This window comes from Dreissena polymorpha, chromosome 11 (genome assembly GCF_020536995.1).
Source record: "Dreissena polymorpha isolate Duluth1 chromosome 11, UMN_Dpol_1.0, whole genome shotgun sequence".
NCBI classification, from domain to species: Eukaryota; Metazoa; Mollusca; class Bivalvia; order Myida; family Dreissenidae; genus Dreissena; species Dreissena polymorpha.
Genome location: NC_068365.1, coordinates 32,255,450 through 32,327,538, shown reverse-complemented (window position 1 = coordinate 32,327,538; position 72,089 = coordinate 32,255,450). Strand labels below are relative to the sequence as shown.

At 35.0% G+C, this 72,089-nt stretch overlaps 2 protein-coding genes across 2 annotated transcripts; both read left to right on the top strand.

Moving 5' to 3' along the window:
* Positions 1 to 22,773: 22,773 nt before the first annotated feature.
* LOC127851753 (cytochrome P450 4F6-like) lies at positions 22,774 to 37,441 on the top strand. The gene is made up of 11 exons (XM_052385625.1): positions 22,774 to 23,049; positions 24,307 to 24,463; positions 24,992 to 25,173; positions 28,165 to 28,289; positions 30,687 to 30,749; positions 31,346 to 31,469; positions 31,869 to 32,007; positions 34,068 to 34,197; positions 34,521 to 34,802; positions 35,219 to 35,284; positions 35,768 to 37,441. The coding sequence occupies exons 1-11, from the start codon at positions 22,876 to 22,878 to the stop codon at positions 35,871 to 35,873; spliced, it is 1,548 nt and encodes a 515-aa protein (XP_052241585.1). The 5' UTR covers positions 22,774 to 22,875; the 3' UTR covers positions 35,874 to 37,441.
* Positions 37,442 to 40,595: 3,154 nt separating this feature from the next.
* Positions 40,596 to 58,220, top strand: LOC127851747 (heat shock 70 kDa protein 12A-like). The gene is made up of 13 exons (XM_052385612.1): positions 40,596 to 40,648; positions 42,632 to 42,769; positions 43,476 to 43,628; positions 45,766 to 46,080; positions 51,937 to 52,029; positions 52,348 to 52,497; positions 52,752 to 52,853; positions 53,125 to 53,409; positions 53,884 to 54,030; positions 54,361 to 54,516; positions 55,255 to 55,470; positions 56,044 to 56,167; positions 56,502 to 58,220. The coding sequence occupies exons 2-13, from the start codon at positions 42,686 to 42,688 to the stop codon at positions 57,542 to 57,544; spliced, it is 2,868 nt and encodes a 955-aa protein (XP_052241572.1). The 5' UTR covers positions 40,596 to 40,648; positions 42,632 to 42,685; the 3' UTR covers positions 57,545 to 58,220.
* Positions 58,221 to 72,089: the final 13,869 nt, after the last annotated feature.

The following is a 72,089-nucleotide window of genomic DNA, read 5'->3' as shown; positions in this document are numbered from 1 at the left end:
TCCTCTTTCAAAGACATGCATTTGACAGTCAAATCTTGCATAAAGCATTATGACGCGTTTTCTTTGCTGTACGTGTAGCCGTTTGTTTAAAGCCACTTACAGGGCCGTATGCAGGATATATTTTGACTGGGGGGCCCAAGCGGGGAGGGTGCGGGAGGGGCCTCCCCTTCCGAATTTCAAGTTTTTCTTAATTTGACACTTTTTGAGGTGAATTTTATGCTTTAAAAACTTATTTCCTGATATAAATTTATGGAATATAACATGTAAATCATCAACTTTCTGAAGTCTAGAGCTTTACAGATTGGTGTGAAATTCACGCCGATGTTTAAAGCTTTGTATTTCAGAAATGTGTGATGTTTGATGAAGAAGGAAAGCAAACTTTAAAAATCAAACAACTTTATTAAGAAATGTATAATAACGTATGACTGACATATAACCATAATATTATTTTCTCTTTGAATTCAAATTTCCTCTAAAGTTTCATAATAAATTTCGTAATAAAATGTTTATCATCTACTACACATTTTCACTTTCACCTTCATCAACACAGATTAACCATCACAATCGTCTACAACTCCGACATTTGTTTGGAATTTTCTCTATAATATCCGTTTTCCGGAGGTTTTTTAAGCAACGCTTTCAGATATTGAGCAGATTTTTGGTATGCGGAAAGGCGCCCCCTCGGAGAGGTGCTCCCCGGAGAGGTGCCCCCTAATTTTAAGGGGGCAGAGAGGTGCTCTCCAAGCAAATCTGGAGGGGCGGATAAGTGCCCCATGTCAGAATTTAGTAGGCGGATATCTGCCCCCTCACAATAATTTAAATGGCGGATAAGTGCCCCCATTGGGACTTTCGTCTGTTCCAGTTTGCAATCAACCCAGACACTTACCGTAAGAACAATTCGCAATTTATCGCACCACCTGGTGCTCTTCCATGTGCAATGGCGCCAAGACGTATGAGGCGAACAGAACAATTGCGGCAGAGAAGAGGCAAGCCCGAAAGGCCCGTGTTGCAAGCCCAACTGGAGACGTCCCACTCCTCCCCTTTGTACAAGTATATTCCGTGCCAGCATCGGCCTCAGCAGCCATTTGCGCACACACAGACAAAGACAGTCCCAGACCCAAAGATGACTTGAGTGGTCCTAGTCGAGTCGACGGACGAACGAATGAACAATCCAAATTGTTAACGAAATAATTTAGAAACAAATAAATGTATTTATGTACAATACTTTCTATCGTAGGATTTGATGGATTGTAATAAATATCAATGTTAAATGGATACTTCATGTGTTTACTTCTATCCTTATCGCAATATTTGATGAATGAGCAATGTCATTATCAATTGAAGTATGCTACTAATCATTATATTCTTTGTTAACTTCTGTCATCACCTTATTTTCATCATACTTAATCTATGTATTTTACTTATGTTATTTTGTATTTTGCTTCAGATGAGGGATGAAGTAATATGTGAATCGCGCTCTGAGAAACAAACCTTTATTGGTTAATCACATAACAAGTGACATATGAGTCATTAGTAAGTTACCGTTCGCGAACTGTAGATTCCATTTTTGTGCAAAAAATAATAATAATAAAGTATGGACATGCCATGATTACTTGACATTGCACATGTTCACGTTATTTCCGCGCGTTGTTGTAGCAGAAAAGCATCAAATATATGCATTTTCAGTTGAGCCCAATGTAAGGAATTAATAGTTATAGTTTACCGGGACTGAATGAGCATTTTCACATGTTGTATGCCAATGTTCAATTAGTTTCATTTAATTAAAATCATGATTCAATATTCCCAATTTCATGGTTTATCGCACGTTATCCCCATTCAAATGGCACAGGCTGTAAAACATGACGCGAAGAAAAATCACTGCTTATGCTTGATATTTAATTTATTATTTATTGTGTCATGTTATTAAACCATCATTGACAGAAAACTAAGCTTCTTATATAACTTTGATAATGAAAACTACATGTACCATGTACACTTTAAGTAATCACTACCTCGTGTGAGTGAGCAGAACAGCTATTAGAGACTTTTTTTAATATATTTTTACAAACATTAGATAAGGGCTTAAACTCAATTATTACTTCTCAATGATCTTGTAATGGTATTTTGCAGATATCATGCATATATTTGGCAAAATATATCAATTTACATAGACAATATATGTATTTTTATTTTTCGCTTTTCGCTCGCCTGTGATTTAACAAAATATAGAATAAAAATAAATTTATTTTTATTTCGCTCGCTCGCTCCATTTTTGGGTAGCAAAAATCCGTAGAACAAATCATCAATTTGTTGTGGCCTTATAGATGAACATTAATATGCAGTTGGAGCATGCATTATTCCTTAAAACAAAACTTGTAAATATAAGGCATACAATTACATGGTAAATTGAATTTTGCGAGTAACTATGTAAAGATTTTGACAAACCAAATCTCAGAAAGCGCCATCCATGCTATCATAATTCCCGATGCTTTATAAATGAGTTTTTTTTTTCGAGACTTCTTGCAGTTTTCAAAAGTTTTAGAAATGCAAACACTTTTAGGAAGATCAGTTCATAACTGGGATGAGACACCTTTCTTCATACTTTTCCACAGAAATGACCGGCTTTAGAGTCGGAACAATGTCTATGATCTTAATGACCGTGTCGGATCTTTAACTGTCAACATGTAGTTATTCAAAATTCTGTACCATAACGCATAGGTATCCATTGTAGCTCTTAAATTATGGGTGTGATATGTTCATAGCGAGAGGTTCGAGTGAATATTTCTTGATGTCGTTTTCTGTACAATTTGCAATTAAATTAATTTAAGCCCAATGTGACAAGAAAGTTAACAAAGACGTATATAACAGCAATGGTGCATGCGCACTTTTTTGTGGTTTTCTAGAGATGCATCACATGCGATTCAATTTCTTCCCAAATAATGCTTGCAGGATCGGTGACTTATTTTACTCTTGTCGTAAAGCCATATAAATATTCGAGTATGTAAGTCAGGCCCGTACCCAGGGGGTGGGCCCAGGGGCCCGGGCCCTCCCAGCTGGCTGTTGAGTTATGTTTTTTTTTTTTTAATAATGGGCCTACTGTAAATTTTTCTCTCCTGAAACACAGTACACTGTCACTTAATACAAAAGAGCAGACGTGTTTTCTTGTCCCTGTTAAACAAAAGGATTAGCGCTAATTTACTCGCCGGTGGAGATAAGCCCTTAGGCAATGTTTTCTTATCTCCTGGTACCTACATCCCCGATCAGTCAATTACCCCTTGGGATCTTGAATGCTTGATTAAACAGGTCTTTTGATTGACCAAGGAAAGAGAAGCAGCGAATGGAAACAACTGACACAGGAGTTCGTAGGTCTGGACATTGCTGACGTTAATAATTTGTGAAAAACAAATACTGTTGGAAGCAATAAGGCGGTGATGTTGATAATCGTCTTTGTCCAAGGCCCATAACTTCTCAAAAATAAATGAACCGGAACGAAACTGACACTTCATCTGTAAGTCATGTAGCTAGACTCACACACCAAATACACACAAATAACATAAAACATAAAAATTATATTTTTATTTAGTTTAAGGATTTTTAGGTGCGGCGAATCCATCGAACATTTAATCAATTTGTTGTGGCCTAAGAATAAATTTAAGTTACAAGTTTTTCTTCCATAAAGCAGTTTTAAAGAAAGGTTTGTATATTGTTATTCTGTAACGTGTAATATATATTACTAAAATTAAATAACTATTATAGATTGTTTGAAATAATACTGATAAATGATAATGAATAAATGTAAGCATATAGTAAATCCGATTATTCCCTTGGAATTTCCGTTCAAATCGAAAGAAAACTGCTAGGCAAGCAGAAATTCCACAAGCTTGTTTATGTAGATAAAACATGTCGGAGCTTGAGTGAAATAACCATGTGTAATAGATCATCGTACGATTTGTGAACAAGAGATAGTTCTTAACAGATTGAACAGGCCTTTGTTATGTACTTTGATCATTATTGATAAACATATAAGTTTATGAACTACGGTTCGAAGAACTCTAAGCTGTAATAAACGTACGTGTGTATTTTATACTTTATATATAGGTCCAACAGCGTCTTCGCGGCTGCATATATGGACAGACTTGCCCCTGCGACCTTTCATGTGGAAAGGGGATTTTAATTTGTGCTAAGTTATTCAAATTTACCCCGGCAGCCCGGGGATTTGCAAAAGATATAATTTTGCGAAAAAGACCAGTGCACGGTGGCAAATGAGACCTTGATGTTCATTATCAGTCAATTTCATCTGTGGCTCATCAGCTTGCTTATTTAGTTGTGATACAAACCAACAGTGTTAAACAGCAATCGGGAACACTCGGACAATTCCGCCAAAGTGGTGTAGCCCACTGTCCAAAGCGTTCAGATTGTGTTAAACAGAACTTATTGGTTCCTGACATCGATCATTTCAACTGAATAGGAGCATACATCATGAGAGATTAACATTATTTAACATATGTGTGCGTACCGGTATCGAACTTTATGCTTGAGGCTGCATTAATTAACCCATTTATGCCTAGTGGACTCTCCCATCCTTCTAAATTGGATCAATTTATTTCTAAAATTAGGGATGTCTGGTGTACTTATTTCTATATTTAGAATATTTCTTACAGAAATTCCTTTAAGCTAACAGCGCAGACCCAGATGAGACGCCGAATTATGCTAGGCATAATAGGTTAATTATCTACCGTACGTCAGGTGTACATGCCCCAAGACCCCATGTACCCCAATAAAGCAAACTGACTTTTAGCAACCATCTGCAAGTTTTGCATATCGAATTTTATCCTAAACATACAAATGTGTGACAATCCAGAGTTAACTAGGTATGAGGTCATGTTATCAAAAATACTTTTCTTTGAAACAACATTTAAAAATGTTGCTGTATTTAAAAAAAATACCCTATATCAATTTATAAGTAGCGAGTTTTTGTTTTTTACAATTATCGATTGAATCGCATTTCAGAATTACATATGACAATTCTCAGAAAACCCTGAGGTGTTTATCTATGACTTTTAAACAGAATCATACGACTTTATTTTTTTGTAAGAAGCGTGATCAATTGTAATCAATACAAATGTATTTCTATAATAATATTTAATAGTACAAAGAAGAAGAAGTCGTTGAGTGTGACTGGTTAATTTTAAGAGTCATTATTAAGTGCTACAGATTAACGTGATTAAATGTGCAAATTGCTCAATTGCACTATATAAATATAGATTTTTCTATAAATATCAATTTTACACTTTTTGTCATTTTCAATATTCAATAAAACATTCAAGGTATTGCTGTATATCAACTTGCTAATAATAAGTGCTATAACAATGTCAAAATAATCTCACACACAAGACATTGCGGTAATGTATGAGATGTTGATTATACTACAATATGTTTTACAAGTTCCAACTATATGTTACGTATAATTTAACAATTGATTTTTTATTATCATTGATATAATAGTAAACTCTATCCGTTAGAATAGATATATCATTTATGCATCACACATAAACGAAAATTTGTAATAATTAAATGTGTGCAACCTATTTTATAAAATTGAAAACTTAAATGCATGCTAAAGACATTTTTATGTAGCAAGAAAAAAAACATAATTAAAGCTTTAATAATTATAAAGATAAAGTCCGCTCTGAAAAGCGAACGTCAAAATAACAAAAACATAAATATATTTAGACAAAGTCAACATCATCAAGAAAAGTTACCCTAAACGTGCAGAACAAAGTAAAGATCTTACCTAGGATCAAGAAGAAGCAGTCACCTTATGGGAACACTATCGAAATGCAGGTGTTAAATGACTTCTCCTCTGAAAGAATTTTCTTTATACCTTAATAAGCCGTAATATTTTTAAGCCAATGTCATGAAGTCTAACACTGATTGTCAATTTGAGAAGCGAATTAAAAAAAAGCGATTGGTTAAGAAGTTCCGCATATTATACTGGCAAAGCGCAGGACAATGCATTACAGCTTCGGGCATACTGAAGGCTGGATAATAAAGGTGCTGAATTCTTTTGTGAAATAGAGCATAAAGTTTCACTGAAGTACAATCTTATCAAAGAATTACGCAACGGCATAGTTACCCCAGGTCATTGTGTAGGTGTTTTTGACCAGTTGATTGTTATTGTTGATTGTATCGGAATTTTGTTTGCGCAAGTTTGGTGAAATGACACTCTTTATAGTAACCTAGAATACTAGTATATGCTTTCAGGTATGTGACTAATCAATAAATTGATTATTAATTCTCTTACTTATAACTTAAACACCTAAATAATTATTCGATTCGTCCATATTTATTTCATTTATTGTAAATTAAAAATAATCAATTGATAAATAAATCGAAATTGTAAGAGGTACATTGCACCCATCAAACAAATTCCTATTAAGTCCTTAAATATACAATATTTATATGTTACGTTTATTTTCGTTTACATATAATGATTTTTATCTGGATTGAATGAGATACAAATTGATCTTTCTTTCATTTATATTGAAATCTCTTTACTTGTGACTTTGAGTGATCAATATCTAGCATTTAAATGAAAAATACACATTGTTTAAAGTTTTCACATGTTTATTTGATCACATTGTCTTCAAACGTCATAGCTCGTTTAAAAGATGTTCTTTTGTATTTTTCAGTAACGAGCAATCTTAATACGTAAAGAGGAAGCTTGAATTTACCGATACCCGATAAATCGTTAATGTATAGAAGTTATTTTGTATAATAATTAAAATAATAATAATAATCAAACGAATAATAATCAATAATAATAACATTATTATATTATAATTATAATTATAATTATAATTATTATTATTATTATTATTATTATTATTATTATTATTATTATTATAATGATGATGATGATGATGATGATGATGATGATGATGATGATGATGATGATGATGATGATGATGATGATGATGATGATGATGATGATGATGATGATGATGCTGCTGCTGCTGATGATGATGATGATGATGATGAATAAATTATTATTATTATTATTATTATTATTATTAAACTGGCTCATATCATAATTTATATATAGGCCAATGCAAACCACGGAGTAGCAGTATCAACCCGAAAAAAATGTGAAAACAATAAAAACTTTGCGACGCCACAAATGTATATGTACCACGCGTATGCACAACAGCTACAGCGACCAAACCAAACAATTCTGTACCTGTCGCATGTGATCCAGCATCAATATTGCCCAGCGCCCCATAGCTCACAGGGACCGCCAGTTTTCCCCCACCCTAACAGAAGCAGTGCACACAGGGTAATCCGCAAGTGTAGCTCAATTGGTACTACTTGCATGTACCCCGGGTACTCTTAAGTATACTGACATGTACCCCGGGTACGGTAAATATACTAAAACGTACCCGTTCGATATAAGACTGTACCCGAGTTGTATTCCCGCCTAAAATTCGATGTCGTAAAACGCGCTACAGATTACCGTAAAACGATAGTGTTTGTGAACATAATTAATTAAAAAAATTAATAGCCGACAAAGACCGATTTAGCGTTAAAATTGCCGGGTACGTGTTAAGTATATTTACCGTACCCGGGGTACATGTAAGTATACTTAAAGGGACATTTTCACAGATTTTGGCATGTATTGAAGTTTGTCATTAATTTCTTTGTATTGATAAATGTAAACATTGGATCTAAAAAGCTCTATTAAAGAAAACAAGATTAAATTGAAAGATTGAAACAAGTAACCCACAACTGGCAACTGGGCTCGAACCATTGACTCTGGAGTAAAAGTCTATTGCTTAGACCACTCGGCCATGCGCTCATACACTGATCAGAGATGTAGTTTATACTTTATATAAGCATTCCTCGTAGTTTTACAAAATATAACGACAACAACAGAGTTCTCCAAATTATTCATTCGCTTCTCGTTGCAACGCATTAATCTTTTCAGGTTTTTAAGTAGTCAAAATATGCATATAATGGTTATTTGAGAGCATGGTATTAGTTCAGTATTACTGTTTCCTCACAAATATCATAACAACAACGAAATTTTGCGAATCTGAAACTCTTTTTTTTTAATTTTGTCAATTTATCACGCGTGAAAAAGCCCCTTTAAGAGTTCCCGGGGTACATGTAATAAGTACCCGAGCCGACAATGACTAATCGAGCGCAAGTGTACACGAACCAGCATTCCAATTGCGCTTCATTTGCATTGATAGAAAGATTGGATACCCGTCTCTCGTCCATAGAGAAGCATAGGTCAAAACTTGACATATTTCAAAACAAACTTTCATTAAATGTTATGTGGCTGCAATACGAGAAGAAAGAGAAGCAAGCTGGATGCGATTGAGTGATATTGCGGACGATTTCCATTCAAAGAAAATACATACATATAAAACACTGTCTGAACTCAAATAAAAAACTAATAATATAGAACAGCAAATGTCAACATACGAAAATGTAAACATATAGATCCAAGAGAATAAAACTGCCCTACGTTTGAGTAGCATGAGTGACATCTTTGTCTGCGTTCGATTGACAAAAAGCACAGTAATACGGAACTTCACGACTCTTGTGAAACCATTTTGCGATAATTCTAAGAAAATACCAATCAGATTAACAAGAACGATGTCATGCTCATCGGTAATATAACATTTGCACGTGTTCATCGGATTACTGGACGCTTATATTCTACAGATCTATAAAACCAACAGAAGCAACATTTAGAACCTCCGATGTCTGGGAAAAGATTCGATGAGCGGGTATCCTTCTGAAAACAAGTGTGTCTGTTACATAAATGAACAGGTTCCACATGAGATAGAAGAACGCCGAACACGAGTGTTAACAATACAGGGATCTACATGTATATGTGTGTATAGGTTCCTGAACAATAACATGAAGTGAAGCGATTTTATTTAATATATTTAAAGATTTAAATAGTTTCTTTTGTCGATTTGATGATCACATAATAGTTCGTTTCAATACACTAAAGTGCCGCCTGGTGAGTAATTACCTGTACATAGTAAATAAGGTGTTCAATTTAGACACAGGGTCGTTTGAAATACCGTAGCAAAGATCGCATATAGCTCTCAACAAGATAACTCTACAACATAACATCCTGGCATTATCCACTGCTCCATGGAAACAATAACCAAAAGTACCTATTCATTTTCGGGATTATAACAGGTTAGACATTCTAAACATTGACAAAGTCGAAACGTCACAAAGGCGCAGGTCGCTGATGGAAGGCTTGACCCGATCCCCTATGGACGAAACAGAACTACGAAGGCGTCCAGAGAAAGAATGTGACCCACCGTTTTCCACCGCCCTTGTAAAAACAATGCGATTTAGACTATTGTTCTCTCAGTAAGACAGGTAGTCCACCGATTGCTTTCAAACCTTGAACCAATAATGTATTTGATCATAATCTAGTGTTAACACATGACCACTTTGTGAAAATATTGTGCATAGCTGGATCTTGTATGTTGATGACATATGGTAATTACGTAATTATTATTATACCATAACACTTATTACAGGATTTACAATTACATTCGACAGATTTCATGAAAGCTTGTTACGCAACGTTTAAGAAAAGTATTAAGCGAATAAAACTTTATTTAAGACAAAACGTATACAGTATTTATCCTGATAAAAAATAATTTAACCACTGTGCTATTTTTCTGGTTTTCTTTTTTACACGAAAACTAATATTGACGCCCTTTCATTATGTAAGGTTAATGATAATTAATGAAAATTATTTACGTTCTGATGCGTTTGATGCTTGTGTCTTTATCGCTGTTTGTTTTCATAAAACGTATACTGAACAATACTTTTTCATTCCAGGTATACATCGATACAACAAGGGGATACTATACTATTCATAGTATAAAATACATATTTTTTATTTTAAAAAGTTTACTGAATGTTAGTACATTTGAGCAAAACTGAACTCATTACGACCTACTAAAATGTAGTCAAAACCTTTAGTTATTTATGTTCAATCGTGTTACAAAATAAATCACATAGTGTTGTTAATGCACTTTACTTAAGGTAGGGAGCGGGGGGGGGGGGGGTCATCAAACTGCAAGTAAAATAAACGATGTGTGCATCACTTTTTGCTACTTGACATATACTTTGACTGACATACGCATTTGCAAAAAACTATATTTGAATAGGTGCGTGAAGTTGGCACACCTCTCAGTAATCGACATCAGCTTAGCAAACTACGAATGCTGATCTGGCATAGCACCTGGCTCGACTTTCAGATCAGTATTTATGTTAAAAATGTTACGGCGAATGCTGAGCCAGCGCAACACTCCAGCACGACATTCCAGATCAACATTCATTTTAAAAGCGTTAAGGCGAATGCTGAGCCAGCTCAGCACTCTAGCGCGACATTCTAGATCAGCATTCGCTTAAAAAAATATTACGGCGTATGCTGAGCCAGCTCACCACTCAAGCGCGACATTCTAGATCAGCATTCGTTTCAAAAGCGTTAAGGCGAATGCTGAGCCAGCTCAGAACTCCAGTGCGACATTCTAGATCAGCATTCGTTTTAAAAGTGTTACGGCGAATGCTGAGCCAGCTCAACACTCCAGCGCGACATTCTAGATCAGCATTCGTTTCAAAAGCGTTAAGGCGAATGCTGAGCCAGCTCAGAACTCCAGTGCGACATTCTAGATCAGCATTCGTTTTAAAAGTGTTACGGCGAATTCTGAGCCAGCTCAACACCCCAGCGTGACATTCAAGATAAGCATTCGCTTTAAAGGCGTTAAGTTGAATGCTGAGCCAGCTCAACACCCCAGCGCGACATTCTAGATCAGCATTCGTCTTATGAGAGTTATGGCGAATGCTGAGCCAGCTCAACACCCCAGCGCGACATTCTAGATCAGCATTCGTCTTATGAGAGTTATGGCGAATGCTGAGCCAGCTCAACACCCCAGCGTGACATTCTAGATCAGCATTAATCTTATAAGAGTTATTGCGAATGCTGAGTAAGCTCAACACTCTAGCGCGACATTCCAGATCAGCATTCGTTTAAAAGGCGTTAAGACGAATGCTGAGCCAGCTCAGGTATTCTCTCTACCAGCGAACGATAAGGTCTCATTGGCCACCGTGCACTGGTGTATTTGTATTAAAACAATAATAATAATAATAATAATAATAATAATAATAATAATAATAATAATAATAATAATAATAATAATAATAGTAATAATAATAGTAATAATAATAGTAATAAAATAAAAAATAAAAAAAAATAAAAAAATAATAATAATAATAATAATAATAATGATAATGATAATAATAATAATAATAATAATAATAATAATAATAATAATAATAATAATAAAAATAATAATAATAATAATAATAATAATAATAATAATAATAATAATAATAAATCTTCGGCGAAAACCCAAGCAGTAGGGGTAAATTTTTACCTACTTTGGTTCAAAATTAAATTATTTCCCCCTGAAAGGTAACAGAGGCAGGTCGGCACATAAGGTATTCGTGAAGCGATGACCTGTAAATAAACTCTGACATTCACACACGCTGAGCCAGCTCAACATTCCAAGGCAACATTCTAGATCAGCATTCGTCTGATAAGTGTTGCGGCGAATGCTTAGCCAGCTCAGCACTCCAGCGCGATGTTTAGATCAGCATTCGTTTTGAAGGCAATAAAATGAATGATGAGCCAGCTCAGCACTCCAGCGCGACATTCTAGATCAGCATTCGTTTTAAAAGCGTTGCGGCGAATGCTTAGCCAGCACAGCACTCTAGCGCGACATTCCAGAATGCTGATCTGGAATGTCGCGCTGGGGTTTTGCGATGGCTCAGCATTCAACTTAACGCCTTTAAATCGAATGCTGATCTAGAATGTCGCGCTGGGGTGTTGCGATGGCTCAGCATTCAACTTAACAACTTTAAATCGAATGCTGATCTAGAATGTCGCACTGGAGTGCTGAGCTGGCTCATCATTTACCTTAACTCTTTTAAAACGAATGTTGATCGGAAATGTCGCGCTGGAGTGCTGAGCTGGCTCAGGATTCGCCGTAACACTTTTATAACGAATGAATTGGAATGTCGCGCTACAGTTTTGTGCTGGCTCAGCATTCTTTGTAACACTTTTAACATGAATACTTATCTGAAATGTCGAGCCAGGTGCCGTGCCAGATCAGCATTCGTAATTTGCTGAGCTGATGTCGATAACTGAGCGGTGTGCCAACTTCACGCACCTACTGCGTTAAAGTTTATTTTCCAATCCTACTGGAATATTATGAAAAAAACGCAAAGTTTTTGGTTAGGCTGCTCGAGGCTTTAATTTCAGTTTTCGTTCAGACTCACTGCCGTTATTCACGGTCGCCAACTCCTTTTTGCGATGCCTTGATAAATGAGCCAATGCTACTTCCGAGATGGCGCTAAAGACCGGATGTTATGAAATGTCACGGATAATTCTACAGGGTGAGTTAGATTTATGTGTTTTTTTCCAACATATTTCGCATTATTTTTAAAAATTGGGCGATTTTCAAGGCAACGGTTTGATGCTGTTAGCGATTTCATTGGGTGAAAATTGGCTTGACACAAAGGCAACACACATCGATTTTATGTTTAAATCGTTTCTATGTCACGACTTATAAAGGTCATCACGTTTCAAAATTGGTTGTGGTTGTATGTTTATGTAAATTTGTGGATAAAATAATCTTCGCTAAATCGCACTATATTGACCGATTTTAAATATTGTTAAATACTAGTATGTTTAAAAACATATATAACTCACCCTGCTTAATTATCCGTAAAATTTCAAAACATCCGGTCCTTAGCGCCACCTCGGAAAAAAGCATTGGCTTATTTATTAATGCATCGCAAAAAAAAGGTGGCCCCCTTGATTAACGGCCGTGAGACTGGTCCCAAACCCAGTTAATTCGACCGTGCGTCCGTCTTAATGTTAACATATCTATTATATTTGGCATCGACAGCCTATTGTTAAGACGCTGTCGAGTCCTTTTTTGGGAAGAACCAGTACTTGTTACATCTGGGGTAAAATCGTACTAATATTCTCACAGTGATATTCGACCTATACAACAGCTCTATGCATTTGTTTTTTTTTACTGAAGAAAGTATCAAATGTAAAAACATTCTGTTACGCTGTGTCAGACTGGACTAATTTTAAAACAAAACATAAACACTATATCTTAAACAAGTTTTTTTGCAAATATAATAATGTTTAAGATGTTGATATGCCACTTTAACGTTAAGCATGTGTGCCAAGGACACATACACCATTGTCAGTTGTCAGCATTTAATGTGCAAAATGCCTACGGTTGATGGATCTGAATAGTGTCGTCCACACACCGTGCAATCGACTAACGCATCGTCTGCGGTTCATCCATCGGCTGCGGAAGTGTAAACATGCCGGGTAAGTTTTTCCCTATTCTTTATATTTTACGTATTGAATTGAGCAGATTTGCGTGTGTTCTTTCAGAGCCTAAGTAAGAATGACTTTATGAACGTAATCCTTACCTTCCTAGCTGCTTATTTTTAAAGAAATCCGTTAGAATGTGATCAAAAATCAAACAAAATTCACCACTGTTTCTGTCCAACTCTAAATAAACAGGATTTAGACCAAAGATAAATATGAACAACATTTTATTGAAATATTTAATCATTTCTGTTCGGTCATTCCAAATTACAGAATCCAACATGACCACACAATATTTTTATCAACGTTTAAATTCGAGTGGAGTTGGAAAAACGGCTCAAGACAACGGCCGCGGCTACTTATTAGGTGGTCATGACATCGGCTGCGAAAATAAAATTATGCTCAAGCCATCGGCTGCGGCAATGAAAATTGGCATGATGAGATGTGGACGATACTCATTGATCATATTCGATAGAACTATCAGATATTTTGATCACAAAAACAGTTTTAAGATTTTTATTCGTATTTTGAAATAAAATGGGATGGGTGAGTGGATTTCGTTTTAAATAATTCATACTTTGACATTATTGAAACAAGTCATTTACACGCAATATGTCTCCACATCATGTAGAGTACACTTGACTCTCGCTATGCCGAAGACGGATATATCGAAGTAATGGAAACTTCGAACATAAATGTTCATTCCCTTCTTAAATTTGAGATAAAAGGTTTTCATTAATTGACACACATGCATTAATTTACAAACTTAAAGACAGCTACACGAAGGTTGACAGTAATGTTGGAATTTCCTACTGGAGAGCTTTCAGAATCGTTTGTCACCTGTATCGAGTTATACTAGTCAGAAATGTACGTGTTATAAATCGGGTTACTCGCATATCTTTTATCTCGAAATAATTTGTATGGTTTATGAACTTCGACATTTCGAGATTCCACTGTACTTCGAATGAGATTGTCAAATGTGTTTGGCATGCGTTGTACTATATGATTTCCTTCTATCCTTTTGTTAAAATAACGTAAAAATAACGATAATTATGGCAAAACTCTTATTACGAGCTAACTTTCGATATATTTCGGTTGCGGCTTTCTTTCAAGATTATACTATTTGGAATTAAAGGACCAAATTCATATGTGATTTGTCGCGGTACGACTGAAGATAGTTAAAACTGTATAGAACTCACACATTCAAATAAATTAACAAGTTGAACGTTTAATTATCACGCAGATACGGAATCCGGATAGTGCCATCTATAATCTAGCTCTTCTTTCATCAAGGGCGACACACGATATGTTGCGCGATACACGAAGCGACACATATTATTTTGCGCGATACTCAAAGCGACACGCGATATTTTTCTCGACACACGAAGCGACACACGATATTTTGCGCGATGCACGAAGCGACACGCGATATTTACCACGATATATCGTCTTTTGGGCTATCGTGTATTTCTCAAAATATCGTGTGTCGCTTTGAGTTTACGGCAACATTTCGTGTGTCGCTTTGTGTGTCGCGCAAAATAGTGTGTGTCACTTTGAGTACCTAGCAAAATATCGTGTCTCGCGTTCAAAGGGCGACACACGACATGTTACGCGATGCACGAAGCGACACGCGATATTTTGCGCAATACTCAAAACGACATACGATATTTTGCTCGACACACGAAGCGACACACGATATTTTGCGCGATACACGGAGCGACACGCGATATTTACCACGATATATCGCCTTTCTACATATTACAATATCGTGTGTCCTACACAAGGGCGATATTTCGTGGTACATAATCGCGCGTCGCTTCGTGTGTCGCGCAAAATTTCGTGTGTCGCTTTGAGCATAGCGCAAAATATCGTGTGTCGCTTCGTTTGTCGCGCAATATATCGTGTATACTGCTTCGTGTGTCGTGTGTCGCCCTTGATGAAAGAAGGGCGAGATTGTAGATGTTACTATCCGGATTCCGTACGCAGACGTGTGCTTTCAAACAATGTCAAAGTCTCTCGTATGATATCTCTCGTATGATATACTGATTTGCTATTTAAAAATACAACACATTATGTATTTCAGGTACATTAATAACTGATAATGGACCCCTTTAAGTGCTACTATGCATCGGTACGACTGCATTGTTCACGGATATAATAAACCATAATACGAATGAAAATCTTAAAACTGTTTTTGTGATCAAAATATCTGAAAGTTCTATCGAAAATGGTCAATGAGTAACGTCCACATCTCATCATGCCAATGTTCATTGCCGCAGCCGATGGCTTGAGCATAATTTTATTTTCGCAGCCGATGTCATGACCATCTAATAAGTAGCCGCGGCCGTTGTCTTGAGCCGTTTTTCGAACCCCACTCGAATTTAAACGTTGATATAAATGTTGTGTGTTCATGTTGGATTCTGTAATTTGGAATGACCGAAGAGAAATGATTAAATATTTCAAAAAAATGTTGTTCATATTTATCTTTGGTCTAAATCCTGTGTAATTAGAGTTTGACAGAAAGAGTGGTGAATTTTGTTTGATGTTTGACCACATTCTAACGGATTTCTTTAAAAGTAAGCAGCTAGGAAGGTAAGGATTACGCTCACAAAGTCATTTTTACTTAGGCTCTGAAAGAACACACACACATCTGCTCAATTCAATACGTAAAATATAAAGAATATGGAAATACTTACACTCCGCTTTTATCCGACATGTATACACTTCCGCAGCCGATGGATGAACCGCAGACGATGCATTAGTCGATTGCACGGTGTTGTCCACTACAGCTCCGAGCTTTGCGCGCGTGTTGCTGATAAAACATGTATACTATAATGGACGTTTTGATCGTACAGTTTGCGCAGTTTGGTTATTAAGCGTGTTCTAGTTGTGTTTGAAGAGTCGCCTCAGACGGCAGCTGAATACACCACCAATAAAAACTGAGAGACGCAGAATGCTGCCGACGGTTGAATAATGATAAATGATACCGCATGGTTGCGATTACATTTAGAAAATGTTATAGAGATGCAGAATTCTTGTTGATAGAAATACCAAAATGTTAATGAAAGGTTTTGAAAGTGACTGATCAATATGACATCGAACAGGAGGATAAGACGAAATATCGGCATCCTCTATTTGTTATTAGGGACAGTATCTTTTTAATAAACAATGCAAATAAAAGCAGTTAATAATCTTCAATATGTGACTGAACAGGCCACGAAATATCCAATAAACTAACATGCAGCAATATCGATGAATTATGCAATTAACGCTACTAAAATTAAATAAAAAGAAGAACAAGTATATCCTAGGGATATCTTACACGAAGTATCACGAAAGACGTGTTATACCTAAATCATGTTTCACACATGACGAGAGTTTCATTTTGATTGTTGATGTTAACGTATAACCTTGATGTGAACGAAAGATATGATAATCTTTCCATGTTCGCATGTCAACAATCGGCCAAAGTTATTCGTAAATAACATGCATGCATATTCGTAAATGTATGCCTGAGTGGGCGAACCGGGCTCAATGCATATTCGTAAATCGTCGCCCCAGGCTAATCATGGACGACACTTACCGGCTAAGCTGGATTTTCGCTACATCCTTTACACAAAAATAAAATACAATCAAAAGCGTCGTCCCGGATTAGCCTATGTGGACTGCACGGGCTAATCTACGACGACACTTTACGCACATGCATTACGCCCAGTTTTCCCTGAACTAGATTACATCTTAAGCAGATGAACAGTTGGGCCAATTCATTTTGAAATCATTCAATGCACGGTCCACTTTTAGATAAAACCAGCTCTGTGTTGACAAAAACGCCATGTCTTGACTCTCAATCTCGGGCTTAAGCGAGGATACGCTGTAAAACCTTGGCCGGAAAGACTTCCATGACACGGAATAGGCGGCGACACGGAAAAGGCGGCATGACACGGGATAGGCTTGAAAAAAATAACTGCTAAAGACGGATGCACAAGGCCAAAGTGCGCATAATGACGGTGCAACGCTTTCCACTCCAATTATGAAAAATAATGAATATTTGCATCCGGTGAGATCTGGGTGATGGATAAATAAATATATAATGAAATATAATACAAATTATCACAAATGACAACCATAAATTATGACCCTTTTTTTCAATCATGATCACATACTGGTATATTTGATATCCTAAAATTCTTAAAAAGCTACAATGGAAATCAATGTTACTGTAATGCTTTAACACTTTACAATGAATGTATAATGAAGTATGTTAATAAGGTCTTACACAGTGGATAGACGAGCGAAGCCTCATTCTCTATTTGATACAATGGGTTAGGATCTCGAGTTTCGATAGATCGGACACTACATAGAAGAAAAGCTGTGAAGTAATAGAAAGGGTTTAGACTTTATGTCGAAATATATATATGCACATAAATTAAACAACACAAGTAGGTTAATAACGACATGGTATAAATGTCATCGCAAAATATTTATACTGTGCATTTAATGTCATTACACTCATCGGTTATAATGTGTTTCTTAGCATACATGAGTTTTACGTTTAATTTAAGTTGAGGGAATAACGAAACTCAAGAAACTCCGGGAAAATGTAATGGCTGTTCGTTGATATAAGGCATATTACCAGTTGCGTAAAAAAATACAAGATCATATTAACAAAACCACAAACAATGATTAAAGCAATTGTTACCGCCTTGTGATGTTTTTTTTAAGTACGATTCATAATAATGGGTATTAAGGCGATAACGCTATCAACGTCATATTAATTCTCAACAAAAACACTTTATCGAATCGATTAATTTCCTTTTGGTTGTAAAACCTCAGATTAAATGTGTTATTCTATGTCTACACAAGGTGAGGAAGAATTTCTTTAAAAGACGATTCTAAGGGTTTCCGGTCTCGGAACACGATCAATACAATCGTCTTTAAAGAAACCCCCAATGACGATCTATTCGTCTGCGACTACGTTGAAGACGATGTTTTCGGTCAGGGGGCTTTTGTCGCTCTCCTTTGTGACGAAACTAGTGAATGAACCAATCATCTTAAATGCCTTCACGGACTGGAAGGTCGCCGTGTGCCAGTCCTCGCAGAATTCCGTCCCACGACTGCTTTGTTGCTCACGACGGTCGTCTTGCTGCTTCGGAAATGTTGGGTCTTCCATGGGCTGCTCCACTATTTCCTGGACGAGTTTCAGAGACGACGACGTCGTATTACACAATCCGACAACTACACAGTCATATTTGAGCATCGCCGACATTTGAATGGGAAGCGGATGCTTTTCAAGATCCTCAATAGAGAAATGGTGGCCTGTAACCTCATAAAGATGATCACATGACTCCTGTAAACATTTCCGGTTGTGATGGTCAACGTTGAAGTTGGAGGTTCCAGTCAGGCTTGCGTTGCTTTTTAACCTTAAACAAAGAAAATTCAAACCCGCGACGTCAATTCGTGTTAATGCAGACGAAGACGACACGATATGAGCGATAATTGCGCGGATCTGGTTAGATGTTATAGCGATGTGGAAATTTTCGAAATCGATTCCGTTGTTATCCCGATTAATTTGAACGTTTTCCCTGTCCATTAGGGCGAGTGGTTGGAATGTAATGGCGGAATAGACACCGACAAATAGAAGGTCCGGCGACAGTCGCATCAGTGCGGATGTTTTTTGCGTTAACTGTTTAACTGACGTGTTCATGTTGACTAACGTTGACATTTCCTTACTTGATACGTTTATATAAAACTAAAATGCTGAATATTACTCATTAATTTGTTCGCGTTCGTTTGCCGTTATCTCCACGGCAATATTTTTCATTGAATTATTGTATAAACCATCAACACAAATAAACGAAACAGGTATCTCTAAATTACTTTATAATCATCCACTTTGAATTACACCAGGAAAATAATATATGAAATAGTGCATGTACTTGAACACGTATATAAGGAAATTAAGCAATCGTAAAAACTGTGCTATTTGTGGGCGCAGACAGGAGTTTCTTATAACCCTCATTTCCGAGACGGTTGATCGCCGAAAGTAATGTTGATTTCCAGATATGCGCGCTTACATTATGTAACATGATGCCGTCAATTTAAAGAGACTTGTTCACAGATTGAAATTTTGAAAAAAGTTCACACATAAAAAACAAATGAAAATAGTAAATCACGGAGGGAAATAAAAATACGTCTGTAATATTAAAATATATTCGCTTTCAAGTTTCTATTATAAGTGATCAGTAATATAAAATGAGATAATGATACAGGATTTGTAACACAACAGATGAATTCGGAATGATTCTGTTCTTGCCGTTTATATTGCTTGCCACACGTTGATCGCTTGCATTATGTTAAGCCAGTCGGCTAAGTATAATAAGGAAATGTCAAACTGTTATACTTCTGCCCGGGTACAAATCATATTTAAATCTGATTTGTCATGTACATAATCGTTGTAATATGTATTGAATTAAACGTATCGAATCCCAAACATGTATGTTTTATTGAGAAAAATGAATGTACGACACCTTGCTTATTATCATGGGATGTTAATCTTAAGCGTGGATAATGTTTTATATGTCCCAAATATCCAATTGTATTTCTAATTGTATTCGTTATTATTTTTACACTTCATAAAGCATTACTGCAAATTCTGCTCGTCCTATCCACTGTATTTGTGTTGTTGTTTAAGGCAGTGCCAAGTTCACACTGGTCACCTATGCCAAACAAAAGCACTACAGTGAAAGGAATGCAATTTTATTTAGTGAGTGTTCAATGTGTACTCGTATGTTTTGATGAAATCGTCATAACTGAGACTATAATCACTACTAACGTCTTATATATGTAATTATGCGTTTTAATTTACATTTGGACCATTAACTTTGACAGCCTCCAGATGTTGTATAACGTGCGTGAACATATTGAAATTAGCACTCGGAAACATTTAAATCTAGGTTGGACTATTTACATTTTTTTTACAAATTTTAGATATTTTGATAACTTATTGGCCTTGCCTGGTCAAGCTGTCGCTCGCTAAAAGGGCATTTTCACAGGTTTGGGCATGCATTGAACTTTGTCATTAAATGATTTATATTGATTAATGTATTGGATCTAAAAAGCTCCAGCAGAAATCACGAATAAAATTAAAGAAAAAAAGTTACCCACAATCAGACTCGAACCACTGACCCCTGGAGTAAAGGTCTATCGCTTAGACCACTCGGCTATCCGTGCTCATGCAAATAACGTTGTATCAAAAAATAGAACGACAATAACAAAACTTTCTAAATTATTCAATCATTTCGCGTTATAATTTTCAGGGTATTAAATCGTCGAAGATGCATATAATGGTTATTTTAGAGCATGTTTAATGTTCAGTATCACTGTTTTCTCACAAACATCACAACTATAATGAAAATGTATGCTCGAATCTATGATGACTGGCACCTGATCCTCAAACAAGTATACATAGATGGGAGGCTGAAAGTTTCCAAATGACTTCTTTATATTCCATTCCTTTTTAATTTGTTACGTTTCATATGCATTGTTGATTTAAAAAAAAACTTAAAACCATATTAAAATGAGCATTTTTATACAGATTATCGCACCTCTTTTCCATTTGAGAAGAAACAAGAAATATTAAAAAAAAAAGATATACGGCGTTGATTGTGGTTGGAGTTGGTGAAAGGAAAAGAGTTCAATGAATGAGATCAAAGATAGCGAATGTTTTTTTCTGTGCAGTTCTTAGCTGCATCACACGCAGTACGGGATGTAACGCGGATTTTTCGCGGCTTATTTTACATTATTACATATTGCTGGTCATAAACCTATATATACAAAACAGAAAACCAAAAGAAGAATGGAAGTGAAATTAAAACATATGAGTCAACCGGCCACACGCGAAGTATCCGTACATATTTTAAATATTTATACGCGCGTTCTTCGAACAAACCTGTTTTAGTGGTTTGTCGGGCATTGCTATTTGATTCGATTATTAACAGTATCGAGAATCGTCGCGCTCATGCTTAATACATTACTGCACAGAAAAAGACATTCGCTATCTTTGATCTCATTCATTGAACTCTTTACCTTTCACCAACTTCTTCCACGATCAACGCCGTATATCTTTTTTTAAAGATATTTCTTGTTATGGTATGCTCAAATCAGCCAATGGAAAAAAATGAAGTGTATTCATTCGTGTCTAGCCGCAGGACATTTTATTTGAATTTTATTGGACACTTACAAAGGTCATGTAAGGTCAAAAGTGACGTTAAACAGCTACGACGAAAAATTACAAACCGATAAATTCAAGGTCTGTAAAGTGCCGATTGCAGCCGTCACAGCTGGAATATCGAGACAATTGCACACGAGGAATTTCTGTCTCTTGCACGTCGGTTTCATTCCATTCACCTTTGTATCTGACTAAAAAATGAGTAACATACAATCAACGTGGTTTTTAATCCCCGATCATGTTTCTTTTTGCATGAAAGGAATCTCGTCATCGTGGTCGCTGATGTTTTTCAGTCAGCAGGCTCGCCATATAAACGTGTTCGAACGTGGTGACAACGATAAGTTCTTCGCAATACAGTTGACAATGGTTCTTCTGATTCTTAACGTGAGGTACCTAATAAAAGTGACCTACATCTGAGCGGTTATGTTTTGTAATCTAAAATAAAGTTAAGTAAAATGTGTTGAAACTATGCGAATACAATGTATTAATGAAACACATGTGCATATTATTGTTAGAAATTGGTTTTCACATGAATTAGTTGATTTCCTATCAATACGGTCTATTGAATTAATTTATTTGAAAAAAGAAGACTTCGGTTCAAATGCTATCACTGCGCAAATTAATTATTAGTAGTCAGCCATGTACACGAATAAAGTAAAGTAGTATCATGTTATAATTTCAAACTGCGAGCTTTGTTGAATTGATGGTCCTCAAATGCTGGTAAAAGGTTATGTCGTCAATGAAAGCATGTAGCTGTTTAAATACATAATACGTAATTATTTCATTTACGTATATGGGTAAGACACTATTTTAAACAATTTAAATCGAAAATATGGTCAAATATTGCATTATTTATGGATAAATATGTATATTGTGTGTGATTTTAAATAAAATCATCTTGAACACATGGTTTGTTTTGACAAGGTAATTGTTAATGAATTCGGAAAAAAATGTTAAAACTACAAGGGCAGCAACTGCTACTACAGTACGTTATCTCACAGCAGAGTTGTCGTTCTTTATCACACACGTTTATCGCCATGCAGCATGCGTTATCTAAAATTAGATTTTACGGTTGATGTACACAATGATGTACACAAACTATGCGATATCGTGCAGTAGTTCCATGTTTTAACCCGTAGTTCATTTATAGCAGTTCAAACTGTGATTTGTATAAAGCCGTACATCTAATATGGAACTGTTTACATTAAATTTATTGTTTTTCTTGAAATCTGTTTTAATCGGATTATTCCTTATCGCATTGTATAATGCAATTTGTTTTTACCGCTACGTGAAACGCATGGAACGTGCATTTTCTGGTGTCACAATACCTGAAACTCATTGGCTTTTAGGATGTTTTCCATACGTAAGTAGATCTTAGAATTCTGTATACAATACATATTTTGATTGATTGCTTGATACACGGTTGCATGAATAAATATGGCCCTTTGTCAGCTGAGTACGGTGGTTCTTTTGGAGACATCTGTTTTATTAATGTCGTCCCTACGACTAGGTTACTCGTTCCCAGGGCCAGGGCTAGGTTACTCGTCAATCAAATCAAACCAATCAAAATACATGTTGTTTACCTTTTTTCGAAAATGCTGATGCAAACGAGGCTACCATTATTACGGACTTAGTAAAGATTGGTTGTATAATGTACATTATTCTATTAAATCTGAAAAAGTGCCAAACGTCAGTTAGTTCATGTGGGAAAATGGAAAGGGTACAATACTTAAAATCCTAGTCCAGATCCAATCTATTATTTCCGTTTCTCAGAATACTCGTTTACTTTTGAGGGAATTCTGTTCTTTCTTCAATGAGCGTTTACCCATGAAGGCTGATGCAATGCCGGGCTGTTAAGGTCATTTCGTCATGTGCCTATATAAGTCAGCGTCATGAACAATAAAATGTTAATAAACATCCATTGACTTGGTAAATTATGAGCTCAACACCCAACACCCAATACACCTATCAATAATTACTCGAATGTACTAGAAAGACAAATACTTAAAACAAGATGTTTTTCGATTAGTTGCAACGGTTGTAAAACGATAAAAAGAATTGTTCTTTAGAAAAAAACTAGAACAGACACATGTATTATTTTGCAACAATACGAGTACATGTGTCGGTATTGCGTAAACGGAGTCAATAGCGAAAACAATAATGTATTCACGTTAGACTCTACCAGTTAATTTTTTTTTATTCATTACATGTAACTTGTTCGGTTATATTCAGGTATTTGTTTAAAATTTAGAAAGTTAAATGAGGACATTTAAATCGAGTGTACTCCGTATCCCGTTTTTTTAAATTTTCTTTGTGACGTTATCACAATTGAAGATAATTCTCAATATATCATTTGTATTCGTCAAACTTAAACTAAAATACGAAAATGTGTGAACATGTTTCTTTAATTATTGATTTAAGCATTGCACCTTTTGAAGTGTTCGTTTAATTTACATTAGATAAGAATTCATGATTGTAATATCGATTGCCCAAAAACTGAACGCATCATTTACAAGGTAAAACTAGAATGTAATATCCTTTTAAATCGTATATTTTATTGATCACTTTATCAGGCAACAATCCAAATCTTGTTCAAGATTAATTTTACGTTGCCTTTCAGTTTCCCAAAGACCCTACGAAGCGTATTCATCATTTCATCGAGCTTTGCAACAAGAATGTCTGCGAGGATGGGTTCGCCTTCCTGTGGGGGTTCTTCCGGCGTCCTATCGTCATCGCGTGTAGCCCCGAAGCTATGGGACAAATCTGTAAAAGCAACGGTAGGTGTACTTGAAAAAATGAATTTGCATAGATAACGCCGACATCATCCTCGATTGCGCTGAATTGATTTCACATACTTCTCATTTCAAAAAGTGTATTAAACGGCATGTCGCGTCTTGATCATTTTTCATTTCTACATCAATGATTTTTCAGTTAGCATAATTTCAAAATAAGTTATTTTACGCCCGTTACCTTCTCGTTTTTACTCTGTCGATTGATTAACATAAAAACGTGAGCATGTGCAGTTTGAACACAAATAGCATGTAAATCCTACGTTCCCAAGCAACAACTTTTTGCGATTTTGTCTTCATTTTTGGAAATGACTTATAATGTTATGTATAAAATTGTTGGTAATGTCAGTTTCGAAATCATTATAACTTATTGATGAGTAAGAAGGCGTTCAACTGAATAGATGACATTGTGCGTATTTTACTGATGTATAATAAGAAACATTTATGTTATAATCGTATTTATAAGCAGTTTAAGAACGATTCACCGATGTGCCTATATAACAAATGTTTCTGCAGCACCAAAGGCCCGTGGTCTGGTCGGTGTATACCGTCTGATAGAACCCTGGCTTGGGGAAGGACTTCTGGTGGCTAACGGGAAGCGATGGGCCCGGAACAGGCGGCTCCTGACGCCGGCGTTCCACTTTGACATCTTGAAACCTTACACGAAGGTCTTCAACAGGTCGGCAGACGTGCTGGTGGTAAGCGTATGCGTATTTGAAAGACGTTGGTACACATAAAGCGTGTATTATCATAGTGTGAACTGTTTGTTTATTTTGCATTTGCTTTGTGAAATCACGAATACAATGTGGGAAATGAAAATTTTCGTTTCGGATCAAGTCTGCGTCTGTAGGACGCATGTATCAACTTAAACATTCAAGTTTATATAACACCTAAGCTAAATCTGTTCGATGATCGCTGTAGTTCGGCGTTAATAATAAGTAAACAAATTTATTTGAATAACTAATTATCAAACAAGGATGAACAATTTTCAGTGTAAGATAAACATTAATATTATTTGAAAACAATTTTTTATAACTGTTCAATACGAAGTGATGCGAATATTTTGTACATAAACACTATTCCTTTTACATACACCGATGGCCAATTATCCTGCGGTAATGTTTAAAATAACAGCGTTTAAAAGATATAGTCGCCATAAACATATACGTCTTGTTTAACTACTTTCCGCTGTGAACGTGCTCGTCAATAGTGTTACTGAATACCAACCCAGCTGGTCCGCATTCGGTAATGGCAAGACAAATGTGAAGTATTGTATATATGCCACTATGTATGGGGTTGTACTTCCAGCTAATTTGAACACAAACTGGGGAGTCTTAAAGGGGCCTTTTCACAGATTTTGGCATTTTTTAACTTATTCATTAAATGCTTTATATTGATAAATGTAAACATTGGATCATAAAAGCTCCAGTAAAAAATCAAGAAAAAAATTAAAAAAGGAAAAGAACATTGCCCGGAGCAGGTTTCGAACCAGTGACCCCTGGAGTCCTGCCAGAGTCCTGAAGTAAAAACGCTTTAGCCGACTGAGCTATTCCGCCGAGTATACATCCTTGACGTATTTTATACCTTATATAAGCAATCTTCGTAGTTTCACAAAATTTAACGACAAAAACAGAACTCTCCAAATTATTCAATCGTTTCGCGTTGCAACGCTTTATAATTTTTAGGTTTTAAAATCGTCAAAAGATGCATATAATGGCTATATTAGAGCATGGTTAATGTTCAGTATTACTGTTTCCTCACAAATATCATAACTAAAACGAAAACTTACGAATCTGAAACAACTTTTTTCAATTTTGTCAATTTACCAAAGCGTGAAAAGATCCCTTTAACATGTTTGAATTGTATACATGCGGCACTTCGGTGACATTCCGCGTGGTCCATAATTATAAAGCCAATCTCTACAGGAGTGCATGCATTTTCTTTACGCATCTTCTGACCGATCATAGACATAGACAAGTACCAATTGTTTTCATGTAATATTCACCTTGAGCGGTTAAAGAAAGGTTATACTACTAAGTCTTTACATGAAGTTTTGACCGTGAATCGTCACATACATGTTATGTTATTGAATACAACTGTATTCGCATGCAGTATTGACCACGAGCGGTCACAAGCAGGTTATACTCACACGTCTTTATATGCATATTAAACGTGAGCGGTTGAAGACTATTTATGCTACTAAGTCTATTCCTATAATGTTGACCATAACTGGTTACCAAAAAGAGTTTACTACTAAGCCGTCACATACAGTATTCAGTATTGACCATGAGCGGTGACACATACTACTAAGTCTATACATGGACTATTGACTCTGTGGTCACATAAGTTAAACTGCTTTTTTCATGCGGTAGTGATCATGAGCGGTCACAGACATGTTTAACTACTAAGTCTTAACCTGTAGTGTGGACCTTTAGCGGTCACACACTACCGTATTAACACACCGTTTCCCATGCAGTACTTACCAACGAGTTTAAGTGTTTGCATTTGAGCGTAGATAAGGACAAAATTTACTTCGATTAAAATCTTCATATAGCTTTGCATTTCAGCTCACGTGTGTACAATGCGCTCATTGTGAGCTTATTTGTTACTTGTTTTCCGTCGAGCGTCGTTAATATTTTCCTTGTGAACACTCTAGACGCCACCTTTTAGTTTCGATTTGTCTTTTAACTCGAGCAGAACTGTTGTCCTAACGATATCGCGAATGAGTTCGAAGCTGGGTCAACTGAGGTAAACAACTAGATCATTATATTAAATAAAAGAAAACGCTTGTAAACACAACTGACGTAATATATTTGTGCAAAATATTATTAATCTCGATCAGAAAATTTGTTATAATGATATGTCAGCCGACTTCGTAAGTGGATACGCGCCGTTAAAAAAACATATCGCCGCCAGGGGATAGTGCAGTTTTCCTTGTTTTGCTATAGTGAAACCTTGATAACATTGTACCACTCATAGTTGTTCATCTCTGTTTAGGAATCTTTTTCAGCATATTTTTAATGATATCTCAGCCGAGGTCGAACGTGGATATGGTCCGTTAGAAACAGCGACGCCAGGGAAACGAGCAGTTGTCCCTTTATGGCTATAGTAAAAACTGAACACACCATAAAAGTCACCATAATAATTCATTCGAGTTTTCAATGGTTCAGGTCCTAGCAGCATTGGGTTGGGGCAGTTTTCCTTATATTTCTCTAGTGAAACCTCGTGAACACGTTCTCAGAACGAGTGTTTATAATATAAATCCGGTCGATTTCGATAATTGTTCCGCTCCGTTAAAAACTTGTGCATCCAGGGGGAGGCATTTTTTATATTGATGTTGTGAAACCTTTTGAACACTTTCTGTATTACATTTTCGTCCAATCTTCTTGAAACGATCCTCATGGTCCAGATTCTTTGTTGTAAGAAATATCTTGTTTGAGATCGTTAAGGTTCCAGTCGGTTTTTAACATGGTCATGAAGGGGCGAGACAGTTTTCTTTATAAGACTTAACCTTTTGAGCATTCTATAATTTATACGTGTTGAAAAGCAAGAATTTTAATCAAGACATTTGTTCTAATCTTAGCCGAGTTTGGAAAGGGTATCTTGACTTATAGGGGCAACATAGGACTTTTGGCCTTCTTGTTTCGTGCATGGCATGGTATTGCGACGTATTGGTGTGTGTATTTTAGGCCAAGCTCTCCAAGAAGGCTGAAACCAAGGAGAGTTTCGAGGTGTTCCAGAACGTGCTCTTGTGTACGCTGGAGATCATTCTTAAGTGCGCCTTCTCCTATGAAAAAGACGTGCAGCATGCCGGGTAGGGGTTATTTGTATTATTTGTATAGGTTTTTGAAATTGCCTTATAGTGTGGCTGGCAGTCGTCGGTCCCTGATAGGGCATGGTGTTTATAATATTATAATATAATTGCTATTTGTATTAAAGGGGCATTTTCACGGTTTGATAAATTGACAAAATTGAAAAAAACATTGTTTGATATTCGCAAATTTTCGTTTTAGTTATGATAGTTGTGAGGAAACCGTAATACTGAACATTTACCATGCTCTAAAATAGCATTTCCATGCATCTTTTGACGATATAAAAACCTGAAAATTATCAATCGTTGCGACGCGAAACGATTGAATAATTTGGAAAGTTTTGTCGTCGTAATATTTTGCGAAACTACGTTCATCATTCATTGTAAAAGGAAGGATGGCCGAGTGGTCTAATGCGCAGACTTTTTACTCCAGCACTACAGGGGTCAGCGGTTCTAGTCCTGCTGAGGGTTACCTTTTTTCGTTTTTTAAATTTTATTCTTGTTTTTTTTTCTGGAGCTTTTTAGATCCAATGTTCACATTGATCGATATAAAGCATTAAATGACAAACTTCAAAACATGCCAAAATCTGTGAAAACGCCCCTTCAAGGTATAAGAATGGGTCTTGCTGTTGGCGTCAAAAGGTGGTCTTTAGTATGACGACATTGAAATTAAGAATCGCGTGAGCGAACCACTGACAATCAAATAAGTGTAAACTAATTACAGATGCGTCCTTTTGGTGAATATGTGTCTTTCGGTTAACCTTTTTCTTACAGTTTTCACCAACGGTATTTCTACGCCTTCCATATCGCCGTTCATGTAACAATTCACACGTTGACAATGTTACCATAGGAACGCGCTTTAGGTGTCAACCTGACTTTGATATTCACTACACTCCGCGTTCAATCTTTTTTTAAATTGATGACAACATAAACATGACTTGCAGTTGTGCATCATTTCAATCTTCCGGGTCTTTGTCTTCTTCGGTATCTCCAGCCCATCGTCATTATCATCCGAATCATTATCCGAAACATCAGCTTCATCTTCGTCATCATCATCAGAAACATCACTCATCGTCGTCATCATCATCAGAAACATCAGCTCATCGTCATCATCACTTTATCACAGCAATCAGCATTGTCATCATCATTTAATTATCATCTTATAAAAAGCATATCGTCATCTATATATACCTTAAATAATTATAACAGTACCCAGAAAAATGAATTCACGATATTTACACGGTTCAAAGCTTTTTGCTAGTGTACCGAATGCGTCTTAAAGATTTATTGTGATTTTTTTATTGAGGCGCGTCATGCAATATGGGTCTTATGTAAAATTCGAACGGCGACGCTTCAGCAAAGTCTGGTCAGATGCTACCATGTCCGCTTAAGATACCACGAAACCTGTGCATGACTCTAAATAGGGGACACGCTACCTGACCAGACTGCTTGAATGCAAGTGGCATGAGGCACAATTTAGCACGACGCGGTTGGTTCGTAGTTGAGAAAAATGCTATGGTAGAGAAAAATAATGATGTTGCTAATGATGACAATGATTTTACCGGTGACGACTAGGATAGAACAAAAATTCTGATTTTTTTTATGATGATAACGACGATGATTATGATGATGCCGCTGCTGCTGATGATGATGTTAGTGGCGATGATGATGATTGTGATGGTGATTGTGATGATGAATCGGTCAAAAAGAGGATGTACTAGACACTATCAACGTTTTTTTCGTTCCACCATTTACATGTACCACTGCAATGCACATTGGTGGTGTCCAAGTTGAATACCAAATATGGCTTGACGTCATGCAAAAATGTGCTAAGTTTGAGCAACTATATTTAACTCTTTACCACTTAGATACGTATTTTAACGCATGTGTAGTCCCTTAGAAAGTTACATTTAATTAAAGACCTTTCTTACTGTATTCATGTATTAAAGGTTTCATTTTCAACCTTTAGATACTGATCAGCAGTAACAGCATAAAACCTGAACAGACTGCAGGTTACTCGTAGGCTGTTCTGGTTTTATGCTCTTTGCACATAGCCATTTTCACTTTGCTTCTGAGTGGGAGAGGTTTAAATCAGAAAAAGGCGTTTGTTTATAAAATCATGAAATCTGCAGGGTTATGTTTTTATTTCTTTAAATAATTTAACTTTTGCGTTTCTGTCGTTCGGACATATGTATTTAGTGTTCGTTTTTTTTTCACCAAATGAGTCATACGACGAATAGATGTATGGCGCATGTGCAGTTTTGTTTTATTTGTACATTGTACTTTTTACAACAGTCACCGCAAGTAATATATTTGTCATATTACTTGACACGTACTTATTTGCGTGTGGCGATATGCTTTTTGTAACAAATTTGTCAATTTATTTCTTCTTTTTTTAAGGGAGACAGATCCATACGTGAAGGCTGTAAACCGTATTACAGACACCCTGATTGTCCGATTTTTGTGAGTGAATTTAGAACTGTTAAACTGTTTGCATAAATCGGATTATACAAACTTAATTTATTGTTATTCATTAATACACATTCATTTTAAATTCATATGTTGTTTAAAGAAAACATTTTCCATAATTAAACTACACGCGTTCGCATTTAACGTACATATTATGTAATTTAATTTGCTATGCATGCGACGTTCCAATTACATGTGCTTTGTTATTAAATGTGTCGTGTTTTGAGAAAATTGGGCTTAATGCATTTGCGTAAAGTGTCGTCCCAGATTAGCCTGTTCAGTCCGCACAGGCTAATCAGGGACGACACTTTCCGCCTTAACTGGATTTACGTGTAGAAGAGACTTCCTTTAAACGAAAAATGCCATAACAGCGGAAAGTGTCGTCCCTGATTAGCCTGTGTGGACTGCACAGGCCAATCTGGGACGACACTTTACGCACATGCATTAAGCCCAGTTTTCTCAGAACACGACTCAAATGTCTGATAAAACAATTAAAACTTTAATATGCTGTTATGAAGAACTTCAACTCTTAATGAGAAAGATTGTTTAAGGATAAGTCACCCTAAACCTTGACCTTTTTATTTTTGTAGGCGGCCTATCCTTCTATGGGACTTCGCTTTCTACCTGACCGACACGGGTCGCAAGTTCAAGAAAGACTGCGATTTCGTGCATTCTGTGGCGGAGGAAATAATTGACAAACGGAAACAAGCTTTGGTAAGGGACATAACCGTGTTTGATACAATTACCTCTGGTAGATAGGGGTTATCGTTGATTTCTCTTGCAAATCGCCACCTCAAGTCGCCTTAAGAAGCATGCAAAATAGTATGGTTAAAACTTATAAGTTTGATTTATACTATTTGCCCTTTTTAGCTTGTAAAAAGTTTTAACGACTTTTACTGAAGTTAACACTGAAGGAATACAATCATTTGGTATGGGTATTCAATTTAAAACTTTATATTGTTTTGAAACAATATTTGTCAACGTTTATTTTTAGTATCTTATTTTATTGTAGTAAATTTACCTTTGAAATATAAACTTTATAAGTCCTTAAACCGATATGACAACACATTAAACGCGCTGATTAAAAGCTTTATATGTTATGACGTCATTCAGGCGGCCGGAGCGGATGCCGATGTCGCAGAGAAGCGTTACGTCGACTTCCTTGATATCCTGCTTACGGCGCGGGACGAGACGGGGAACGGACTGACGCGCCTCGAGATCAGAAACGAGGTCGACACCTTCCTGTTTGAAGGTAAGGTCAATAAGGGTCAGGGGCCATGTTAATGCGAGGTTTTTATCCCCCAAAATACTGCAGCAATAGTTAAATGTATAGTTTCTAGCCATTCGGTAGCGCATGATGCTTATGCAGGGAGTCGAGTATGGGACACACGTTTATAAAACTATTATTTTTTGGTGATAAAGGACCATACTGATTAATATTTCATAACACGAACGTTAATTAAATTGCGTCATATTTTCAATGAAATTGATCCGTGTTCATCATGCATACACAAATATTTGATTGACCGGTGCTTTAAAAATACAGTATCAGAAAACGCTGTTATATTAAATTCTATATCATATTGGTGTGTGCTATCTTTCGAAATGTTTAAAAACAGTTTAAATCGAGGTTGACAGAGTAGATTAAAACTGATATTTTCAACATCGCAGTTTCTTCTTTGTTGTAAGTATACTATTGTTCGGTTATTCACATTGTCACTTTTAGAGTTGTATTATAAACATTCGTATCCTGAGATCTCTGTAGATAAGAAATGACTTGGACACATTCTTATTCGAAAGATCAATCAATGGAATCGTTATAAAGAGTACTTTGAGAATTAAATCATAAAGAATAGAACGATAATTTATTAATGTAATCAAATAGTATTTTCCACACACTTCAAATGTGAAGGTTATCGTCTCAGTGGTCAAGTTAGGGGCCAATTGGCGCTGGAATGGGATGCGCGCGACTCATATGTAAAAAAACAACACACGTTAATTTACATATACATTTGTACATTCGATCTAAAAGTGAACTTAAAAAGGTCATGAATAATAAATCACCCTTCATGTCAGACCTGATTCGAAATGTAAACCAAGCCCAATATGACGGATACAACTTGAGACACAACCGACATGCCAGAGAACACATGAAAGCATATAATTTATATTTCTTACCCAAAACAATACGTGAGTGGAATCAACTGCCCAAAATCATTAAAAAAATCATCTCGTACAATCATTTCAAACGCCTTAAAAACATAAAAACAAATCCTCACCTCTTTGTTATTTTGGTTCAGGAACTGTACAAATCTTTCACGCACGTCTTCGATTTGAATGTAGCGGATTGGTCCACGTCTTTTACAGAAGGCCTCTAGTATACTCCCGCTTGTGCTCCTGTGGGTCTCCAGAAACAATCGAACACTTTCTGTTGAGATGTCCACATTATAAAAACTTCTGGTACCCCTGCTTTGGCGACATGACGTGCACTATTACTACAAATAATCTGTTAAATGTCTTCGACCGATTGTCCTGTGCAGAAAACGAACTTTTGTTCCGCGCTGTACAGCGATATATAATAGCATGAAAACGTTTTGTGACATGTGTAATCGGCTCTCTACTGCTCTTTAACAAACCGTGTACCAGGACGTTTGCGAGACTGACAGCTCATCAAAACTATTTCTATATTAAGTAACTTTTTTATATGCAGTATATTTCTCTTAAATATTGTCTTCTACCATTTTCACATGTAATGTAAACACTTACAGTTCGACTTCTGACCACAATGATTACAGTCGCAACTCCACACAAACGAAGATGAATTAATATAAGTGTCACATCGACCTTGTCTCCCAATCAAAAGCACATTCAATCTTGTAATATGTATATTTCGATTAATTTGTACATGTATACATGTTTACATGAAGCATTTGCATGAAATAAAGGTGCAACTAAACGATGTATTGTGATGATAACTAACGGCTATTTTTCTTAAACGGCACATTGATTTGAAATGAATCCATTAGATGCATGTTCATATACAAATAATAAAAATAATGAGGAACATTATACATTTAACGAGATATATCGTCTTTAAGTGTTAACCGAATTTGACCTTAAATGGGAAGTAAGGGCCAAGACAAGTAGTTCGCTATGTAAAGAAGTAGCAGTGTAAACGCTGGTAGGCATGCAAAACACACGTATACATAACATCCAGAGAAACTCTGAGTGTTATCTAAACGTGTGCTTTACATCTATTAAATCATTTAGCTGTATGATAAAATCATTAACGGTACCACACATTTCGTACAGGCCACGACACGACCGGGAGCGCTATTTCCTGGATCCTGTACTCGCTGGCACAACATCCGAAGTACCAGAGAAGATGCCAACAGGAAGTGGATGCATTGCTCGCCGGCCGCGATACCGACGACATCGAATGGTGGGTTTTTATTTAGTAGCTACATGTACATTCCACACCTGTTTTCTGTTTCTATGTCTTAGTGGCCGGCCATTTATTAGCGTTATTGTCTTAAAACTTTACTAAAAAGCAACTCATAACATCATGTTTTGGCTGATTTGTGTTTAAAGCATGTTTTCCGCCTTGTTATCTTAATGCAAAATTAAGAGCTATTTAAATGGCAACTACAAAGTCCATTAGACTATCTGTGTCAATGATGGAGTTCTCACCTCTTTTCTGTGGCGTTGATTTTTTACACGATCTCAAAAACTTCGAAATTACTTTCATTATGTTTCCAATTTAAGGTCTGATCTATCGAAACTTGAGTTCCTCACGCAGTGTATCAAAGAAGGCATGCGACTTCACGCACCCGTCCCCATTTTATCACGAGAACTGCAAGAGGAACTTAACATTGGGGGTCGGGCCATACCCCCGGGCTGCATTGTGCAGCTTAATATCTGGGCTCTGCACCATATGGAGAAATACTGGGGCGCAGACCACTGGGAGTTCAAACCGGAGCGATTCGCACCCGAAAACATCGACAAGATAGCTTCTTACCAGTTCGTTCCATTTTCCGCCGGAAATAGGTATATGTCTTAAACATTATTCAGCACTTTCTGACAAATGCTACGTGTAGTATACTTAATTTGCAATATATATCGTTCAGATTTCCTAAATATGTTTCTCGAGAAAGTGTAGTCTATAGAAAAAAGATAGGGTCGATCTGGTTATTGCAAACAAACAATGGTATATGCCTCATTGCTTAATATGTGGTAGCTTGGATATCAGGTAATGTGATGATTACAAACTTATAATATAAAACTTAATATAAATATTAAAAACTTATAATATGTATACATATATCTGTTGGAAGGTTCTGACTGTTTTTCCCTTTACGTTGTTGCAATCAACGAAGCTCCGTCCTTTTATTTACGTCAAACTGTTGAACTTAACACTGTGTGCGGCATTTAATTAACAAGAATGGTCTATTGTTTGTTTTTAGAAACTGCATCGGACAGCACTTCGCGATGAACGAAGAGAAGGTGATTTTAAGCAAACTTCTGAGAAAGTAAGTGCAAAACATTGCAGATGTCGAACATATGATCAAATTTGGTTATTTATTAAAAGGGGTGTTAACTGATAACTTAGTAACTGTAAGTGAAAAAAGCATCTATATTACGGGCAACCGTTAGGATCACAAATAATAGAACCTAATATGTCAAATTGTTTAAGAGAATCACGAACTGTGATCTTATTATGGTGCCATGTAGATGCACACCAAGACTTGTTTGGTTTGGTTTGGTTGTCTTTCAGTTTCATCGAATGGGTCCTCGTAAGATATTTTGTTCTTTTTAGTTTATTAGAAATAATAAGCAATTCACATTTATGCATGCTGTTTTAAGGAAACAATCTCAACTTAATACTTCCAATTCGTGATGTTCAATTGTAATGTGTGTTGCTGATAACTTTTGCATCCGGAGAATTACACACAGTTCTACGCATTAGCGAAAAACTGCAATGCACTCGGCGCTTTGATTTTCATATATTTCAGTTTCACGTTCAGCCTTGATCCTGCTTACGAAGTGAAAAAGAACGCGTCTGCAGTGATGCGAACGGTCGATGGCCTGCATATGTACTCTGAGAAACGGATTTATTGAGACGCTTGGACAAAATGCATGGACTCTTAAAGAGATCAATGCCACTAAGGCGCTTGAATATAGAAACTGGGGTGTTCTGTTTATTTTAACACGTGCTTTTTAGGATTATTGATTGATTGGTTTGTGTGAACTTGACTTCAGTTCTTATTAATCAGGAATTTTATTAATAGATGTGGCTGCAACACGTGTTATTTCAAATCTGAAAAAGATCAATCATAAAAAACGTGTTTTTTCAAGTGTGAAAAAGATCTATCATAAAAAACGTATTATTTCAAGTCTGAAAAAGATCAATCCTAAAAAAACAGTATTTTAAAAGTTGAGAATTTAAATGAGCGACTTCTTATACATCATCTCAAATTAATCATGATGATTTTGATTGTAGCATCTAAAGAAACTTTTCTCAAAGCAATTTTATTCATGTAAATGTGTACAGAAACAGTAACACAAACAATAATGATAGATCAGCATGATTCACAAAAGAGAAATACAGTCCTATATTGTTCTTTGAAAAAACAACATCAAACCCATATAAACTTGTTTCTTATCTTTTAAGGTTTTTAATATTCCTCCATTAACCCATTACAAACTAGATTGACCGTTCACATCATGCTCGATTTGAACCTCCTGTTACTGTCCAACTAATTCCTTAACAACAAATGGAATGTTCACAGAAAGATAAAAGCAAAAGAATAACAAATCACAAACGTATATATTGCCTTCATGTAAGGCACACCACTATGTCAAATAATGCTCAATGGACCATTTTTGTGCATCCCCGCCATTGCAGTCTTGAACTCTGATGTTTCCGCCTGACTTTTCTTCTGCAACATCCAGGCACCTGCCACTTACAACATGCACTATAGTTCCTTTGACCTGTAAATTTTAAATTTGAGAATTAAGTTTTAAGTTATTAGTGTTTCCTGGTCGATTTCGAGTTCTGATGTGAAGGAGTCAATTGTTTAGGAATCAATGTTTGTTAATTGGCTGATAACTATGTGGAGTTCTGATGTGAATGAATAAAAAATGTTTACGAATCAATGTTTTTTATTGACTGATAACAATATGGAGTTCTGATGTGAATAAATTAATGTTTGTTTATGAATCAATGTTTGTTTATTGACTGATAACTATTTGGAGTTCTGATGTAAATGAATTAAAGTTTGTTTATGAATCAATGTTTGTTAATTGTCTGCTAACTATTTGGAGTTCTGATGTTATGAAAACAATGTTTGTTTATGAATCAATTTATGTTAATTGGCTGATAACTATTTGGAGTTCTGTTGTGAAGGAATCAATGTTTGTTTATTAGCTTATTGACTTTTTGGAGTTATGATGTGAAGGAATTAATTTTTGTTTATGGCTGATAACTATTTGGAGTTTTGATGTGAAGGAATCAATGTTTGTTTATTTACTGATAACTTTTTAACGTTCTGATGTGAAGGAATCTATGTCTGTTTACAGAATGTTCTACATGAAGAATGATGTAGATAGTGGTAGTAAGTGCCAAGTATGACTTAAAAAAATTAAAGTGATTCTTCAATATTCCAAAATAAAGAATATTAATTATTCTTAGATTTCAGTGTATATATTGTTTGGTGAAAAGCAATCCAGATATGTATGCAACTTAAACGAGAGAGTAAATTGTGCTGCTACTTTGGTTCTGAACTTTTTTCGGCATGGTTTATTTGGCCAATTATTTTCTTCTTTAAATCATAGAAATATTTTTTAGATCATATAGAATGTACTGAATTTCAAACCATACATAGCCGTCAAACATTTATGCTGTTTATACCATTTAAACAAACTTCAAAAGAACAACAAAAGCAAACACCTATCCATACATTATTGTCCGAAACACTTTAAAAAGAGACTACAGTTTCTTTTATACCTAATGATAAAATATTACATATCTGCAGTGAAATAACAGCAGTTAAAATAAACAAATTGTTATTTTTTCACGGTGAAAATAACAAATTTTCAAAACTGCTTTTTCTTTTTTTAGATTATCATATCAAGATTTACTTCCCTTGTTTGACCCACTTAACAAGTACATGCTTGTTCAAATCTACATTCCACCCAATCCAACAAATTTTCTTTTTCTTTTTTCCTCTTTTCACCGTTATTTACATTGTTAAAGTGTTAAACTGGAGAATTTCGCTGGTATAACAAACACTAATGACGGCATTTTATGTATTGAAATGTATTGAGGCACGCCCCGGGAGAAAGGGTAACGTTTCAGCAAATGGGAAACAGCTGTTAATATTTTCTTGAAAAAGGTGCATAAAAGTAACAGAAAATGTGTTCATGTCAGTGTAAGATCGTTTGTTACTTCACTCGTGATCATAGAAAAATAATATTTTCACTCATGGCTGCGCCACTTGTGAAAATATATCTCAAATGATCACTCGTGAAATAACATACGATCTTACACTGACATGAACACATAGCCTCTATGTATTATGTTCTGTTAATGTTCAAATAAAATAAAATTATATTCGAATGTAATTTAAAATATTTGAAAATTAAAAATTATCAACTTCCTCCAGGAACAATATTACATTCCTTCTGTAAATGTTAACATTCAAAGTTCAGTAGAGTTTGACTCTATAGATGGAACTATATTAGCATACTAATACAAACCTTGTCATTATTACAAGAACATTTGTCAAAGATTACATTCTTGAGGAATGAGACCCAAGAAAATCCAAGTGATGTTTTGTTTAAGATTATGATGAAATGAAACCTAAACAAATCTTGTCATGTTTAAATTTCTGATCATTCATGTCGACGCATGTACTGAGTGCTATTTTGTCACCATTCTTCCCAGAGGTCTCCATACAGCCGTCTTCTCTACGTAGATGGCCATCCTTACTCAGGGAAAACATCTGCTAGGCGAAAATAAGAAATGGATAAATGAAAGTGTGAAAACCCCTGCATGGAAGAAATATTAAAAGGTTGAATGAAAGACAAAAAGACAAAGTATAAAAACTTTTAATTAAAACACTTGCACGGCAGAAACACGTTATTGTTAAATGAAAGACATCATCTGTACTTATTGAAAACACCTGCATGGTAAAAATAAGAAATGCGTAAATGAAACAGTGAAAATCCCTGCATTGAAGAAATATTAAATGGTTAAATAAAAGACAACGTATAAAATCTTTATATCTAAACACCTGCACTGCAGGAATAAGTTATGGTTAATTGAAAGCCATCATCTTTACTTAGTGAAAACAACTGCATGGCAAACATAAGATATGAGTAAATGAAAGAGTGAAAATCCCTGCATGGCAGAAACAAGTTTTGGTTGGAGAGGAGGGAGAGAGAGAGAGAGAGAAGAGAGAGAGAGAGCGAGAAGGACGAGAGAGAGAGAGAGAGAGAGAGAGAGAGAGAGAGGAGAGAGAGAGAGAAGAGAGTGGAGAGAGAGAAGTAAGAGGGAGATGAGAGAGAGATAGAGAGAGTATGAGCGAAGAGAGATAATCTACAGCTAGCTCTCTAGCTCTATCCAATACGAGATAGCTTCGCTAGCGCGCTCATCTATTGCTCGCAGCTCGTATACTATAGCGCGAGCGATGCTATCGCTATATCATCTGCTTCTCTATTTAGCTCTCTCTAGCTCTCCACGCTCTCTCTCTCATAGAGCTCGCTAGCTATATTATATATTAGCTGAGCTTCGCGCGCGCTGTCGTCGCTCTGCTCGCATCTAGACCGAGCGACTTAGAGAGAGGAATTGTTCAAGGTTAGATTGTGTAACAAACGTTAGGTATATTATATAGAAGCATTTTTATTACTCGTAAAATCTACTTCATTTTGGTTTGTATTCTAAAGTAGGTGTATTTGACAGAGGTTCTTCTTCAAGTCGATAATATAACAATGTTGGCAAAATATAGTTATATAAAAAAAAACGTAATGATAATTCAAGCAAGGTAATTGATAGCACTCGATCGATTGATTTAGATGAAGTCTGAGGATTTTTTAATCAGCTATTATTATTTTGAATAAATAATTATTTTTTTAGTGCGTTAGTTTATTGTGGTATTAATTAGTGATCATAACGAAATATTGCACATATGGGTGCAATATGAAAAACAGGCAAACATACATAAGCAAAAATTCCATCTAAGGCTTTGCTACAGTCACTACGATTATAGTTGCTAAACAATGTGTCAATATTATTTAACTGTCATGAAATTCTTCAAACGTCAGGCTTGTAAAGGTTTGTAAAACATTCGATCTTGTTAAACCACTTATTTGTTCATCACATACGCTTTATATATAGATTACCTGTATTAAACGAGATAAAAATCAAGTCGATATTGGCATGTCATGCGACATTATCTGGAGTTTGATTACCGAACAAATTTATTGTGCATTAAATCTGAAGATTCAATGCTAAAAGACAATCTAACAAACGGCAATCGTTACCTTTTTGATAGAAATAAACACCAAAAGATTGATGAAAAACATAAATGCAATTATATATGATGTTGTCAAATTGCATTTAATTTCTGATGCAATTCATATTAAAGTAAACATCACATCATGTCACTTAACCCCAACAAATAAAAATCCCAACATTCAAGTTGAATATTTTAAAAATCAAGACTTATTGTATAACTATCAGTCTGGGTTTAGGAGAGGTTATTCCACCGACACGTGTCTTATTCACTTATCTGACTTCATTACAGGTGAAAATGATAAAGGTAATATCATATCAGAGATGTCAAAAGTAGTTTATCTTTTAAACACAGTGTTAGGGAGCATTTTTCAGACAGGTAGATTTGTAATATGCATCTCTTAAAAGTTTCTTAGTGTTGATTTAATACGAATGTTAATATAGCTAGATTTATTGGGTCGTATCTAGTTGCTGTACGACTATTTTATAGCATGGCAAATACTTATGTTTAACTTTTATACATTTAAAATGTGATAACTTCTTAATAATGTCAAGTCTAGAACTTACCAGAATATATTATATGCAAATGTAAGTGTAACTTAAATCAGTCATATATCTTTCATTATTATATACTGTTATATTATTATATACTGTGATATAAAACGTTGTCTCCTATGTCATGCAATATTATATCTAAAGGACCACATTGGAAATAAGGGTTAAATTGCAAACCCTTAATTGTGCAATCCTTAACGTATAATGTTGATTGACATGGCTTTGTCTATACATGCAGGTTGTTTTTATTATTTAGTGTGTGTATATAACATGCTGCCATGTAAATCCGTGCATTTTATGTTGAAATAAATATATTTATTTCAAAATAGAAAGTTCATGTCTGCACTATGAAGTCAAGTTGTAAATAGAGTCATGATATAAATTAATTATACGTTATTTACAATCATAGGAAATTCAGTTTAATATCAATTTTGAGTAAGAGCAATAATCCATTTTCTATTTACATTTTAAAGATATTACCTTTGTCTCGGTTAATGCACTTTGGCTTGATTTTTTAATACTGTAATACAAAATAATTATTGAATCAGGAAACACCAATTAATCGAAACAAAATAAGCCTAGTGATGAGAATTTCGGTTTTCATAAGCATAAAGTAACGTTCCACATTAGGCTGCGCAGTCCCCACGGTCTAATCGGGGATGATACTTTCCACTTCTATGGATTTTTCATTAAATGGAAGTCTCTTTCGAACGAAAATCAAGTCTAGCCAAATGTACAGGCTAATCTGGAACATATTGCAGTAAACCCCGTTTTCACAGAGCGAGACTTACATGTACAATTCAACTAAATGATATGTTTCGGCTCATTAGGTTTGACAGTTTTGACAAATGACTTATCTTTAAGTTGCCCTCTATCATAAAATAATAACATGTCGACACATCTGGGTCACGCAACATATCAAAAACGTTTCAATTGAACATGTAGAAGAAAGGGGGATTTAAAAAATGTATTTCGTTATTAACAACTCTAAGTAACAGGTCATAAATGAAGATACTGACATTATCTTGCGTCGCATTTGATATGTGATACAAATTTAAATGTAGATTATAAATTGTTCTATAAATTTATCCGATATCTAGCTATACTGCTAGCCCGGTAGAAACACGAATTATGTGCTTCTTTGTGATTTTTATACTTTTACAGAGCTAGGAAATTAGATATTAAAGTCATTGGGTGGATATTTATGTCAACATGTATATTCATTGCGATCTGGGCAAAGTGGGATTAATGCATGTGCGTGAAGTGTTGTCCCAGACTTGCACGTGCGGTCCGCAGGGATTGACCAATCAAAAGCTCTTAAACTAATTCATATAACTATATATACACTATATATATATATAAACAAAAACGCTGTATTCATTTTATGCCGTGGCTTTCGACCTCAGGGTCTTCATCAGCGTCCATTTTTTATTTCAAGATGTTTTATTATGTACAAATATGACGTCGTGCATTCCGGCGTCAACGTGCTTTATATAGTTGTTTATCAAAATGCTTGAACTTGAAAAGTGTATCTCTTTTTTACCCGTGTTAAAAATATACCTTAAAGCATACCGGTTTCGGGTGTTAACATTTAACATCAAAACTCAATGGGCCATTTTACTCTCTATTGAATAGCCCTTCTGATCAACACGCTGAATATCAAATACGAACATTAGTTGCTTTTAAACGTGTTCTTGTACAAGTTTATTTGCACAATTATACAATTGCAAATGTTGCCTGTTATAGAGATTATTTGGCATATACGATGGACATATCGGATCTCAATAACCTTGTCTTTGTTTTTTAGTTATCTACACGCGCGCGGACTCCACAAACTGACTGCAAATGCGACAGTCGCAAGATGAGTGAGAAAAAGGAACAAATACTACCCATTCCGAAACCAAGACAAGTCAGAACTTTGAGTAATTCAAACAATAAACACACTGTACGATAAAGGTCTTAATTTTTAGTCAACCTGTATATATGTTAAGTTAATCAATTATATATTTAACTTACTCCCCATATCTTGAACACTGTATTTATGTGTACTGGTATCCTATATTTGATGTTTAATTTTATATTCAGCTTAACTTACTTTCCAAAATCTTGGATACTGTACCCATGTGTACTGGCATACTTTTATTTGGTGTTACATGTAATATATTTGAACCTTCCCTTTAAAATATTGGTCGCTGCTCCCATGTGTATTTGCCTCCTTTATATGATATTGAATTTATTATTTATGTGAACATAACCCGAAAAATCTTGTATACTGCTCACATGTTAATTGGCATCTTACACGTAATCGTGAGTACAAAATGTGGCGGCAGTCCTAAAGAGGGTCAATGCACTGCTGAATGTAACAACACTTGTTTCAAATAAAATAATAACTTCAAGTTTAAAATCGCGAACATAACAGTATTTCCAAAACATTTGATTTTCAGATATTGTCATATTATCATACCGCTCAGTCATGCATAAAAATACAATATTTGCATTAAAATAACATATGAACATTTTCAATCTGTGGTAAGCCAATTTAAGGTTATATCATGCGTTATGTTTACAGGTTTGAAATATCGTTTTAAATATAAAGAGATAAGGTGTAAAACAACTGCAAAATAATATAAAATGTCGCTTTTCTCGTGTAGGTACAAGTACATATACTGGATGAATCACTGACGGTAACAGATCACCAAAATCTGGAAAGTCAACCACCGACTGCTGGTGCTGAAGGGACCAGTGGTGACACAGAAAACGATCAGAGAGACCCACCTGCTGGGCCGAGTACCAATAAAGGCAAAGTAAATAAATTATCTACGTTTTGAATTCTAAGCACAGGGATATTATTGTTTTGTTGGCATAGCTCTATCATGTCCATGACGACATTTAACATTACGTGATCATGGTCGATTAAAGCATTAGTGTTACTTAATATGATTTACAGTCTTTTGTATTGTTCCTGTTTTGTGATGACGATGAAGAAAAATTTCAACGCCAAATGTGTGTGGAACAATATATTCATCACATGTTCATAGTGATCGTGTGTCGTATGATTGACATCGCTCAAAAATTAAAACGAGTATTGTGTACGTCGTTAAATCTATGTTACCATGCCACATAAAGCGTGCAAATTTTGGCTAAAGCTTTACAGAGTGCAGGATCATATGCCTTTGTGGGGTTAACAACTGAACCTTAATTGATGTAAACACACCGGTATGTGATGCTTTACTTCAAATAACTTTTTAAAACAATTTTTCTTCAGAATTTCAACAAGCGCATAAAAGACATTTTCTTTGCTACTAATGGCAATGTAAAATACATCAGAATTACTTTATTTAATCAGTCAGTGATCTTGGCCACATACATTGAACTTAACCTTAAAAAGAATGAACGATCAATGTTGTGTCAAATAAGAATGGGTATACTGCCATCAAGGGTTGAAACTCGACGATTTGTATGTGAACCTTTAGAACAAAGAACTTATAGATTGTATCGCAGTGATCGTATAGAAGATGAAGTACACTTTCTGTGTGAATGTGATACTTGCAATGATTTATGTCCACGAAAACTGGGTAAATTTATTGTAAAAACGTATTTAAAAAGAAAAACTGTTATCTATGCATAGTTCTGAATGACTATATCATCGACATAAATTCCTGTATTTTTTCATATTCATATTCGTAACTGATTATTCATATGGGGGCAAACACATTTGCATATATGTTAATATGATTCTTTGTTATATTGTAAATGTCACTGTAATAAACTATTTACTTACTTACTTACTTACTTACTTACTTACTTACTTACTTACTTATTTGATGGTTAACCCATTCATATTCGCGGTAATGCTGCACGCAACTTGCAATTTTGGTACCGATTGCAGACGTATTTAATTATTTATTCTTAAATGCTTTGTTAAATTGCACATGTAACAATAACAAACAATTTACTTACTTACTTACTTACTTACTCACTTACTTACTTACTTACTTACTTACTCACTTACTTACTTACTTACTAACTTACTTATTCGATGTGTAACCCATTCATATTCGCGGTTATGCTGCACGCAACGTGCAATTTTGGCACCGTTTTCAGACGTATTAAATGATTTATTCCTAAATCATAAGACATCGACACAAAATGTCATAAAAACTTCTTTTATGCACTTAAGATTTTTACAAATGTATTTCAGTAACATGAGATATAAATTTGCAAAAAAAGTTCTTTATGGTGTGTTTACATTCTGTCCTGTCCGTGCTTAAACTCTGTGAACCCCGTTGATCATGCACCCTGTATAAGGAACACTGATTTCTTATGGTCTAACTTTATTTTTCAAAGTATTTTGCAAAATATTTATTGATTTGTAGTATTTATATGACTTAAATTTCCAAGAATTCTGCAATTTTTCATACTGCTGTCAATAAAAAATAATGCGTTTAAATACGTTGGTTATTTAAAATGATACCAATCCTTCGTGTTTAAACTTGTCCCTTTAAAATGTGTAATTAATCATAAATATTGTATTAAGCTGCAAATCTTTGAAATGGATGAGTCAACAATAAGTCCAAAAACACGTCGATGAACACATAAATGTATCAACAGATTGTATAATATGCATTTCTAAACCGTCGAATGGCACAGATTGTTATATAATACTTTATTTAAGCATTAATATATATGATTATTATACCATAGAGTTTAACTAATGCAATCAACCTTGTATTAGAGAACACATACTTTCCATTGTTAGCGTCACATGTTTAATGGTGCTTTTATGATACTCGTTAATAAACAACATTTCTTGTTGTTTATCAAATTAATCGTAATTCAGTGACGTTTTCAAATCGACATCAAACTCTTTAAACTACTTTACTTCATAATATCGTAATAATTTAATGACCAAGAACAATATAAAAACAATATTTTTTGAAGGATGCAAATACCCATACATCTTCTTGCAATGCCGAAAACACACACAGCGATAGTCATGGCAAGCTTAGAAGAGGAGCAAAGGTGAATGATTGCAAATCAGACAGTGATGGTATTGATCCGCAAATTTTTAACAACAGCTTAAGACTCAATAAAACGGATTCTGACAGCGCATTACTTCTTTCCGGCGCAGAAGACAAAGTCGGCACCCAAGAAGAAAAAGACAATGAACATACAGGGCGAAGTTATAACGACCCACAGAGCATTGACAGTGGGTCGGCGTCCCAAATACGACCAAAGTCAACGGGTCGTCAAAAAGTAGGTTCACGCGTGTAGATTTATATTTATAATTGCAGCACGGAAACTGCACGTTGTTGACAATATTAAAGGGAAAATCTTCAAAATTATATGATACAGAGCAACCAACTGTTCTTGTCCACTACTCCCCTCCATATGATGTATTTAGTTTTGGACGTTAAAAGTTGATCTTGTTTGTCGCCAAAGAGTTAACCTATGGAAACATAAAGAATGTAAAAAAACGATCAATAATTGTTATTCGGAACTCTCCAGTCTGGGGTTATCCGATATTTGAGCACGCGTAGTTTTAATGGAAGTTTGTAAATGAAACTACCAAGACATTGACTCCATCGTATATATATATTATACTATTCAAATATATTTCAAATCATACAGACAAGTACCAAACAGCAAAAACCTGACTATTCTCAGTCCATTCGTAGTACTATAACTAATAAATCGTTCCATATCAGTTGGATATTTATATGTATATTGATAAAGCTCTAGTGTGATGCTTTTCTTTAATCTAATCTGAAAAGCAAAGAAAATTATTCGCTAAAGACTAACACCTTAAGATTAGAAGGCACATCACTAACGAGCTTTACCATACATTACTTTTATTTGCTATCTAAAGCATGCCGATAAGAAAAGAACATGAATAATGTTTTTCAGAAGAAATATTGCATATGTCAAGCCGTTTGTATAGGTTCCCCAATTACCATACAGCTGACAAAGTCTGTTTTTATGTCTATTTTCATTTCTTTTAAGGATGTTTTTAAAGGATGTTAGCTACTGGATTCCATTCGTATAGGCGGCGGTATATCTGAACGATGTATTTAGACTTTAATCCTGTATTAAACGAAAGACTTGAATTTTGAAATTTCCTAAAAGAAATACTTATTATCCACTACTGAATGGGAAGCAAATCGGATATCGACGTAACTGGTCATTACTGTATAAATGACAATCAGTGTACCTCCCGCGCGCGCTCAGAAATCGGAAAAACCCACTGCGCGAGTTCCGAATCAAATATATTGCAAAAAAGTAATTTGTGAAGCGTTACGGTTATTATGAAATGCACTTTTCCAACGTCTTTCAATTTTAAAAGTTTCATGTTAAAAGCTTTAAATGTCTCAAAATCAACGACAATCAAAATGGAGAAAGTTCAATAAGAGTGTACTATTTAATCATCTTTCATTGCCTTGGCAATTGCATGTTTTTCAATATGCATTTTCATGCATTGAAAAAGAGGACGGATGAAAGATGCGAGGAAAATACCGATCCATCGCGAAGGTCTGTGCGTGAAAAACAACACTTTTTCAAGTCTCAAATTGAAAAACAGGTAATTTTGTGGACACTTGTTGCAGAAAAAAAAGCAATTTGTGTATGCTATGAATAAAACTTTGTTTGATAATTTATCATAAGTATGACTATAAGTGATCGATTTCACCGCGAATTGAAGTAATGGTATTGGATGTTTGAGTTTGGTGTACCTGTATTTGCCAGTAAGGGTGTCACGTTTACAGATTTTTCTAAACGTTTAAACGAAATATAATAAACGACACGTTACCGTTTGAACGGTATCTCTATGTCCGTTTAAAAAGCATCAGTACCATCGCATTTCCAAACCGAAAATAGTATTTTATTTCCGGAAGTAATATTCAGTGCATATCCCATTCGCGCAATGACGTCATATTAAAACCATAAAATATTATAAAACAGAGCATCCGAATCACCACATGTGTATTCGTCATTGTATAAAAACAATTTAAAGAACGTCGAAAATAATGTAAAATCAATGAAAAATACTGCTTCCGAAAACGACACTCCGAAACAAATGCACGTATTTTGCATACGAAATACAATGCGTATATCGTTTGACCGCAAAAAATGAAAAACCAGTTAACTAGCAAAAACGTAATCAATATATAAGTTGGTTAGAATATTGCTTTTCAACATGCTACCGCAGTGTTTGACTTGGCTAATCAATCTCTTAAAATATTTCAAGATGGCGGCATATGCACTGCTTTCTTGCCAAGTTGTTAGATTTTCGGAAAGTAGCGAAGATTTTCCGTTAGTTTCCGTTCATGTCTGTGCCATCCGCTAACCAATCAGAAATAAATTATTGCCGAATTCGGTAACCCGGATTTACCGCAAGTACCTGGTTTCGCAGTTTGTCATCGATATACTTCGTACGGCTGGTCGGCTACGTTATTTGCACCCCAATATTATTATTTTGATATTGACTGTCGTTTAAACGTGTACTGCTTTGGTAAACGTTTTTCAGCAAAACACGAAACGCTACCGTTTAAACGTTTAAACGTGACACCATTATTTGCCAGTGGAAAATGCAATCACAATGTGGGCTATTGCGGAATTGCAATTGTTTACAGCAAATGCGCCAAAAATAACTGAATGATTATCAATATTTTCTAGTTTGTACTAAAGGTTTTGAAATGTTTACTAAATACGAACCATAGCTACCGATTGTCGTCCAACGTGAAAACAAGGGTGATGTTGACCGATCTACAATGACTGTTACGGACAAAAAGGCGTTCTTCGCATCTGTGATTGATAAACAAGTATGGTTTTTCTGAACGTCCCAGTGACCTGACTGATTTATAAACGTAATTTTTAGCAGCCCGTTACAACTTTTATCTTGTTATTAAAAATAATCCTGACTTTTATGCACAATCAATTATTGTTTCCTAAGGATTTCTAAAATGTATAGCTGTTTCTAAACAGCACATGAGTATCGTTTAAATTTTTCCCAACGTTTTTTTCTGGCTGTTTCTTCCTGTGACTCATGGCTGCCAATGGAAAGATGTATGATTTGCTTCTTATGCGCTGTAGGCTAGCGACGTCGTTGATTTACAAGCATCAGATGTTGTCCAGCGTCCAAAAGGCCGAAAAATGAAAAATTTGCTACAATCCGTTAAAGAATTAGAAGGCCAAATTGACGTCAATGCAATTCAACAACAGAACATCAAACAGCAAGGCGAGGTGCTTGTACAATCAAAACGGGTTTCAACTGACAATAAAGTAGCCAGATACGAACGTGAGGGAAACTTGCTGTCTCAAACGAAAGACTTGTATGCAAAAATATGGATTAGAGAAAGTGGGGATTGCATATCTGAGGTATTTTTACATATCTAATTGTCTCCATTATATGATGTTGAATTTAGTATTTATGTGAACATACCTCGAAAACTCTTGTATACTGTGCACATGTTAATTGGCATCTAACACGTAACCGTGAGTACAAAATGTGGCGGCAGTCCTCAAGGGGGGTCAATACTGCTGAATTTGACAACACTTGTCTAGAATAAAATTAATAACTTTAAATTCTAATATCGCGAACATTACAGAATTTCGAAAACATTTGATTTTCAGATATTGTCATATTGTCATACCGCTCAGTCATCCATAAAAAAACAATATATGCATTAAATAATTTATTAACATTTTCAATCTCTGGTCAGCCCATTTAAGGTTATATCATGCGTTATGTTTACATGTTTGAAATATCGTTTTAAATATAAAGAGATAATGTGTAAAACAACTGCAAAATAATATAAAATGTCGCTATTCTTTTGTAGGTACCCGTACACATACTGAATGAATCACTGACGGTAACAAATTACCAAAATCTGGAAAGTCAACCACCGACTGCTGGTGCTGAAGGGACCAGTGTTGACACAGAAAACGATCAGAGAGACCCACCTACTGGGCCGAGTACCAATAAAGGCAAAGTAAAGAAATGACCTACGTTTTGAATTCTAAGCACAGAGATATGATTGTTTTGTTCGCATAGTTCTATCATGTCCATGACGACATTTAACATCACGTGATCATGGTCGATTCAAACATAAGTGTTCCTTAATATGATTGAAAGTCTTTTACATTGTTCATGTTAGGTGATTACGATGAAACAAATTCATGCTAAATATGGTCAGGTAACATAGATTTAACAAGATACACAATGCTCTTTTGTGTGTGTGTGGAACAATATATTCATCACATGTTCATAGTGTTCGTGTGTCGTATGACTGACATCGCAAAAAAAATATAACGAGTATTTTGTGTTTCGTTCAATCTATGTTACCATGCCACATATAGAGTTGCATATACTTCTTGTGGTTTATCCAATTAATCGTAATTTATTGACGTTTTCAAATCGACATCAAACTTTTTAAACTTCTTTACTTCGTAATATTATAATAATCTAATGACCAAGAACAATATTAAAACAATATTTTGCCAGGATTCAAATACCCATACATCTTCTTGCAATGCCGAAAACACACACAGCGATAGTCATGGCAAGCGTAGAAGAGGAGCAAAGGTAAATGATTGCAAATCAGACAGTGATGGTATTGATCCGGAAACTTTGAACAACAGCTTAAGACTCAATAAAAAGAATTCTGACAGCGCATTACTTCTTTCCGGCGCAGAAAACAAAGTCGGCACCCAAGAAGAAAAAGACAATGAACATAAAGGGCGAAGTTATAACGACCCAGATAGCATTTACCGTGGGTGGGCGTCCCAAATTCTACCAAAGCCAACGGGTCGTCAAAAAGTAGGTTCACGCGTGTAGATTTATAGTTATAATTGCAGCACTGAAACTGCACGTTATTGACAATATAAAAGGGGAATGCTTCCAAATTATGTGATACAGAGCAACCAACTGTTTTTGTCCACTCATCCTCTCTATATGATGTATTTCGTTTTGGACGTTAAAAGTTGATCGTGTTTGTCGCCCAAGGGTTAACCTATGGAAACATAAAGAATGAAAAAAACGACCAATAGTTGTTATTTGGAACTCTCTAGTCTGGGGTTTTCCGATATTTGAGCACGCGCAGTTTAAATGGAAGTTTGTAAATGAAACTACCAAGACATTGACTTCATCGTATATATATTATACTATTAAAATATATTTCAAATCATACAGACAAGTACCAAACAGCAAAAACCTTACTATCCTCTGTCCATTCGTAGTACTATAACTAATATATCATTCCATATCAGTTGGATATTTATATGTCTATTGATATAGCTCTATTGAGATGCTTTTTCTTTAATCTAATCTGAAAAGTAAAGAAAATAAATTATTCGCTAAAGACTAAGACCTTAAGATTATAAGGCACATCACTAACGAGCTTTACCATACATTACTTTTATTTGATATATAAAGCATGCCGAAAATAAAGAGCATGAATAATGTTTTTCAGAAGAAATATTGCATATGTCAAGCCGTTTGTATAGGTTCCTCCATTACCATACAGCTGACAAAGTCTGTTTTCATGTCTATTTTTATGTCTTTTAATGATGTTTTAAGGATGTTAGCTTCTGGATTCCATTCGTATAGGCGGCTGTATATCTGAACGATGTATTTAGACTTTAATCCTGTATAAAACGTCTTACATACATGAATATCAGTGATAGATTTGTTATGTGTAATTATTAATAATAATAGTAATAATAATACCACCAAAACCCTTGAATTTTGAAATTTCCTAAAAGAAACACTACTGTCGTTTGAATACTTATTATCCGCTACTGAATGGGAAGCAAATCGGATATCGACGTTACTGGTCATAACCGCTAGCGCTCAGAAATCGGAAAAAACCCACTGCACGAGTTACGAATTAAATCTATTACCAAAAAAAAAGTAACATATGTAGAGTTACGGCTATTATGAAATGCACTTTTCCAACGTCTTTCTATTTTAAAAGTTTCATGTTGAAAGCTTTAAATGTCTCAAAATCACTGACAATCGAAATGGAGCAAGTTAAATAAGATTGTACTATTTAATCCTCTTTCTTTGCCTTGGCAATTGCATGTTTACTCAATATGCATTTTCATGCATTGAAAAAGAGGACGGATGAAAGATGCGAGGAAAATACCGATCCATCGCGAAGGTCTGTGCGTGAAAAACAACACTTTTTCAAGTCTCAAATTGAAAATCAGGTAATTTTGTGGACACTTGTGTTGTAGAAAAACAACGCAATTTGTGTATGCTATGAATAAAACTGTTTTTGATAATATATCATAAGTATGACTATCAGTGTTCCATTTCACCGCGAATTGAAGTAATGGTATTGGATGTTTAAGTTTGGTGTACCTGTATTTGCCAGTGAAAAATACAATCACAATGTAGGCTATTGCAGAAATCAATTATGTAAGAATAAGACTTGAACATTGTGCAAACGCTTATATTCCCCGCATTGTGTAACAAGATTAAGTATTGATAAAAATGGAAAATTAAATTCTTTTGCTCTGCAACAGGTTAGCGAAACTGAACCGAAAGCATTATTGCTTCATAGAAAAAAAATACCGAGCGTCCGTGGTGATAAAAGACAGTCTAACATCGGTCGAATTAGAAAAACTGATGACGCCGACAGAAGCGACGCTGGACCTGCGCCTGTATCTAAAAAAGTATCACCAATGTCGCAAAATATATATGTACCATTGTTATGTCTTTTTACTTTCCTACGTTGTTTTTTTAGAAATCTTTTTAGAAGTGTTTGCTTAAACGGTATACTCATCTGTACGATCTTTACTTAAATTGTAATAAAAGATATGTTTACAGGTTCTGCAAAGTCTAAATGCGCCGAGCATAACTATATGATTATCAATATTGTTTAGTTTGTACTAAAGCTTTTGAAATGTTTACTAAATACGAACCATAGCTACCGAAGTTCGTCCAACGTGAAAACAAGGGTGATGTTGACCAATCTACAATGACTGTTACGGACAAAAAGGCGTTCCTCGCATCTATGATTGATAAACAAGTATGTTTTTTCTGAACGTCCCAGTGACCTGACTGATTTATAAACGTAATATTTAGCAGCCCTTTACACCTTTTATCTTGTTATTAAAACTAATCCCGCTTTTTAAGCACATTCAATTATTGTTTCCTCGGGATTTCTAAAAATGTATAGTTGCCTCTAAACAGCACATGAGTATCGTTCAAGATTTTCCCAACGTTTTTTCTGGCTGTTTCTTCCTGTGACTTATGACTGTCAATGGAAAGCTGTATTGTTTGCTGCATATGCGCTGTAGGCTAGCGACGTCGTTGATTTACAAGCATCAGATGTTGTCCAGCGTTCAAAAGGCCGAAAAAGTAAACGTTTGCTACCATCCGTAAAAGATTTTGATGGCCAAATTGAAGCCAGTGCAATTCAACAACAGAACAACAGACAGCAAGGCGAGGTGCTTGTACAATCAAAGCGGGTTTCAACTGGCAATAAAGTAGCCAGATACGAACGTGAGGGAAACTTGCAGTGTGAAACTAAAGACTCGTGTGCTAAAATATGGATTAGAGAAAGTGGGGATCGCATATCTGAGGTATTTGTACATATAAACTTATAAGCATTCCATTGTAAGTAAAACAAGATATGTGTTTGTCAGAAACACTATGTCCCCTTCTGCGCTGCTATGAAGCTATATATGTGACATTTGACCTTGAAGGATGACCTTGACCTTGACTTTTCACCACTCAAAATGTGCAACTCCATGAGATACACATGCATGCCAAATATAAAGTTGCTATCTTCAATATTGCAAAAGTTATGGCAAAATGTTAAAGTTTGGGCAAACGAACAAACCAACCAACAAACCAACCAACAGACAGGGCAAAAACAATATGTCCCACACTATAGTGGTGGGGGATATAAAAATATTTTCATTCTGACAACGAAGAACTTAAGATCGAATACTCGCTTATTAATAAATCCACTAATCCTTCTTATAAATTCGTTTATGAAATATGCTGGCATACAAATATCGATGGCATGATATATTGACTCATTTCTACAAAAGGACATGAGGGCATACTTGAAAAAGTCCAACGCTATGGTGACGGTGGCCATCGACTTCGGAACGACTTACAGCGGGTGTGCATTTTCGGTGAGAGACAATCCGGGCAAAATATACGTTCTCAATTTCCAGGGAGGAGCTAGTTCAAAGGTAAAAAAGCAAACTTTTGTATTGTGTGCTTTGTTAATCGGTTGTAAGCTTACTAGCACAGGCGTTTCAAATTTATAATACTCAGACAGCTATGGATGTAACAACGATATTAAGACACGCTGCCTGGACAATCAATCGTTGTTTCTATCAGTGTGTGAAAAATCCAACAATAACTTATATTTCATTCATTACAAAAAATAACCACGTATTTTAGTAACTTTTTTTATGTGTAGTTCCTTCATTGTGTACATTTTCTAGTGCAAAGACTAACGCTTGTCCTAGACCTGAAATGTCATTCATCTTGGATATGTAAAACGATCTTTTTTTCAGGTTCCAACTGCCATACTTTATGACCCACGCAGAAAGATGCACTCATTCGGTTATGAGGCTCTAGAACACTACGCAAGCCTATCGTCTTCGGACGAACGCTCCATTTGGAGGCTGTTCGAGCGGTTTAAAATGAAGCTCTTTACAAAAAGTAACTCGGTAAGGTTATTCGAGGTCTTTTCTGAATGTTATGTAACGGTTAACATTGAGTTTACAAGTTTTATACCAGAATCAACGAAAATGCCAAATTGTGGTTAAAAGGTGGGAAAGATATTTGGGCAAGGTATGAGGTTTGGATATTGTTCAACACACTTAAAATCCTACATGTTTTTCGTTGACAGTACCAAGGCTTTGACCCCAGTGTTATTCCATTGGGTAGTTTGTTGTTTATTTTTTTAACGTGTCTTGAAAATCTGCTGTATGTCACAGCTTTTTGAGAAATGGTTGATTGCCATAAATATAACTTCGTCCCATCTTTCATACCTGGGACTATGACGACATCGAGGGCAGCTTATATCGGTAATGTTTTACTCAAATATGTGTACATGTGACAAAACTGAACGAGCAACGAGAGCGAAAAAAGAGAGAGAAAAAATGCAGTTAATTAGTTTTACCTTTATTTTCCCGCGAATTGTTCGTTTCAGCACCATAACCTCTTTACTATTGAAGTATTGTTCTTGAAACTAAATGATTTAATGTTTTGGTCAGTATTTTCGTGTCCGTTCCACATATCCCATAATCTACAAAGATAATTATTGATTTATGTTCAAAAGTGAATGACATAAGGGAGATAATGTGCAGGGCGGATAAGGTAGAGAAGCATTGATGCGCCACTGTTGGAGCCGCAATATTTTAAATATGTACATGTAATTAAAATGAAACAAAACTATTTTTCAGTCAATAAGCAAAAACGTTGAAATAACCGACAACCACGGTAATACAAAACTGGCCCTTGATATATTTGCTGATGCACTTGGATATATGGCTGAACGTATAAAGAAGGAAATTCATGAGCGCGTACCGGCTTTTGACGATGACATACACTGGGTTATTACAGTTCCTGCCATTTGGAGCACAATGTCTAGAACTTTCATGCGGGTTGCGGCAAAAATGGTATGATTGTGTTGACCTCAATTGAATAATAACTTAATATTCTTTTCAATTGCTATTGGTTTAGAATTTTAAGAATATAAAGCAAAATAAAAAACCATATATGATTTTCATATTTTTCCCAAACAAAGGTTAACATTTGTAATTATGTTTAAACGTTGGCAAGTAATACGCAAACTTATATTAAAATAAGTATTCGTACATGGTTATTTATAATCGATCTCTTTTTTAAATAGACAATAAAAACAAGATGCGTTTGTGAAACACTATGTCACCCATATATTTGACCTTTGACCTTGAAGGATGACATTGACCTTGACCTTTCACCACTCAAAATGTGCAGCTCTATGAGATACACATGCATGCCAAATATCAAGTTGCTATCTTCAATATTGCAAAAGTTATGGCCAATTTTAAAGTTTGACGCAAACAAACCAACAAACAAACAGACAGGGCAAAAATGATATGCCCTACAGTATAGACTGGGGGACATAACAAGTATTGTATATGGTAATTAATAATCAATTTTTTAAATAGACTGGCATATAATGAATATTTATTTTGCTTATTCTCTAGGCTGGCATTCGAAATGAGCGTTTATCATTGGCACTGGAGCCCGAGGCTGCTGCGATTTGTTGCAAATGCGAATCAGCTTTAGAATTCCAAGCAGGCACAAGATTCATGATTGTCGACATTGGAGGTAAAGAAAACTTGGTGGGACAAACTTTAAGTATTGACGAATCCGGAAAGTGTATCACAAACTTTAAATGTCACCTTTTCTAAAGAACATGGAAATATTGCAGGTTTAATTATATATAAAAAAATCACACAAACACGATCAAATTTCTGTACAGTTTGTTCTTTCGGAAACGTACATCTAACTCGATACACCTACGAGTTAGTTTAAGGGGAGATGTCCTAGAAGTTGAGATATAATTTTAAAAACTTAATATTTCCTAATAGAACTTAATTATAGCAATACTTAACTGAATCAAACTGAGAGTTATCTCAAAATGTCTTTCTTTTTTGAGTAGGCGGTACTACGGATATAGCTGTTTGTGAAGTAAATGAGGGCACATCTCTTAAAGAACTGCATCAGCCGTCGGGTGGTGACTTTGGTGGTATTAATGTCGACCAAAAGTTTATTGAGCTTTTGATAGAGATATTTGGAGAAGACGTGTTGACAGAATTCAAAGACAAGCACACCAAATCATACATTAAAATGATGGAGGACTTTGAATTAAAGAAGCGTTTGTTTAAAGGCACCAACACGTGTCAGATTAAAGTGGACCCAATATTACTGGAATTGTGCAAGAAAGGCACTGGTATCGATGAAGTTTCCATTATGAAAAAGTCATCTTTGTCTAAAAAGTTTGAGTGGAAATTCGGAAAATTGATTTTGAGTACCGAAATAATGAAATGCTTTTTTGAAGTTGCCATTGACAAAATACTTGAAGCTATCAATTGTATTCTAGCGAAAGTTGAAAGAATTGACAGTATTATTTTACTAGGAGGGTTCTCAGAATCGCCGTATCTCTGCAGTCGTTTGGAAAAGGGTTTTCCAGGCAAAATATCAAAGGTAGAGAATCCAGTGCTAGCCGTGCTAAAAGGAGCCGTGCTTATTGGGAGGGATCCTTATGCAATCGCTTCGCGTGTTTGTGAATACACTTACGGCATTGCTGGAACGATGAAATATAAGCCACACCATCCGGAGAAAAATAGGTTTTATTTAAATGGTGTAAAGATGTGTGACCATTGTTTCTACAAGCATATAGAAATCGGCACTGAGGTCAGTGTACACGACGAAGAGAATGCAGTGGAACACGAGTATTTCCCAACCACAGGTGACCAAACACAGGCCATCCTAGAGGTGTATGCAAGCACCGATAAAGACCCAGAGTATATTGATGACTCGTGTCACTTGGTGGGCTTTATCAAAGTAGATATCGATCCAAAAGGGGACTTCTGGGCAAAGATCCTGGTCAAGATGTTCTTTGGGGGAACGGAAATCAAAGTTGTGATAACCGACGTGAAGAATGGAAAGGTTCAACGAGGGTCGGTCGACTTCTGGGGTTGAAGTTCATTTGCTACGGATTGCATGACTTCGTTTAAATAATCAGTGATGTATCTTTTTTCAAGTAACAAATGCTGTTAGGCCGTACTTAGAGTGACAGCAAGTGTTGTGGACTGAGATGAAAGCATCAAGCAAAAGAAAACATCAGAAATATAGATGGTGATGAGTTTGGGATTTTTATAGACCTCTGCACAACATTGCTTTAGTGTTCATAAATCTAATAATTGTTAAATATATATTTCAAGCAGAACATTGTACTCAATCATATAAGTTTTATTTCCATTTGAACAAAATGTCTATCAATATACCGACCATTAACGTATACGGATTCATCATTACAAAGTTCTCGTGTTATTGTTATTGTTCAGACAATATAAGTCTGAATACGCTTACTTAAAATATATCAGTAAACCATTGACTTGTGTACCTTACTTAAATATACACACATAGACTGAAGTATAGACAGCGTTCATCTGTGCTAGTCTTAGAGTTTATGTATACATATGTTATATACCAGGACCTTATTCCTTTTTAATTTAAAATCAGGCCATTTAATGGTTGCTACATTCCTTGTTTAAACGTTGTATACATGTACATATGCAATTGACGTGTTATAATGTACATGTATTAGAAGTTGCTTTGATGGGAATTACATTAGATAAGAACTATATTATTATAATAAAAAATATTACAACAACTATCGACTAGTCAACGTATTTTTAGTCTAAAGAAGACTTACTGTTCAATTGGTTGAGAATAACGTGAAGAATTACTTTGCTGAGATGGCCGATGAGGTGATGGTGCGGTAATGCTCGCACAGTTTGATGTTGTCCTTTTTCGGTGGGGGGAGGGGGTGGCCAGAATCTTGGTGCTGTCCTTAGGCCACTTCTCCTCACAGATCTACTAGAATAGGACCGTCATTGCTGCGTGCATTGCCTTTCCTCAGTGCTTACTCAGCTTAAAAGCCTCACATTAAAGGTGTAGAAATAAATGCCTGATATGACATTGTGTAAGTTTAAGTTGTAGATATGTTGTAGATATGAACGCCTGATATGACATTGTGTACGTTCTAGTTGTAGAGGTGAATGCCTAAAATGACATTGTGTAAGTTCTAATTGTAGATTTGAACGCCTTCTATGACATTGTGTAAGTTCTAGTTGCAGATTTGAACGCCTGATATGACATTGTGTAAGTTTTAGCTGTAGATGTGAACGCCTGATATGACATTGTGTAAGTAAGTTGTAGATGTGAACGCCTGATATGAAATTGTGTTAGTTCGAGTTGTAGATGTGAACGCCATATATGACATGGTGTAAGTTCTAGTTGTAGATGTGAATGCCTGCCATGACATTTTTTTAAGTTCTAGTTGTAGATGTGAACGCCTGCTATGACATTGTGTAAGTTCTAGTTGTAGATGTGAACGCCTGCTATGACATTGTGTAAGTTCTAGTTGTAGATGTAAACGCCTAATATGACATGGTGTAAGTTCTAGTTATAGATGTGAATGCCTTAAATGACATTGTGTAAGTTCTAGTTGTAGATGTGAATGCTTGTAAGTTCTAGTTGTAGATCTGAACGCCTGAAATGACATTGTGTAAGTTCTAGTTGTAGATATGAACGCCTGAAATGACATTGTGTAAGTTCTAGTTGTAGATTTGAACGCCTGATATGACATTGTGTAAGTTCCAGTTGTAGATGTGTACGCCTTATTAGACATTGTGCAAGTCATAGTTGTTGAAGCGAACATTCTGTGAATGGTACCGGAGAAAGAATATTATAAAAGCTATTTAGAAAATGATTATGGTATGATAAGATGATCAAATATTTAATTTCTTCACCTCACCTGATTAATTACATAATTAATTACACAACGATAGGAAAACCTGATAAATTACATGGTTAATTACACGATAGAAAAAGAACGTGTTTTTCTATGTGTATAATCTACAAAATCAAAATGAAGAATCAACAAAATTGTGCACTTGTAATCAATTTAAAGCTGTAGCTATAATCGGTATACATGAATATATTGATCGGATTTAAGGTCTTTCGTCCGTGTCTACACTCCATATTATTTAATTCAAAGGCCATGCTACATATTCATGTATGAAAAAAACGCCTGAGTAAAAATCTCGTAGGTAAATAATTACACTATATATGTTATTTAATAAATGACAAAGTTGTGTAAGTAAAGACGTAGCTGGATAAAATATACAAGCAATATGTTTAATAGTTTACTTATTTATTGCTTTAGACGCAAATCCTTCTACAATTCAAATATATATAATTATGCAATACGATGTAACACTCAACAAAACATAAACTAGGCATTTTTGTAAACCCACTTCAAAAACGAAATTTCGTGAAGAATAAATTATGTTTAAACAAAATGTGAACCATTTAAACTAAATATAATTCCCACATTTATCTTCCAAACTACAAGCAATACCGATTCACACTAATAAACATACCCGTATACCATTCAATTGCCTAATATAAGTACATGGCAAGCACTTGTAAATAATATACAAGATGAAATGTAAATGTAACAAGTTCTTCAACAAAACAAAAAATGATTTACATAACAAAAAACATATATTTCCTGATATTAATGTAAAATATATTATAAGTATATCACACAATAAAGCTAATCACAAAGCATGTCAAAAACATGAAATTGAAAGCATCAAGACCATTGTGATAGATACTTAAATGGAATATTCTGAGCTGTTACCAAACAACAAGAGGGTCATGATGGTGCATGCATCGCTCTAGGTGTTTCTGATTGTCAAATACTTGTCCTGATGACTAAAGTTTCAAATCTATTGATCCAAAGTCACGAAAGGCATTAATATTGGCAAGATAAACATTCTGACCAAGTTTCATCATGATAATACATGTGACCTTGTGATTTAGTCATTGGATGCACATGACTTAGATTCAAATGTTGCTTATCCATTGTAATGGTAACATTTTGAACAAATATTATCAAGATTGAGAACCTTTAGAGTGGTATCAATGTTTTTTATAAAGTGTCCTAGTTTTTGAAACCATGTGACCAAGATTTGAAATCTGCCCAGATACTGTTTTATCAAGATTGAGTCATATATGTGGCCTAATAAATGGTTATAAAGATTTTCTAAGATTCGACCGTGTGACCTATTATTTTGAACGCACATGACTTGCATGATCACAAGGTCTATCTAAGATTACACCAGGTAACCTTTTTTTAACCCAGATCCAATCTCTACCTAAATACTGTCAAGAAAAAACAATCGTGCATAGTTTCAAAAAGATTGAGTAAATGTAGCTTCTACAGATGTACATGGTTTTTCTTAGATTTTACCTGTTGACCTAGCTTCTGGAGGCATTTGACCCAGAATTAAACTTGGCCTATATATCGTCAAGATAAACATTATGAGCAAGTTTTATCAAGATTGGATGTAAACTGCCGCCTCTACGAGTGGTAATGAATAGCTGAAATAGACCGACCACAATGGCTAACCATGAGCTCTACATGCTCAGGTAAGCTAATAATTTAAAGATTCCGCCTAACTATGTACTGTTCTGTGTATAATGGATTTTAATTACAAATGTGTTACTTATTCAACTTACATTCCAACTACTGTTATATGTATAACACTCACACAGGCTTGTATATCTCATTCACACAGTACCAAAACCCACAAAGTAAATATAGAGAATCTGAAAGACACATAATACTAAGTACCGTAAGAGACCTTAAGTAAAGATGAGAAAAAGTGTTTCCCAGATAACAATTCCCGATTGGCAAGTTATAATTTTCCTTGAAGGAACTTGTTAACAGGTTATTGTACACAAAAAATATCATCAAATGTGTTTACTAAAACTAATTATATAATGTCTTAAATAGTCTTTACAAATTACAAAAAAGTAAAAAACTGATGAATAAATTATATTGCTGTCCCTATGATATAAAACTAGACCCTCTGAAACAATAAGCGTGCTACCACTGCGCAATGCAGGCTGTAGTGTCTTACCGCAAAAACGCTTTATTGAGGAAAAGCATTACAAAGCTTCATTATTCTACTGATTTCAAATGATGATTATCCATTAAGAAAACAATAATTCAAAAAATCTTAGTCAAGATTTTAATTTTGATAGCTTAAACATAATGAATTAATTCTTTTGGGCTTATTTTCGGGATGTTAAAACACAAAGATTGGGCTTTAATCCAGGAGCCTTTGGTCTGTATGTCTTTTGCACCAAAGTCTAAATTGGTATCTAAACCAAAAGCCAAAAATCCAAACAACTTGGCAGTATACAAAGGTAAAATCATCTCTTATAAATTGCCAATATTTAATAGTTCTACAACGTTAAAAAATAAAACTACAAACTTTGATTGCTTAACTTGATCATAATAATCAATAAGGCAAAAAGATATACAACACAAAGATATTTGAATGTTACCATACAAACCAATGCATAACTTTGACAGATTTTGATTGTAGCATCTAAAGAAACGGTTCTCAGAGCAATTGAATTCATGTATATGTATAGAGAAACGGTAACATAAAAAATGATAGATCAGCATGATTCACAAAAGAGCAATACAGTCCTATATTTTTTTCTTTGAAAAAAAAACCACAACAAACCTATATAAACTGGTTAAGTATTTCTTATCTTTTAAGGTATTTAATACTCCTCCATTTACCAATAAAAAACTAGATTGATCGTTTACATCATGCTTGATTTGAAGCTCCTGTTGATGTCCTACTAATTCCTTAACAATAATGGAATGTTCACAGAAAGATAAAAGCAAAAGAATAACAGATCACAAATGTTTAAATTGTCTACATGGAAGGCACACCACTATGTCAAATAATTCTCGATGGACCATTTCTGTGCATCCTCGCCATTGCAGTCTCGAACTCTGATGTTTCCACCTGACTTTTCTTCTGCAACGTCCAGGCACCTGCCACTTCCTACATGCACTATAGTACCTTTGTCCTGAAAATTTTAAAATAGAGAATTAAGTTTTAAGTTATCGGTGTTTCCTGGTCGATTTCGAGTTCTAATGTAAAGGAGTCAATTGTGTAAGAATCAATCTTTGTTAGTTGCCTGATTACTATTTGGAGTTCTGATGTTATGAAATCAATGTCTGTTTATGAATCAATGTTTGTTTATTGGCTGATAACTATTTGGAATTTTGATGTTTTGAAATCAATTTTGTTTATTTCTGATAACTATTCAGAGATATGATGTCAAGGAATCAATGCTTGTTCATTGATGAGATTTATTTGGAGTTCTGATATGAAGGAATCAATGTGTGTTTATTGCTGATAACTATTTGGAGTTCTGATGTTATAAAATCAATGTTGGTTTATAAATTAATGTGTGTTTATTGGCTGATAACTATTTGGAGTTCTGATGTGAAGGAATCAATCTTTGTAAATTACTGATAACTATTTGGAGTAATGATGCGAATGAATCAATGTTTGTTTATTGGCTGATAACTATTTGAAGTTCTGATGTGAAGAAATCAATATTTGTTTACAGAATGTTCTACATGAAGAATGATACAGAGAGTGGCAGTAAATGCTTAGCGATTCTTCAATATTCCAAATTAAATAATATTAATTATTTTAGATTTCAGTTCAAAAATTATTTGGTGAAAAACAATTCAAATCTGTATGCAGCTTTAATGAGAGCTTTAGTTAACTATGCTGCTACTTTTTTCTGAACTTTTTTGGCATGATTTATTTGGCACTTAAACAACAATTATTTTCTTCTTTTAAGCATAGAAAAAATGTTTAGATTATGTAGTATGTACTGAATTTCAAACCATACATTGCCGTCATACATTTATGCTGTTTATATCATATAAAAAAATTAAAAGAACAAAAAAAAAACATACACCAATCCACATTTTATTGTTCACTTCCAAAAACATTAAAAAGAGACTATTATGTTCTGTTAATGTTCGAATAATTTTTATATTCAGCTGACGTCATCTTAAAAATTTAAAAATTAAAATCAACAACTTTCTCCATGAACAATATTACATTCATTCTGTAAATGTCAAAGTTCAGTAAAGTCTGACGTGTCTATATATGGAAATATGTAGAGAATAAGAGGTTAGTGTTGATAATAGATCAGGTTTATCTTGCGAGGCTTAGAAAACAAAAAGCACAAGCATTGGCGATTGTTTTTTTTTGTTTTCGTGCCGAGCATGATAAACCTGATTTATAATCAACACTAATCTATTATTCTACTTATCACACTTTTTATTCAGTAAACCTTTTTATTTAATCAAAATTAGCTTAGCTGGGTAATTTCACTGCATTTATGACGTCATTTTGTCGAAAACATGACAGGTTGGAGTGTCATTTCGTGCCGTGGTTTATAGCAGAAATTTAATCAACGGGGCTTTCATCAACCAAATTTGCTGTAAAAGTGGGATAAATAACTATACATGCATACTGGTACAAACCTTGTCATTATTACAAGAACATTTCTCAAAGATTACATTCTTGAGGAATGAGACCCAAAAACTACCAAGTGATGTTTTGTTAAAGATTATAACTAAATAAAACTGGAACAAACCTTGTCATGTTTAAATTTCTGATCATTACTGTAAAAGCATGTACTGAGTGCTATTTTGTCGCCATTCTTCCCAGACGTTCCCATACAGCCGTCTTCTTTACGTAGTTGGTCATCCATACTCAATGAAAACCCCTGCATGGCATAAATAAGAAATGGGTAAATGAAAGAAATATTAAATGGTTAAAAGAAAGACAAAGTATAAAAACTTTCAATTAAAACACCTGCACGGCAGAAACAAGTTATAGTTAAATGAAATACATCATCCTTACTCAATGAAAAGCCCTGCATGGCAGAAATAAGAAATGTTTAAATGAAAGACAAAGAATAAACACTTTTAATTAAAACACCTGCATGGCAAAAACAAGTTATAGTTAAATGAAAGACATCATATGTACTCAGTGAAAACACCTGCGTGGCAGAAATAAGAAAGAGGAAAATGAACAAGTGAAAACATCTGCATGGCAGATATATTAAATAGTTTAATGAAGTCAAAGTTTAAACACTTTCAATTAAAACACCTGCATCGCAGAAATAAGAAATGGGTAAATGAAAGAGTGAAAACACCTGCATGGCAGAAATATTAAATGGTTAAATGAAAGACAAAGTATAAACACTTTTAATTAAAACACCTGCATGGCAGAAACAAGTTATGGTTTAATGAAATAAATCATCCTTACTCAGTGAAATAGGGTCACGCCTTTAGTATACTTATTACTTTGACTGGTGAAACACTTCACTTTAAAGTGTCTGTACTTCTCATTTCTATTTCTATATGCTGGGTACATGGCAGTTACCCAACAATGTATTACCCAAAAATATAACAGGACTTTGTTAAAATAATGATGACAAAATTAACCCACCCCCACCCCAGCCCGCCCCCTGACAGCAAAGATTTTAATATGAATCATGTTATAGAATGTCTAAGAAAGGGACATTAATATTGTTTAGTTTAGCATAGGAAGTTTAAAACACACATAAGAAGCAAGTTTGAAAGTTGTACATTGAAAAGTGTAATAAAGCCTTAGGACAGAAGGACAGACAAAGGAACGCCCCCCCCCCTTTTACTTCATAGTGTGAGATTTAGCTAAGCAGCATTTAATACCACAGCTATATCTGTGTGGAACATCAACCTCATAAGGTGATGACCTAACCACCACTTGAAGGTCATGGAGACATTATTTGTTGCAACCCTGCACCTGTTTGTTCACAAACTTAACCATAAGTTACATTAACCGTGGTATAAAACTTGGAGACTGAGAAAAGTTCATTTTGCTTTACTGGAAAAAAATACCTCTACAATCAGAGCTTAACTGTCAAGAACCATGGCAGTTGCTGCTTTAACAACATTGTGTGTATTTTGTACAGGGGAACATTTACCAAGGATTTCCAAATGTGTTATATTCACAAAACTAATCGCACGCAGGTTGGAGTGTCAGAATGGCTAAACTTGATGCCTTTACAAACAATGAGTATATACAGACATTTCGATTTTAAATCACATTAATGTGCGTTACAGTTTACAACAGGTAGCTTTACCCAAAGGGTATTTTTATGTGAGCTTGACTGCAAAAAGGCATATTAAAGATTTTTGAAACACACTCAAGTTTGTTTCCTGCGTAGAACCAGAACTTGATGTCTGAAGACAATCTCTTGAGAACACATTTAAGAGTGCAGAATGAACCAAAGGCCACTTGACCATAAGACAGACATTATATCCACTATGCCACTCTCCAAAACCTGAACAGCAAAACAACAGTTTTCCCTCTCAGAAGCAAAGTGAAAATGAGTTTCTTGCAGTATTTTCAGGTTTAAAGCTGTTTGCTGCTCATCATTATCTTAGGGTTGAAATTGAAGCCTTTCAAAGTTTAATCTAGTTTTAAAGGTCCTGAATTAAAATGATTTTGTAATGGACTACAAAGGTGGGAAAGTGTGTATCTGAGTGGTAAAGCGTTAAGTTAAGATTCTCTGAAGAAGCTATAACAATACACGCCCTGGTTGTATTGAGACTCAATAATTTATAGGGGAAAAACAGATGCGTCAAATGACGTATCTGCGTGGTAAAGGGTTAAGTTAAGATTCTCTGAGGAACCTATAAGAATACCAGCCCTGGTTCTATTGAGACTCAATATTTACAAGGGGACAACAGATGTGTCAACATGTATCTAAGTGGTAAAGGGTTAACAGTTGAACAACAGTTGTCCCCCTTGAGCGTTCAGTTGAACAACAGTTGTCCCCCTTGAGCGTTCAGTTGAACAACAGTTGTCCCCTTAATTGCTTACCTCACTTGCACTGGCCCCACCCTGGCAGGAGAAGACGCCGATATCAAACACCGTCTTCTCGTCTTTGGCCAGCGTGTCAAGGCACAGGTTGGAGGCTGGATTTCTCACCTGGAAAGAGTGATAAAAATATGTGCCTCGCTCTGGGAAAACTGGTCTTAAAATATTAAAAATGTCTTATATATAAATATATAAATAAAATAAATAATATATAAAACAATACTCCACACCTGGGGATTGAACCCACCAACTCCCGATCGCTAGGCGGTCACCTCATCTACTACACCACTTGAAACTTGAAAGTGTAAGCCAAAAATGTTGACTATCTATATAAAGTTTCACCAGTCCCTGTGTTTAGCTATTAATTAAAAGAATTAACTTTGCATTATTGGAAATAAATGTTGTACTAAATTAAATAGGCACAAATGCAGAACTTATTTACACTAATTTACACAAAAAATCACCACTATGCAAGATATTCTTAAAACAAAAATATATACATTGATCCGTACAATAACTGCTCCTCCCATAAGCGAAAAAAAAATGCATTACATACTAGTCGCCGCTCTCCAGAGCGACGCCAATAATATTTAATGCGAGTTATTGGATTTAAAAAAAAACGCGCTTTTATTGCGCATGACATTTTATTGCGCACATATGGTAAACTTTTTAAAAAGGACATGATACTGCGTGTAAGTTTGAAAATACCATTTGCAATGTATACAAAGTACTCACTGTCCGTGGCGCATGTGATACATTCCATAATATGCTTCTGATATCACAAATGTTAAAGCGTTTTCTTCCGACTATTTACAATGAAAACATAACTGCGAAATAACATATGTATATCTTTCACGATAGTGCTGCTACTAAAAATAGTAATCAGAGCATCGGTCATTCTTAATGCTATCATACCTATTCTTAGTAACAATACATGTATGATAAATGACGATTCCGAACGGTGTGCAAGAGTGTCGAATTATTGCAAATAATAATGCATTGTTCAATTTATTTCTATTAATTGTAATAATAATAATAATAATTATTATTAAATAGTAATAATCATAATAATAATAATAATAATAATAGTAATAATTATAATGTGTATTATTAGTAGTAGTAGTAGTAGCAGTTGCACTAGTAGTAGTAGTAGTAGTGGTATAATGTCGATAATAAATATAATGAATGTTATTATCATTAACATTTTTATATAATTATTATAAATAGTATTTGCAATAGTAGCAGTAATAGTAGAAGTAAAAATAGTTGTATAACGAATTGTTCTGAAAAGGAAGGCCTACAAACCATCTGATTCCTTCTCAATTTATAAATATAATAGTTTTATGTATACATCTTTTTATTTTACATTTTACATAAATAGCAATTAAAATAATGAGATCGTTTCACACTCATTTACAAGTATTATTATTCTTATCATCATCATTAAATAATTATAATAATGATAATGATAATATTAATTATAATAGTAATAATAATAATACTAATAATAATAATAATTATTATTATTATTATTATTATTATTATTATTATTATTATTATTATTATTATTATTATTATTATTATTACCATCATCTTTATTATGCTTACATCATGAAAACAATATACACTTTATGACCTAATGAATTAAAGTATGTTCTGTGTGATTTCAAATTGCGGATATAATTTTGTTCTAAAACAACAATGTATGCCTCAATAAATCAAACTATATACATCGTGCTTTAAAATTACGGATGTACTGTTTGTTCAGAAGCAACAGTACACAGTTGACACACACAAGTCTGCTTCAGCATATATATTGTTACACCGAATATAAATATGAAGCCATAATACATTATGTCACGCAAACAAAAAACAACAACAACATAAACCCGCTTTGACTTTCTATAGCTGATAATGGTCGACATATATACTCTGACCATCAACCAAGTAGACAATTTCCACAAGTAAACATACACAATTTGTGATATGTCGATGCCGAAGAACTACGAAGACGGTTACGAATTTTGAGGACACGCATCGAACAACTAGAACAAATGATAGGACATAGACTACAATGACCTACCAGACGCATACAGTCATTGACACCGCGGTAAAAGATGATAGCGTTAGGTTTATGCTTCGTAGTACTCCCTTTAATTGATCGGGGATGCTTTTGGGGTAGATGTTGCCACGGTGTCAAGAGGTGTGACGGTAGTTACTGAGGCTTTATTCGACCTTAAAGACAGGAAAATGCGCTTTCCGACCTAAATTTACGACTTTAAGGACGAACAGAATCTTTTTTATAATTTGGGGGTATTCCGTGTGTGATCGGATACAATCATATTAAACTGCTTTTTTTCCGCTTGCAGAACAGGAACCAACTTTTATTTTTAAATGTTAGCTACTCACTAGTCAAAATACCAAATTAACTGCATGAGTAGAGTAAAAATCTCATCGAAAGTAACAAAAATTAATGAATATTTTTAACAACAAAAGTACCAAACAAGACAAAAACATTCGGAATAATATCTTACCTCTATTAATGTTATAAAATCCACGTATAATCCATGCAACAATATAACATACGAGTATGCATTCAGGCCCTATAATAATATATGAAGAATGTTAAATACAGGCCCTTATGCCATCATATCAATGCTACGAAAAATATTCAAACGTATTATGATATATGTACGTGATAAACGTTCCACTTCGTCACACGCGCTACGTCATGAACTATACACTACTGCTATTCAAATTAACCGGAGCAGTTTTTCAAATAATAGTCATAGATAAAATCGGTTAAATTTGCAGATTTCAGCATAAAAACTAATGTTTAAACTCGGGCAGTATTTTTAGGCCTGTTTAGTTATTTTATTGCTAAAGAAAAGAATTCAATGTAGATATAAATTATCAAAAAATGGCAAATGTGCCATGCCATACTCGATAAGTATATTTGGTAAGTTAGAGTCTATAGTTCGTGTTGTTGTTGTTAAGAACCGTAAGAGGTTAATTTATAATGCAGTTATGAAACCACAACTTAAACCAAAATTAGAAAAATCACTTTCTACGACGATCAAGTATATGCTACATCAGTTTCAAAAACAACAAAAATGTCTTAGAACATAAGGCGTCCCTGCAATTAACGCTCTCGCAGTTGGAAGTGTCAATGATTCCGCTCTCCGGTAGTTAAATTCCACAATGCGCAATTTTGTAACTTTGCGTTAAAGCGTTTTGATACAATCAACTTACATTAATGGTTACTATACCTGAATATCCGAAAACTTACCAATGTATAAAAGTTTCATATTGGTAATTTTTACCAGCGTTTATAATGAAGGATGCAAGACCTTTTGCGAATACTTCAAATTAAGCCTAGAATATTTGGGATGAAATCTATATTACTACGCTGGCAAAGAGGGCTGATGTGTTTGTTGTGAAGGAAAAGGGTGAGTAAATGAAATGACAGTTTTACATCGGATTCTTGTATTACTAAGGTCACTATAAAATTGAATCCATCTAACCGTAAAAGTAAAGGAAATTGGACATTTATTCGCGATTATTTCCAACAGAAACAAAACAACACAATTTACTGCATACGGAATTATTCATTATTGATTATAGTATGTATGTATGTTTTTTCCGAGTATTATCTTTACATATTTGTTTATACCACAACTGTCTGGGAATCGCTTATTTGATTTTTCATACCATCGTGCTCATTTTGAAATGTGTATTGGCACATCTGAATTCAAGCATGAAAATTGGTATATTACATGTTTCTTGATTTTAACCTTTCTTTATATTGTGGAGAGTATTGACAATGAATGCCAAAAGTGATACTTATTAACAGAAGGGGTAATTACGTGATAGTGAAGATGGTGACGTCCCTATATCCCTATTTTGTTTAATGGCGCTCACTTTCCAGCCATATCAGCAAGAAAGTAACTAGCGTTTATTTTATGTTAAAGGGATCTTTTCACGGATTTGGCATGTTTTGAAGTTTGTAATTAAATGCTTTTTATTGATAAATGTAAACATCGAAACTTACAATTTCCTGTATAAAGTAAAAATACAATTAAAGAATGAGTAAAACTGTACATCGCAACTGGGCTTGAAACACTGATCCTTAGAGTAAAAGCCTTACGCTTAAACCACTCGGCCATGCGTGCTGACATAAAGCTACGGGTATTTTATACTTTATATAAGTAATCCTCGTAATGTCTCAAATATAACGATGACAACACAACTTTCCAAATGATACAATCGTTACGCGTTTGTAACGCTTAATCATTCTCAGGTTTTTAAATCGTTAACAGATGCATATAGTTGATATTTAATGGCATGGTAAATGCTCAGCCTTACTGTTTCCTTGCAAAAAAACATACATGAGCCTATCTGAAACGTGTTTTTCAATATTTGTGAATTTTATCAAAACGTTTAAAGGTTCCTTACATTTTTGCTCTATATCTCGACATTACTGCATAATTCCTTAGCGGGATGATCTCATAGCAGCACCACTTAGAAAATCGAGTGTTTTTCTAAAGATACCGTGTGCAAACTGATTAGTTACAGAGCGTTCAAAATGGTTGCCGAACATTCAGAAAGTTTTCCGAGTTAAATATTCGGCGGCCGAATTTTGTTTTTAATTTGCAATTGTCAAATATACATTAAGCAGGGGTTTTGGGACACATTCCGGGTAAGCACTTAAAGCAGCTTCCGGCGCGGTTAGTTTAGTTTAAACCTATTTATTTTAGCTCGATTGCGTCGAAAGCCTTAGGCTTATATAAACGCTCTCGAGTCCGTTTCCTGGGCCTAGAACCAGTACTTGGTGTCTTTGGAGGAAATCTAAAGAACGCTCCCACGGTGGGGATCGAACCCGTGACCTCCCGGTCGCAAGGCGGACACCATATCCATTACACCACGGCGACCTCATAAAGCTCGCATCTGAATTAGTAGTTAAAAGTTACCAACCACAAGATATGCCATGCAGTCATGATAATTGTCAATCTTTCCTTTCAATCATTAACTTTACATCAACACATATACTTCAAATTAAAAGCCACACACCATTTTACTTATCCACTAAAAGGCCCGTAATATCCGATCCGTTCAATCGTTTCAACAATTTGGTAAACGATTTTCAAAATAATTGTCATACATGCATATTAAACACGAATTATGCATTATGTTCAAACAAGCGAAATAAGGCGATTGACTAAGAAAACTGTTTAAGATATGGGTTCATTGACGGATATCATCATTCTAAATCAGTAATATAATCAAGTGTTTGTACTGCTTTTCCTCGATAATTTTTAAAATACGCCGAGCATAGCAGATATGTTTCAATGTTCAACAAGGATTATTTAGCGCAGTGGTAGCGCATATACTTTGCTTCAAGACGACCGGTTTCGAATACAAGGGACGGACACATTTATTATTCCACTTCCTTTGTGCTATTATAATTGATTCAGCCTCTTAAAACATTTTACATTTGTTAGTAAACATATTTTTGTTAAAAAAATCAATGAATTGTTTCTCTTTTTACGAGTCGCAGTGGTGTAGTGGATATGGTGTCCGCCTAGCGATCGGGACGTCACGGTTTCGATCCTCATTGTGGGAGCGTTCTTGAGATTTCCCACATAAACTTCAAGTACTGATTTTATTTCCAGGAAACAGGGTCGAGA

Coding starts and splice junctions, on each gene's coding strand:
- LOC127851753 (XM_052385625.1), top strand. CDS start 22,876: ATGGAACTGTTTACATTAAATTTATTGTTTTTCTTGAAATCTGTTTTA. Junction 24,464..24,991: donor ACAAATCTGTAAAAGCAACG/GTAGGTGTACTT, acceptor ATGTTTCTGCAG/CACCAAAGGCCCGTGGTCTG. Junction 35,285..35,767: donor TTAAGCAAACTTCTGAGAAA/GTAAGTGCAAAA, acceptor CATATATTTCAG/TTTCACGTTCAGCCTTGATC.
- LOC127851747 (XM_052385612.1), top strand. CDS start 42,686: ATGAGTGAGAAAAAGGAACAAATACTACCCATTCCGAAACCAAGACAA. Junction 46,081..51,936: donor AGTCAACGGGTCGTCAAAAA/GTAGGTTCACGC, acceptor GCATTGAAAAAG/AGGACGGATGAAAGATGCGA. Junction 52,498..52,751: donor CTGCGCCTGTATCTAAAAAA/GTATCACCAATG, acceptor TACGAACCATAG/CTACCGAAGTTCGTCCAACG.